This window comes from Rhipicephalus microplus, unplaced genomic scaffold, assembly GCF_043290135.1.
Source record: "Rhipicephalus microplus isolate Deutch F79 unplaced genomic scaffold, USDA_Rmic scaffold_40, whole genome shotgun sequence".
Taxonomy (NCBI): Eukaryota; Metazoa; Arthropoda; class Arachnida; order Ixodida; family Ixodidae; genus Rhipicephalus; species Rhipicephalus microplus.
Genome location: NW_027464613.1, coordinates 3,107,438 through 3,174,980, shown reverse-complemented (window position 1 = coordinate 3,174,980; position 67,543 = coordinate 3,107,438). Strand labels below are relative to the sequence as shown.

At 52.1% G+C, this 67,543-nt stretch overlaps 13 non-coding genes across 13 annotated transcripts; all 13 read left to right on the top strand.

Moving 5' to 3' along the window:
• The first annotated feature begins 5,288 nt into the window (after positions 1–5,288).
• On the top strand, positions 5,289–5,362 carry TRNAN-GUU (transfer RNA asparagine (anticodon GUU)). The gene has a single exon. It is a non-coding gene; the product is annotated as a tRNA-Asn (tRNA).
• A 3,451-nt stretch (positions 5,363–8,813) lies between these two features.
• On the top strand, positions 8,814–8,887 carry TRNAN-GUU (transfer RNA asparagine (anticodon GUU)). Its single transcript has one exon. It is a non-coding gene; the product is annotated as a tRNA-Asn (tRNA).
• Positions 8,888–11,457: 2,570 nt separating this feature from the next.
• TRNAN-GUU (transfer RNA asparagine (anticodon GUU)) lies at positions 11,458–11,531 on the top strand. The gene has a single exon. It is a non-coding gene; the product is annotated as a tRNA-Asn (tRNA).
• Positions 11,532–14,541: 3,010 nt separating this feature from the next.
• On the top strand, positions 14,542–14,615 carry TRNAN-GUU (transfer RNA asparagine (anticodon GUU)). Its single transcript has one exon. It is a non-coding gene; the product is annotated as a tRNA-Asn (tRNA).
• Positions 14,616–16,592: 1,977 nt separating this feature from the next.
• Positions 16,593–16,666, top strand: TRNAN-GUU (transfer RNA asparagine (anticodon GUU)). The gene has a single exon. It is a non-coding gene; the product is annotated as a tRNA-Asn (tRNA).
• A 12,722-nt stretch (positions 16,667–29,388) lies between these two features.
• On the top strand, positions 29,389–29,462 carry TRNAN-GUU (transfer RNA asparagine (anticodon GUU)). Its single transcript has one exon. It is a non-coding gene; the product is annotated as a tRNA-Asn (tRNA).
• Positions 29,463–32,176: 2,714 nt separating this feature from the next.
• On the top strand, positions 32,177–32,250 carry TRNAN-GUU (transfer RNA asparagine (anticodon GUU)). The gene has a single exon. It is a non-coding gene; the product is annotated as a tRNA-Asn (tRNA).
• A 2,127-nt stretch (positions 32,251–34,377) lies between these two features.
• On the top strand, positions 34,378–34,451 carry TRNAN-GUU (transfer RNA asparagine (anticodon GUU)). Its single transcript has one exon. It is a non-coding gene; the product is annotated as a tRNA-Asn (tRNA).
• Positions 34,452–41,718: 7,267 nt separating this feature from the next.
• On the top strand, positions 41,719–41,792 carry TRNAN-GUU (transfer RNA asparagine (anticodon GUU)). The gene has a single exon. It is a non-coding gene; the product is annotated as a tRNA-Asn (tRNA).
• A 2,128-nt stretch (positions 41,793–43,920) lies between these two features.
• Positions 43,921–43,994, top strand: TRNAN-GUU (transfer RNA asparagine (anticodon GUU)). The gene has a single exon. It is a non-coding gene; the product is annotated as a tRNA-Asn (tRNA).
• A 3,739-nt stretch (positions 43,995–47,733) lies between these two features.
• Positions 47,734–47,807, top strand: TRNAN-GUU (transfer RNA asparagine (anticodon GUU)). The gene has a single exon. It is a non-coding gene; the product is annotated as a tRNA-Asn (tRNA).
• Positions 47,808–48,615: 808 nt separating this feature from the next.
• On the top strand, positions 48,616–48,689 carry TRNAN-GUU (transfer RNA asparagine (anticodon GUU)). The gene has a single exon. It is a non-coding gene; the product is annotated as a tRNA-Asn (tRNA).
• Positions 48,690–52,432: 3,743 nt separating this feature from the next.
• Positions 52,433–52,506, top strand: TRNAN-GUU (transfer RNA asparagine (anticodon GUU)). Its single transcript has one exon. It is a non-coding gene; the product is annotated as a tRNA-Asn (tRNA).
• Positions 52,507–67,543: the final 15,037 nt, after the last annotated feature.

Sequence of the window (67,543 nt, the reverse complement as noted above, 5' to 3'; positions counted from 1 at the left end):
TGCACGTTCGGCTGTTAACCGAAAAATAGGAGGTTTGAGCCCTCCCAGGAGTGGTGTGTTGCTTCTTTCTTTGCACTGATAGCTTTGAAGATATGTTCTAATGGTGGTGAGAGTGGAGCACGACTGTCTCCGTGGCCCAATTGGCTAGCGCGATCCGCTGTTAACGTAAAGGTTGGAGGGTCGAGCCCACCAGGTGGTGGTGCGGCGCTTTTTTTTCTTTGGGCTGATAGCTCTGAAGAAATGTTCTGACGGTGGTGAGCGTGGAGCACGACTGTCTCCGTGGCGCCATTGGCTAGCGCGATCTGCTGTTAACCGAAAGGTTGGAGGTTCGAGCCCACCCGGTGGCGGTGCGGCGCTTTTTTTTTCTTTGGGCTGATAGCTCCGAAGAAATGTTCTGATGGTGGTGAGAGTGGAGCACGACTGTCTCCGTGGCGCAATTGGCTAGCGCTATCGGCTGTTAACCGAAAGGTTGGAGGTTCGAGCCCTCCCGGGAGTGGTGTGTTGCTTTTTTTTTCTTTTGGCTGATAGCTTTAAAGATATGTTCTGATGGTGGCTAGAGTCGAGCAGGACTGTCTCCGTGGCGCAATTGGCTAGCGCGTTCGGCCGTTAACCGAAAAGTTGGAGGTTCGAGCCCTCCCGGGAGTGGTGTGTTGCTTTTTTTTTCTTTGGGCTGATAGCTTTAAAGATATGTTCTGATGGTGGCTAGAGTGGAGCAGGACTGGCTCCATGGCGCAATTTGCTAGCGCAATCGGCTGTTAAGCGAAAGGTTGGAGGTTCGAGCCCTCCTGGGAGTGGTGTGTTGCTTTTTTCTTTGCGCTGATAACTTTAGAGACATGTTCTCACGGTGGTCAGATCTGAGCACGACTGTCTCCGTGGCGCAATTGGCCTGCACGTTCGGCTGTTAACCGAAAAATAGGAGGTTTGAGCCCTCCCGGGAGAGGTGTGTTGCTTTTTTCTTTGCACTGATAGCTTTGAAGATATGTTCTAATGGTGGTGAGAGTGGAGGACGACTGTCTCCGTGGCCCAATTGGCTAGCGCGATCCGCTGTTAACGTAAAGGTTGGAGGTTCGAGCCCACCAGGTGGTGGTGTGGCGCTTCTTTTTCTTTGGGCTGATAGCTCTGAAGAAATGTTCTGACGGTGGTGAGCGTGGAGCACGACTGTCTCCGTGGCGCCATTGGCTAGCGCGATCTGCTGTTAACCGAAAGGTTGGAGGTTCGAGCCCACCCGGTGGTGGTGCGGCGCTTTTTTTTTCTTTGGGCTGATAGCTCCGAAGAAATGTTCTGATGGTGGTGAGAGTGGAGCACGACTGTCTCCGTGGCGCAATTGGCTAGCGCTATCGGCTGTTAACCGAATAGTTGGAGGTTCGAGCCCTCCCGGGAGTGGTGTGTTTTTTTTTTCTTTGGGCTGATAGCTTTAAAGATATGTTCTGATGGTGGCTAGAGTCGAGCAGGACTGTCTCCGTGGCGCAATTGGCTAGCGCGTTCGGCCGTTAACCGAAAAGTTGGAGGTTCGAGCACACCCGGTGGTGGTGCGGGCTTTTTTCTATGGGCTGATAGCTTTGAAGATATGTTCTAATGGTGGTGAGAGTGAAGCAGGACTGTCTCCGTGGCGCAATTGGCTAGCGCGATCGACTGTTAACCGAAAGGTTGGAGGTTCGAGCCCACCCGGTGGTGGTGCGGCGCTTTTTTTCTTTGGGCTGATAGCTTTGAAGATATGTTCTGATGGTGGTGAGAGTGGAGCAGGACTGTCTCCGTGGCGCAATTGGCTAGCGCGATCGGCTGTTAACTGAAAGCTTGGAGTTTCGAGCCCATCCGGTAGTGGTGCGGCGCTTTTTTTTCTTTGAGCTGATAGCTTTGAAGATATGTTCTGATGGTGGTGAGAGTAGAGCACGACTGTCTCCGTGGCGCAATTGGCTAGCGCGATCGGCTGTTAACCGAAAATTTGGAGTTTCGAGCCCACCCGGGGACGGTGTGTCGCTTTTTTTTTCTTTGCGCTGATTGCTTAGAAGATATGTTCTAATGGTGGTGAGAGTGGAGCACGCCTGTCTCCGTGACGCAATTGGCTATCGCGATCGGCTGTTAGCCGAAAGGTTGGAGGTTCGAGCCCTCCTGGGAGTGGTGTGTTGCTTTTTTCTTTGCGCTGATAACTTTAGAGACATGTTCTCACAGTGGTCAGATCTGAGCACGACTGCCTCCGTGGCGCAAATGGCCAGCATGTTCGGCTGTTAACCGAAAATTTGGAGGTTTGAGCCCTCCCGGGAGTGGTGTGTTGCTTTTTTTTGCGCTGATAGCTTTGAAGATATGTTCTAATGGTGGTGAGAGTGGAGCACGATTGTCTCCGTGGCCCAATTGGCTAGCGCGATCCACTGTTAACGTAAAGGTTGGAGGTTCGAGCCCACCAGGTGTTGGTGCGGCGCTTTTTATTCTTTGGGCTTATAGCTCTGAAGAAATGTTCTGACGGTGGTGAGCGTGGAGCACGACTGTCTCCGTGGCGCCATTGGCTAGCGCGATCGGCTGTTAACCGAAAGGTTGGAGGTTCGAGCCCACCCGGTGGTGGTGCGGCGCTTTTTTTTCTTTGGGCTGATAGCTCCGAAGAAATGTTCTGATGGTGGTGAGAGTGGAGCACGACTGTCTCCATGGCGCAATTGGCTAGCGCTATCGGCTGTTAACCGAAAGGTTGGAGGTTCGAGCCCTCCCGGGAGTGGTGTGTTGCTTTTTTTTTCTTTGGGCTGATAGCTTTAAAGATATGTTCTGATGGTGGCTAGAGTGGAGCAGGACTGTCTCCGTGGCGCAATTGGCTAGCGCGTTCGGCCGTTAACCGAAAGGTTGGAGGTTCGAGCACACCCGGTGGTGGTGCGGGCTTTTTTCTATGGGCTGATAGCTTTGAAGATATGTTCTGATGGTGGTGAGAGTGAAGCAGGACTGTCTCCGGGGCGCAATTGGCTAGCGCGATCGACTGTTAACCGAAAGGTTGGAGTTTCTAGCCCACCCGGGGACGGTGTGTCGCTTTTTTTTCTTTGCGCTGATTGCTTTGAAGATATGTTCTAATGGTGGTGAGAGTGGAGCACGACTGTCTCCGTGACGCAATTGGCTAGCGCTATCGGCTGTTAACAAAAAGGATGGAGGTTCGAGCCCGGCCGGGGTTGGTGCCGCGCTTTTTTTTCTTTGGGCTGATAGCTTTGAAGATATGTTCTGATGTTGGTGAGAGTGGAGCACGACTGTCTCCATGGCGCAGTTGGCGAGCGCGATCGGCTGTTAACCGAAAGGTTGGAGGTTAGAGCCCACCCGGTGGTAGTGCGGCGCTTTTTTTTTTCTTTGGGCTGATAGCTTTGAAGATATGTTCTGATGGTGGTGAGAGTGGAGCGTGACTGTCTCCGTGGCGCAATTGGCTAGAGCGATCGGCTGTTAGCCGAAAGGTTGGAGGTTGGAGCCCACCCGGGGGGGGGGGGTGCGGCGCTTTTTTTCTTTGGGCTGATAGCTTTGAAGATATGTTCTGATGGTGATGAAAGTGGAGCACGACTGTCTCCGTGGCGCAAATGGCTAGCGCGATCGGCTGTTAGCCGAAAGGTTGGAGGTTCGAGCCCACCCGGGGGTGGTGCGGCGCTTTTTTTCTTTGGGCTGATAGCTTTGAAGTTATGTTCTGATGGTGGTGAGAGTGTAGCAGGACTGTCTCCGTGGCGCAATTGGCTTTCGCGATCGGCTGGTAACCGAGAGGTTGGAGGTTTGAGCCCACCCGGGGACGGTGTGTCGCGTTTTTTTTCGCTGATAGCTTTGAAGATATGTTCTGATGGTGGTGAGAGTGGAGCACGACTGAATCCGTGGCGCAATTGGCTAGCGCGATCTGCTGTTGACCGAAAGGTTGGAGGTTCGAGCCCACCCGGTGGTGGTGTGGGCTTATTTTTCTATGGCCTGATAGCTTTGAAGATATGTTCTGTTGGTGGTGAGAGTGAAGCAGGACTGTCTCCGTGGCGCAATTGGCTAGCGCGATCGACTGTTAACCAAAAGGTTTGAGGTTCGAGCCCACCCGGTGGTGGTGCGGCGCTTTTTTTCTTTGGGTTGATAGCTTTGAAGATATGTTCTGATGGAGGTGAGAGTAGAGCAGGACTGTCTCCGTGGCGCAAATGGCTAGCGCGATCGGCTGTTAACCGAAAGCTTGGAGTTTCGAGCCCACCCGGTAGTGGCGCGGCGCTTTTTTTTCTTTGAGCTGATAGCTTTGAAGTTATGTTCTGATGGTGGTGAGAGTGGAGCAGGACTATCTCCGTGGCGCAATTGGCTAGCGCAATCGGCTGTTAACCGAAAGGTTGGAGTTTCGAGCCCACCCGTGGACGGTGTGTCGCTTTTTTTTCTTTGCGCTGGTAGCATTGAAGATATGTTCTGATGGTTGTGAGAGTGGAGCACGACTGTCTACGTGGCGCAATTGGCTAGCGCGATCGGCTGTTAACAGAAAGAATGGAGGTTCGAGCCCACCCGGGGGTGGTGCGCCGCTTTTTTTTCTTTGGGCTGACAGCTTTGAAGATATGTTCTGATGTTAGTGAGAGTGGAGAATGACTGTCTCCATGGCGCAATTGGCTAGCGCGATCGGGTGTTAGACGAAAGGTTGGAGGTTCGAGCCCACCCGGAGTGGTGCGGCGCTCTTTTTCTTTGGACTGATAGCTTTGAAGATATGTTCTGATGGTGGTGAGAGTATAGCAGGACTGTCTCCGTGGCGCAATTGTCCAGCGCGATCGGCTGTTAGCCGAGAGGTTGGAGGTTTGAGCCCACCCGGCGACGGTGTGTCGCTTTTTTTTTCTTTTCGCTGACAGCTTTGAAGATATGTTCTGATGGTGGTGAGAGTGGAGCACGACTGTCTCCGTGGCGCAATTGGCCTGCGCGATCTGCTGTTGACCGAAAGGTTGCAGGTTCGAGCCCACCCGGTGGTGGTGCGGCGCTTCTTTTTTTTTTGGGCTGATAGCTTTGAAGATATGTTCTGATGTTAGTGAGAGTGGAGCACGACTGTCTCCATGGCGCAATTGGCGAGCGCGATCGGCTGTTAACCGAAAGGTTGGAGGTTCGAGCCCACCCGGTGGTAGTGCGGCGCTTTTTTTTCTTTGGGCTGATAGCTTTGAAGATATGTTCTGATGGTGGTGAGAGTGGAGCTGGACTGTCTCCGTTGCGCAATTGGCTAGCGTGATCGGCTGTTAACCGAAAGCTTGGAGTTTCGAGCCCACTGGGGACGGTGTGTCGCTTTTTTTCTTTGGACTGATAGCTTTGAAGATATGTTCTGATGGTGGTGAGAGTATAGCAGGACTGTCTCCGTGGCGCAATCGGCTAGCGCGATCGGCTGTTAACCGAGAGGTTGGAGGTTTGAGCCCACCCGGGGACGGTGTGTCGCTTTTTTTTCTTTTCGCTGATAGTTTTGAAGATATGTTCTGATGGTGGTGAGAGTGGAGCACGACTGACTCTGTGGCGCAATTGGCTTGCGCGATCTGCTGTTGACTGAAAGTTTGGAGGTTTGAGCCCACCCGGTGGTGGTGTGGCACTTTTTTTTCTTTGGGCTGATAGCTCTGAAGAAATGTTCTGATGGAGGTGAGAGTATAGCAGGACTGCCTCCGTGGCGCAATTTGCTAGCGCGATCAGCTGTTAAGCGAAAGGTTGGAGGTTCGAGCCCTCTTGGGAGTGGTGTGTTTCTTTTTTCATTGCGCTGATAGCTTTGAAGATATGTTCTAATGGTGGTGAGAGTGGAGCACGACTGTCTCCGTGGCCCAATTGGCCTGCGCGATCCGCTGTTAACGTAAAGGTTGGAGGTTCGAGCCCACCAGGTGGTGGTGCGGCGCTTTTTTTTCTTTGGGCTGATAGCTCTGAAGAAATGTTCTGACGGTGATGAGCGTGGAGCAGGACTGTCTCCGTGGCGCCATTGGCTAGCGCAATCGGCTGTTAACCGAAAGGTTGGAGGTTCAAGCCCTCCCGGGAGTGGTGTGTTGCTTTTTTTTCTTTGGGCTGATAGATTTAAAGATATGTTCTGATGATGGCTAGAGTGCAGCAGGACTGTCTCCGTGGCGCAATTGGCTAGCGCGTTCGGCCGTTAACCGAAAGGTTGAAGGTTCGAGCACACCCGGTGGTGGTGCTGGCTTTTTTCTATGGGCTGATAGCTTTGAAGATATGTTCTGATGGTGGTGAGAGTGAAGCAGGACTGTCTCCGTGGCGCAATTGGCTAGCGCGGTCGACTGTTAACCGAAAGGTTGGAGGTTCGAGCCCACCCGGTGGTGGTGCGGCGCTTTTTTTCTTTGGGCTGATAGCTTTGAAGATATGTTCTGATGGTGGTGAGAGTGGAGCAGAACTGTCTCCGTGGCGCAATTGGCTAGCGCGATCGGCTGTTAACTGAAAGCTTGGAGTTTCGAGCCCACCCGGTAGCGGCGCGGCGCTTTTTTTTCTTTGAGCTGATAGCTTTGAAGATATGTTCTGATGGGGGTGAGAGTGGAGCAGGACTGTCTCCGTGGCGCAATTGGCTAGCGCGATCGGCTGTTAACCGAAAGGTTGGAGTTTCGAGCCCACCCGGGGGTGGTGCGCCGCTTTTTTTCTTTGGGCTGATAGCTTTGAAGATATGTTCTGATGTTAGTGAGAGTGGAGCACGACTGTCTCCATGGCGCAATTGGCGAGCGCGATCGGCTGTTAACCGAAAGGTTGGAGGTTCGAGCCCACCCGGTGGTAGTGCGGCGCTTTTTTTTCTTTGGGCTGATAGCTTTGAAGATATGTTCTGGTGGTGGTGAGAGTGGAGCTGGACTGTCTCCGTTGCGCAATTGGCTAGCGTGATCGGCTGTTAACCGAAAGCTTGGAGTTTCGAGCCCACTGGAGACGGTGTGTCGCTTTTTTTCTTTGGACTGATAGCTTTGAAGATATGTCCTGATGGTGGTGAGAGTATAGCAGGACTGTCTCCGTGGCGCAATCGGCTAGCGTGATCGGCTGTTAACCGAGAGGTTGGAGGTTTGAGCCCACCCGGGGACGGTGTGTCGCTTTTTTTTCTTTTCGCTGATAGCTTTGAAGTTATGTTCTGATGGTGGTGAGAGTGGAGCACGACTGTCTCTGTGGCGCAATTGGCTAGCGCGATCTGCTGTTGACTGAATGTTTGGAGGTTTGAGCCCACCCGGTGGTGGTGCGGCACTTTTTTTTCTTTGGGCTGATAGCTCTGAAGAAATGTTCTGATGGGGGTGAGATTATAGCAGGACTGCCACCGTGGCGCAATTTGCTAGCGCGATCGGCTGTTAAGCGAAAGGTTGGAGGTTCGAGCCCTCCTGGGAGTGGTGTGTTTCTTTTTTCATTGCGCTGATAGCTTTGAAGATATGTTCTAATGGTGTTGAGAGCGGAGCACGACTGTCTCCGTGGCCCAATTGGCTAGCGCGATCCGCTGTTAACGTAAAGGTTGGAGGTTCGAGCCCACCACGTGGTGGTGCGGCGCTTTTTTTTGGGCTGATAGCTCTGAAGAAATGTTCTGACGGTGATGAGCGTGGAGCAGGACTGGCTCCGTCGCGCCATTGGCTAGCGCGATCAGCTGTTAACCGAAAGGTTGGAGGTTCGAGCCCTACCGGGAGTGGTGTGTTGCTTTTTTTTCTTTGGGCTGATAGATTTAAAGATATGTTCTGATGGTGGTGAGAGTGAAGCAGGACTGTCTCCGTGGCGCAATTGGCTAGTGCGATCGGCTGTTAACAAAAATGTTTGAGGTTCGAGCCCACCCGGTGGTGGTGCGGCGCTTTTTTTCTTTGGGCTGATAGCTTTGAAGATATGTTCTGATGGTGGTGAGAGTAGAGCAGGACTGTCTCCGTGGCGCAATTGGCTAGCGCGATCGGCTGTTAACCGAAAGCTTGGAGTTTCGAGCCCACCCGGTAGCGGCGCGGCGCTTTTTTTCTTTGAGCTGATAGCTTTGAAGATATGTTCTGATGGAGGTGAGAGTGGAGCACGACTGTCTCCGTGGCGCAATTGGCTAGCGCGATCGGCTGTTAACAGAAAGGATGGAGGTTCGAGCCACCCGGGGGTGGTGCGCCGCTTTTTTTCTTTTGGCTGATAGCTTTGAAGATATGTTCTGATGTTAGTGAGAGTGGAGCACGACTGTCTCCATGGCGCAATTGGCGAGCGCGATCGGCTGTTAACCGAAAGGTTGGAGGTTCGAGCCCACCCGGTAGCGGCGCGGCGCTTTTTTTTCTTTGAGCTGATAGCTTTGAAGATATGTTCTGATGGTGGTGAGAGTGGAGCAGGACTGTCTCCGTGGCGCAATTGGCTAGCGCGATCAGCTGTTAACCGAAAGGTTGGAGTTTCGAGCCCACCCGGGGGTGGTGCGCCGCTTTTTTTCTTTGGGCTGATAGCTTTTAAGATATGTTCTGATGTTAGTGATAGTGGAGCACGACTGTCTCCATGGCGCAATTGGCGAGCGCGATCAGCTGTTAACCGAAAGGTTGGAGGTTCGAGCCCACCCGGTGGTAGTGCGGCGCTTTTTTTCTTTGGGCTGATAGCTTTGAAGATATGTTCTGATGGTGGTGAGAGTGGAGCTGGACTGTCTCCGTTGAGCAATTGGCTAGCGTGATCGGCTGTTAACCGAAAGCTTGGAGTTTCGAGCCCACTGGGGACGGTGTGTCGCTTTTTTTTTGCGCTGACAGCTTTGAAGATATGTTCTGATGGTGGTGAAAGTGGAGCCTCAGTGTCTCCGTGGCGCAATTGGCTAGCGCCATCGGCTGTTAGACGAAAGGTTGGAGGTTCGAGCCCACCCAAAATGGTGCGGCGCTTTTTTTCTGTGGACTGATAGCTTTGAAGATATGTTCTGATGGTGGTGAGAGTATAACAGGACTGTCTCCGTGGCGCAATCGGCTAGCGCAATCGGCTGTTAACCGAGAGGTTGGAGGTTTGAGCCCACCCGGGGACGGTGTGTCGCTTTTTTTTCTTTTCGCTGATAGCTTTGAAGATATGTTCTGATGGTGGTGAGAGTGGAGCATGACTGTCTCCGTGGCGCAGTTGGCTAGCGCGATTTGCAGTTAACCGAAAAGTTGGAAGTTCGAGCCCACCCGGTGGTGGTGCGGCAGTTTTTTTTCTTTGGGCTGATAGCTTTGAAGATATGTTCTGATGGAGGTGAGAGTATAGCAGGACTGCCTCCGTGGCGCAATTTGCTAGCGCGATCGGCTGTTAAGCGAAAGGTTGGAGGTTCGAGCCCTCCTGGGAGTGGTGTGTTGCTTTTTTCTTTGCGCTGATAACTTTAGAGACATGTTCTCATGGTGGTGAGATCTGAGCAAGACTGTCTCCGTGGCGCAATTGGCCAGCACGTTCGGCTGTTAACCGAAAAATTGGAGGTTTGAGCCCTCCCGGGAGTGGTGTGTTGCTTTTTTCTTTGCGCTGATAGCTTTGAAGATATGTTCTAATGGTGTTGAGAGTGGAGCACGACTGTCTCCGTGGCCCAATTGGGTAGCGCGATCCGCTGTTAACGTAAAGGTTGGAGGTTCGAGCCCACCAGGTGGTGGTGCGGCGCTTTTTTTTGAGCTGGTAGCTCTGAAGAAATGTTCTGACGGTGGTGAGAGTGGAGCAGGGCTGTCTCCGTGGCGCCATTGGCTAGCGCGATCAGCTGTTAACCGAAAGGTTGGAGGTTCGAGCCCTACCGGGAGTGGTGTGTTGCTTTTTTTTCTTTGGGCTGATAGATTTAAAGATATGTTCTGATGGTGGTGAGAGTGAAGCAGGACTGTCTCCGTGGCGCAATTGGATAGTGCGATCGGCTGTTAACAAAAATGTTTGAGGTTCGAGCCCACCCGGTGGTGGTGCGGCGCTTTTTTTCTTTGGGCTGATAGCTTTGAAGATATGTTCTGATGGTGGTGAGAGTAGAGCAGGACTGTCTCCGTGGCGCAATTGGCTAGCGCGATCGGCTGTTAACCGAAAGCTTGGAGTTTCGAGCCCACCCGGTAGCGGCGCGGCGCTTTTTTTCTTTGAGCTGATAGCTTTGAAGATATGTTCTGATGGAGGTGAGAGTGGAGCACGACTGTCTCCGTGGCGCAATTGGCTAGCACGATCGGCTGTTAACAGAAAGGATGGAGGTTCGAGCCCACCCGGGGGTGGTGCGCCGCTTTTTTTCTTTTGGCTGATAGCTTTGAAGATATGTTCTGATGTTAGTGAGAGTGGAGCACGACTGTCTCCATGGCGCAATTGGCGAGCGCGATCGGCTGTTAACCGAAAGGTTGGAGGTTCGAGCCCACCCGGTAGCGGCGCGGCGCTTTTTTTCTTTGAGCTGATAGCTTTGAAGATATGTTCTGATGGTGGTGAGAGTGGAGCAGGACTGTCTCCGTGGCGCAATTGGCTAGCGTGATCCGCTGTTAACGTAAAGGTTGGAGGTTCTAGCCCACCAGGTGGTGGTGCGGCGCTTTTTTTTTGAGCTGGTAGCTCTGAAGAAATGTTCTGACGGTGGTGAGCGTGGAGCACGACTGTCTCCGTGGCGCCATTGGCTAGCGCGATCGGCTGTTAACCGAAAGCTTGGAGTTTCGAGCCCACCCGGTAGCGGCGCGGCGCTTTTTTTTCTTTGAGCTGATAGCTTTGAAGATATGTTCTGATGGTGGTGAGAGTGGAGCACGACTGTCTCCGTGGCGCAATTGGCTAGCGCGATCGGCTGTTAACCGAAAGGTTGGAGTTTCGAGCCCACTCGGGGACGGTGTGTCGCTTTTTTTTTCTTTGCGCTGATAGCTTTGAAGATATGTTCTGATGGTGGTGAGAGTGGAGCACGACTGTCTCCATGGCGCAATTGGCGAGCGCGATCGGCTGTTAACCGAAAGGTTGGAGGTTCGAGCCCACCCGGTAGCGGCGCGGCGCTTTTTTTCTCTGAGCTGATAGCTTTGAAGCTATGTTCTGATGGTGGTGAGAGTGGAGCAGGACTGTCTCCGTGGCGCAATTGGCTAGCGCGATCGGCTGTTAACCGAAAGGTTGGAGTTTCGAGCCCACTCGGGGACGGTGTGTCGCTTTTTTTTTCTTTGCGCTGATAGCTTTGAAGATATGTTCTGATGGTGGTGAGAGTGGAGCACGACTGTCTCCGTGGCGCAATTGGCTAGCGCGATCGGCTGTTAACAGAAAGGATGGAGGTTCGAGAACACCCGGGGGTGGTGCGCCGCTTTTTTTCTTTGGGCTGATAGCTTTTAAGATATGTTCTGAGTTTAGTGAGAGTGGAGCACGACTGTCTCCATGGCGCAATTGCCGAGCGCGATCAGCTGTTAACCGAAAGGTTGGAGGTTCGAGCCCACCCGGTGGTAGTGCGGCGCTTTTTTTTTGCGCTGATAGCTTTGAAGATATGTTCTGATGGTGGTGAAAGTGGAGCCTCAGTGTCTCCGTGGCGCAATCGGCTAGCGCCATCGGCTGTTAGACGAAAGGTTGGAGGTTCGAGCCCACCCAAAGTGGTGCGGCGCTTTTTTTCTGTGGACTGATAGCTTTGAAGATATGTTCTGATGGTGGTGAGAGTATAGCAGGACTGTCTCCGTGGCGCAATCGGCTAGCGCGATCGGCTGTTAACCGAGAGGTTGGAGGTTTGAGCCCACCCGGGGACGGTGTGTCGCTTTTTTTTCTTTTCGCTGATAGCTTTGAAGATATGTTCTGATGGTGGTGAGAGTGGAGCACGACTGTCTCCGTGGCGCAGTTGGGTAGCGCGATCCGCTGTTAACGTAAAGGTTGGAGGTTCTAGCCCACCAGGTGGTGGTGCGGCGCTTTTTTTTGAGCTGGTAGCTCTGAAGAAATGTTGTGACGGTGGTGAGAGTGGAGCACGACTGTCTCCGTGGCGCCATTGGCTAGCGCTATCGGCTGTTAGACGAAAGGTTCGATGTTCGAGCCAACCCGGAGTGGTGCGGCGCTTTTTTTCTTTGGACTGATAGCTTTGAAGATATGTTCTGATGGTGGTGAGAGTATAGCAGGACTGTCTCCGTGGCGCGATTGGCTAGCGCGATCGGCTGTTAACCGAGAGGTTGGAGGTTTGAGCCCACCCGGCGACGGTGTGTCGTTTTTTTTTCTTTTCGCTGATAGCTTTGAAGATATGTTCTCATGGTGGTGAGAGTGAAGCAGGACTGTCTCCGTGGCGCAATTGGCTAGCGCGGTCGACTGTTAACCGAAAGGTTGGAGGTTCGAGCCCACCCGGTAGTGGTGCGGCGCTTTTTTTTCTTTGAGCTGATAGCTTTGAAGATATGTTCTGATGGTGGTGAGAGTAGAGCAGGACTGTCTCCGTGGCGCAATTGGCTAGCGCGATCGGCTGTTAACAAAAATGTTTGAGGTTCGAGCCCACCCGGTGGTGGTGCGGCGCTTTTTTTCTTTGGGCTGATAGCTTTGAAGATATGTTCTGATGGTGGTGAGAGTAGAGCAGGACTGTCTCCGTGGCGCAATTGGCTAGCGCGATCGGCTGTTAACCGAAAGCTTGGAGTTTCGAGCCCACCCGGTAGCGGCGCGGCGCTTTTTTTTCTTTGAGCTGATAGCTTTGAAGATATGTTCTGATGGTGGTGAGAGTGGAGCACGACTGTCTCCGTGGCGCAATTGGCTAGCGCGATCGGCTGTTAACAGAAAGGATGGAGGTTCGAGCCCACCCGGGGGTGGTGCGCCGCTTTTTTTCTTTGGGCTGATAGCTTTGAAGATATGTTCTGATGTTAGTGAGAGTGGAGCACGACTGTCTCCATGGCGCAATTGGCGAGCGCGATCGGCTGTTAACCGAAAGGTTGGAGGTTCGAGCCCACCCTGTAGCGGCGCGCCGCTTTTTTTCTTTGAGCTGATAGCTTTGAAGATATGTTCTGATGGTGGTGAGAGTGGAGCAAGACTGTCTCCGTGGCGCAATTGGCTAGCGCGATCGGCTGTTAACCGAAAGGTTGGAGTTTCGAGCCCACTCGGGGATGGTGTGTCGCTTTTTTTTTGCGCTGATAGCTTTGAAGATATGTTCTGATGGTGGTGAGAGTAGAGCAGGACTGTCTCCGTGGCGCAATTGGCTAGCGCGATCGGCTGTTAACCGAAAGCTTGGAGTTTCGAGCCCACCCGGTAGCGGCGCGGCGCTTTTTTTCTTTGAGCTGATAGCTTTGAAGATATGTTCTGATGGAGGTGAGAGTGGAGCACGACTGTCTCCGTGGCGCAATTGGCTAGCGCGATCGGCTGTTAACAGAAAGGATGGAGGTTCGAGCCCACCCGGGGGTGGTGCGCCGCTTTTTTTCTTTTGGCTGATAGCTTTGAAGATATGTTCTGATGTTAGTGAGAGTGGAGCACGACTGTCTCCATGGCGCAATTGGCGAGCGCGATCGGCTGTTAACCGAAAGGTTGGAGGTTCGAGCCCACCCGGTAGCGGCGCGGCGCTTTTTTTCTTTGAGCTGATAGCTTTGAAGATATGTTCTGATGGTGGTGAGAGTGGAGCAGGACTGTCTCCGTGGCGCAATTGGCTAGCGCGATCCGCTGTTAACGTAAAGGTTGGAGGTTCTAGCCCACCAGGTGGTGGTGCGGCGCTTTTTTTTTGAGCTGGTAGCTCTGAAGAAATGTTCTGACGGTGGTGAGCGTGGAGCACGACTGTCTCCGTGGCGCCATTGGCTAGCGCGATCGGCTGTTAACCGAAAGCTTGGAGTTTCGAGCCCACCCGGTAGCGGCGCGGCGCTTTTTTTTCTTTGAGCTGATAGCTTTGAAGATATGTTCTGATGGTGGTGAGAGTGGAGCACGACTGTCTCCGTGGCGCAATTGGCTAGCGCGATCGGCTGTTAACCGAAAGGTTGGAGTTTCGAGCCCACTCGGGGACGGTGTGTCGCTTTTTTTTTCTTTGCGCTGATAGCTTTGAAGATATGTTCTGATGGTGGTGAGAGTGGAGCACGACTGTCTCCATGGCGCAATTGGCGAGCGCGATCGGCTGTTAACCGAAAGGTTGGAGGTTCGAGCCCACCCGGTAGCGGCGCGGCGCTTTTTTTCTCTGAGCTGATAGCTTTGAAGCTATGTTCTGATGGTGGTGAGAGTGGAGCAGGACTGTCTCCGTGGCGCAATTGGCTAGCGCGATCGGCTGTTAACCGAAAGGTTGGAGTTTCGAGCCCACTCGGGGACGGTGTGTCGCTTTTTTTTCTTTGCGCTGATAGCTTTGAAGATATGTTCTGATGGTGGTGAGAGTGGAGCACGACTGTCTCCGTGGCGCAATTGGCTAGCGCGATCGGCTGTTAACAGAAAGGATGGAGGTTCGAGAACACCCGGGGGTGGTGCGCCGCTTTTTTTCTTTGGGCTGATAGCTTTTAAGATATGTTCTGAGTTTAGTGAGAGTGGAGCACGACTGTCTCCATGGCGCAATTGCCGAGCGCGATCAGCTGTTAACCGAAAGGTTGGAGGTTCGAGCCCACCCGGTGGTAGTGCGGCGCTTTTTTTTTGCGCTGATAGCTTTGAAGATATGTTCTGATGGTGGTGAAAGTGGAGCCTCAGTGTCTCCGTGGCGCAATCGGCTAGCGCCATCGGCTGTTAGACGAAAGGTTGGAGGTTCGAGCCCACCCAAAGTGGTGCGGCGCTTTTTTTCTGTGGACTGATAGCTTTGAAGATATGTTCTGATGGTGGTGAGAGTATAGCAGGACTGTCTCCGTGGCGCAATCGGCTAGCGCGATCGGCTGTTAACCGAGAGGTTGGAGGTTTGAGCCCACCCGGGGACGGTGTGTCGCTTTTTTTTCTTTTCGCTGATAGCTTTGAAGATATGTTCTGATGGTGGTGAGAGTGGAGCACGACTGTCTCCGTGGCGCAGTTGGGTAGCGCGATCCGCTGTTAACGTAAAGGTTGGAGGTTCTAGCCCACCAGGTGGTGGTGCGGCGCTTTTTTTTGAGCTGGTAGCTCTGAAGAAATGTTGTGACGGTGGTGAGAGTGGAGCACGACTGTCTCCGTGGCGCCATTGGCTAGCGCTATCGGCTGTTAGACGAAAGGTTCGATGTTCGAGCCAACCCGGAGTGGTGCGGCGCTTTTTTTCTTTGGACTGATAGCTTTGAAGATATGTTCTGATGGTGGTGAGAGTATAGCAGGACTGTCTCCGTGGCGCGATTGGCTAGCGCGATCGGCTGTTAACCGAGAGGTTGGAGGTTTGAGCCCACCCGGCGACGGTGTGTCGTTTTTTTTTCTTTTCGCTGATAGCTTTGAAGATATGTTCTCATGGTGGTGAGAGTGAAGCAGGACTGTCTCCGTGGCGCAATTGGCTAGCGCGGTCGACTGTTAACCGAAAGGTTGGAGGTTCGAGCCCACCCGGTAGTGGGGCGGCGCTTTTTTTTCTTTGAGCTGATAGCTTTGAAGATATGTTCTGATGGTGGTGAGAGTAGAGCAGGACTGTCTCCGTGGCGCAATTGGCTAGCGCGATCGGCTGTTAACAAAAATGTTTGAGGTTCGAGCCCACCCGGTGGTGGTGCGGCGCTTTTTTTCTTTGGGCTGATAGCTTTGAAGATATGTTCTGATGGTGGTGAGAGTAGAGCAGGACTGTCTCCGTGGCGCAATTGGCTAGCGCGATCGGCTGTTAACCGAAAGCTTGGAGTTTCGAGCCCACCCGGTAGCGGCGCGGCGCTTTTTTTTCTTTGAGCTGATAGCTTTGAAGATATGTTCTGATGGTGGTGAGAGTGGAGCACGACTGTCTCCGTGGCGCAATTGGCTAGCGCGATCGGCTGTTAACAGAAAGGATGGAGGTTCGAGCCCACCCGGGGGTGGTGCGCCGCTTTTTTTCTTTGGGCTGATAGCTTTGAAGATATGTTCTGATGTTAGTGAGAGTGGAGCACGACTGTCTCCATGGCGCAATTGGCGAGCGCGATCGGCTGTTAACCGAAAGGTTGGAGGTTCGAGCCCACCCTGTAGCGGCGCGCCGCTTTTTTTCTTTGAGCTGATAGCTTTGAAGATATGTTCTGATGGTGGTGAGAGTGGAGCAAGACTGTCTCCGTGGCGCAATTGGCTAGCGCGATCGGCTGTTAACCGAAAGGTTGGAGATTCGAGCCCACTCGGGGATGGTGTGTCGCTTTTTTTTTGCGCTGATAGCTTTGAAGATATGTTCTGATGGTGGTGAGAGTGGAGCACGACTGTCTCCGTGGTGCAATTGGCTAGCGCGATCGGCTGTTAACAGAAAGGATGGAGGTTCGAGCCAACCCGGGGGTGGTGCGCCGCTTTTTTTCTTTGGGCTGATAGCTTTTAAGATATGTTCTGAGTTTAGTGAGAGTGGAGCACGACTGTCTCCATGGCGCAATTGCCGAGCGCGATCAGCTGTTAACCGAAAGGTTGGAGGTTCGAGCCCACCCGGTGGTAGTGCGGCGGTTTTTTTCTTTGGGCTGATAGCCTTGAAGATATGTTCTGATGGTGGTGAGATTGGAGCTGGACTGTCTCCGTTGCGCAATTGGCTAGCGTGATCGGCTGTTAACCGAAAGCTTGGAGTTTCGAGCCCACTGGGGACGGTGTGTCGCTTTTTTTTGCGCTGATAGCTTTGAAGATATGTTCTGATGGTGGTGAAAGTGGAGCCTCAGTGTCTCCGTGGCGCAATTGGCTAGCGCCATCGGCTGTTAGACGAAAGGTTGGAGGTTCGAGCCCACCCAAAGTGGTGCGGCGCTTTTTTTCTGTGGACTGATAGCTTTGAAGATATGTTCTGATGGTGGTGAGAGTATAGCAGGACTGTCTCCGTGGCGCAATCGGCTAGCGCGATCGGCTGTTAACCGAGAGGTTGGAGGTTTGAGCCCACCCGGGGACGGTGTGTCGCTTTTTTTTCTTTTCGCTGATAGCTTTGAAGATATGTTCTGATGGTGGTGAGAGTGGAGCACGCCTGTCTCCGTGACGCAATTGGCTATCGCGATCGGCTGTTAGCCGAAAGGTTGGAGGTTCGAGCCCTCCTGGGAGTGGTGTGTTGCTTTTTTCTTTGCGCTGATAACTTTAGAGACATGTTCTCACAGTGGTCAGATCTGAGCACGACTGCCTCCGTGGCGCAATTGGCCAGCATGTTCGGCTGTTAACCGAAAATTTGGAGGTTTGAGCCCTCCCGGGAGTGGTGTGTTGCTTTTTTTTGCGCTGATAGCTTTGAAGATATGTTCTAATGGTGGTGAGAGTGGAGCACGATTGTCTCCGTGGCCCAATTGGCTAGCGCGATCCACTGTTAACGTAAAGGTTGGAGGTTCGAGCCCACCAGGTGTTGGTGCGGCGCTTTTTTTTCTTTGGGCTGATAGCTCTGAAGAAATGTTCTGACGGTGGTGAGCGTGGAGCACGACTGTCTCCGTGGCGCCATTGGCTAGCGCGATCGGCTGTTAACCGAAAGGTTGGAGGTTCGAGCCCACCCGGTGGTGGTGCGGCGCTTTTTTTTCTTTGGGCTGATAGCTCCGAAGAAATGTTCTGATGGTGGTGAGAGTGGAGCACGACTGTCTCCATGGCGCAATTGGCTAGCGCTATCGGCTGTTAACCGAAAGGTTGGAGGTTCGAGCCCTCCCGGGAGTGGTGTGTTGCTTTTTTTTTCTTTGGGCTGATAGCTTTAAAGATATGTTCTGATGGTGGCTAGAGTGGAGCAGGACTGTCTCCGTGGCGCACTTGGCTAGCGCGTTCGGCCGTTAACCGAAAGGTTGGAGGTTCGAGCACACACGGTGGTGGTGCGGGCTTTTTTCTATGGGCTGATAGCTTTGAAGATATGTTCTGATGGTGGTGAGAGTGAAGCAGGACTGTCTCCGTGGCGCAATTGGCTAGCGCGATCGACTGTTAACCGAAAGGTTGGAGTTTCGAGCCCACCCGGGGACGGTGTGTCGCTTTTTTTTTCTTTGCGCTGATTGCTTTGAAGATATGTTCTAATGGTGGTGAGAGTGGAGCACGACTGTCTCCGTGACGCAATTGGCTAGCGCTATCGGCTGTTAACAGAAAGGATGGAGGTTCGAGCCCGGCCGGGGTTGGTGCGGCGCTTTTTTTTTCTTTGGACTGATAGCTTTGAAGATATGTTCTGATGTTGGTGAGAGTGGAGCACGACTGTCTCCATGGCGCAGTTGGCGAGCGCGATCGGCTGTTAACCGAAAGGTTGGAGGTTAGAGCCCACCCGGTGGTAGTGCGGCGCTTTTTTTTTCTTTGGGCTGATAGCTTTGAAGATATGTTCTGATGGTGGTGAGAGTGGAGCATGACTGTCTCCGTGGCGCAATTGGCTAGAGCGATCGGCTGTTAGCCGAAAGGTTGGAGGTTGGAGCCCACCCGGGGGGGGGGGTGCGGCGCTTTTTTTCTTTGGGCTGATAGCTTTGAAGATATGTTCTGATGGTGATGAAAGTGGAGCACGACTGTCTCCGTGGCGCAAATGGCTAGCGCGATCGGCTGTTAGCCGAAAGGTTGGAGGTTCGAGCCCACCCGGGGGTGGTGCGGCGCTTTTTTTCTTTGGGCTGATAGCTTTGAAGTTATGTTCTGATGGTGGTGAGAGTGTAGCAGGACTGTCTCCGTGGCGCAATTGGCTTTCGCGATCGGCTGGTAACCGAGAGGTTGGAGGTTTGAGCTCACCCGGGGACGGTGTGTCGCGTTTTTTTTTCGCTGATAGCTTTGAAGATATGTTCTGATGGTGGTGAGAGTGGAGCACGACTGAATCCGTGGCGCAATTGGCTAGCGCGATCTGCTGTTGACCGAAAGGTTGGAGGTTCGAGCCCACCCGGTGGTGGTGTGGGCTTATTTTTCTATGGCCTGATAGCTTTGAAGATATGTTCTGTTGGTGGTGAGAGTGAAGCAGGACTGTCTCCGTGGCGCAATTGGCTAGCGCGATCGACTGTTAACCAAAAGGTTTGAGGTTCGAGCCCACCCGGTGGTGGTGCGGTGCTTTTTTTTTTGGGCTGATAGCTTTGAAGATATGTTCTGATGGTGGTGAGAGTAGAGCAGGACTGTATCCGTGGCGCAATTGGCTAGCGCGATCGGCTGTTAACCGAAAGCTTGGAGTTTCGAGCCCACCAGGTAGTGGCGCGGCGCTTTTTTTTCTTTGAGCTGATAGCTTTGAAGTTATGTTCTGATGGTGGTGAGAGTGGAGCAGGACTATCTCCGTGGCGCAATTGGCTAGCGCAATCGGCTGTTAACCGAAAGGTTGGAGTTTCGAGCCCACCCGTGGACGGTGTGTCGCTTTTTTTCTTTGCGCTGGTAGCATTGAAGATATGTTCTGATGGTTGTGAGAGTGGAGCACGACTGTCTACGTGGCGCAATTGGCTAGCGCGATCGGCTGTTAACAGAAAGGATGGAGGTTCGAGCCCACCCGGGGGTGGTGCGCCGCTTTTTTTTCTTTGGGCTGACAGCTTTGAAGATATGTTCTGATGTTAGTGAGAGTGGAGAATGACTGTCTCCATGGCGCAATTGGCTAGCGCGATCGGGTGTTTGACGAAAGGTTGGAGGTTCGAGCCCACCCGGAGTGGTGCGGCGCTCTTTTTCTTTGGACTGATAGCTTTGAAGATATGTTCTGATGGTGGTGAGAGTGGAGCAGAACTGTCTCCGTGGCGCAATTGGCTAGCGCGATCGGCTGTTAACTGAAAGCTTGGAGTTTCGAGCCCACCCGGTAGCGGCGCGGCGCTTTTTTTTCTTTGAGCTGATAGCTTTGAAGATATGTTCTGATGGGGGTGAGAGTGGAGCAGGACTGTCTCCGTGGCGCAATTGGCTAGCGCGATCGGCTGTTAACCGAAAGGTTGGAGTTTCGAGCCCACCCGGGGGTGGTGCGCCGCTTTTTTTCTTTGGGCTGATAGCTTTGAAGATATGTTCTGATGTTAGTGAGAGTGGAGCACGACTGTCTCCATGGCGCAATTGGCGAGCGCGATCGGCTGTTAACCGAAAGGTTGGAGGTTCGAGCCCACCCGGTGGTAGTGCGGCGCTTTTTTTTCTTTGGGCTGATAGCTTTGAAGATATGTTCTGGTGGTGGTGAGAGTGGAGCTGGACTGTCTCCGTTGCGCAATTGGCTAGCGTGATCGGCTGTTAACCGAAAGCTTGGAGTTTCGAGCCCACTGGGGACGGTGTGTCGCTTTTTTTCTTTGGACTGATAGCTTTGAAGATATGTCCTGATGGTGGTGAGAGTATAGCAGGACTGTCTCCGTGGCGCAATCGGCTAGCGTGATCAACTGTTAACCGAGAGGTTGGAGGTTTGAGCGCACCCGGGGACGGTGTGTCGCTTTTTTTTCTTTTCGCTGATAGCTTTGAAGATATGTTCTGATGGTGGTGAGAGTGGAGCACGACTGTCTCTGTGGCGCAATTGGCTAGCGCGATCTGCTGTTGACTGAATGTTTGGAGGTTTGAGCCCACCCGGTGGTGGTGCGGCACTTTTTTTTCTTTGGGCTGATAGCTCTGAAGAAATGTTCTGATGGGGGTGAGATTATAGCAGGACTGCCTCCGTGGCGCAATTTGCTAGCGCGATCGGCTGTTAAGCGAAAGGTTGGAGGTTCGAGCCCTCCTGGGAGTGGTGTGTTTCTTTTTTCATTGCGCTGATAGCTTTGAAGATATGTTCTAATGGTGGTGAGAGCGGAGCACGACTGTCTCCGTGGCCCAATTGGCTAGCGCGATCCGCTGTTAACGTAAAGGTTGGAGGTTCGAGCCCACCAGGTGGTGGTGCGGCGCTTTTTTTTCTTTGGGCTGATAGCTCTGAAGAAATGTTCTGACGGTGATGAGCGTGGAGCAGGACTGTCTCCGTGGCGCCATTGGCTAGCGCGATCAGCTGTTAACCGAAAGGTTGGAGGTTCGAGCCCTACCGGGAGTGGTGTGTTGCTTTTTTTTCTTTGGGCTGATAGATTTAAAGATATGTTCTGATGGTGGTGAGAGTGAAGCAGGACTGTCTCCGTGGCGCAATTGGCTAGTGCGATCGGCTGTTAACAAAAATGTTTGAGGTTCGAGCCCACCCGGTGGTGGTGCGGCGCTTTTTTTCTTTGGGCTGATAGCTTTGAAGATATGTTCTGATGGTGGTGAGAGTAGAGCAGGACTGTCTCCGTGGCGCAATTGGCTAGCGCGATCGGCTGTTAACCGAAAGCTTGGAGTTTCGAGCCCACCCGGTAGCGGCGCGGCGCTTTTTTTCTTTGAGCTGATAGCTTTGAAGATATGTTCTGATGGAGGTGAGAGTGGAGCACGACTGTCTCCGTGGCGCAATTGGCTAGCGCGATCGGCTGTTAACAGAAAGGATGGAGGTTCGAGCCCACCCGGGGGTGGTGCGCCGCTTTTTTTCTTTTGGCTGATAGCTTTGAAGATATGTTCTGATGTTAGTGAGAGTGGAGCACGACTGTCTCCATGGCACAATTGGCGAGCGCGATCGGCTGTTAACCGAAAGGTTGGAGGTTCGAGCCCACCCGGTAGCGGCGCGGCGCTTTTTTTTCTTTGAGCTGATAGCTTTGAAGATATGTTCTGATGGTGGTGAGAGTGGAGCAGGACTGTCTCCGTGGCGCAATTGGCTAGCGCGATCAGCTGTTAACCGAAAGGTTGGAGTTTCGAGCCCACCCGGGGGTGGTGCGCCGCTTTTTTTCTTTGGGCTGATAGCTTTTAAGATATGTTCTGATGTTAGTGATAGTGGAGCACGACTGTCTCCATGGCGCAATTGGCGAGCGCGATCAGCTGTTAACCGAAAGGTTGGAGGTTCGAGCCCACCCGGTGGTAGTGCGGCGCTTTTTTTCTTTGGGCTGATAGCTTTGAAGATATGTTCTGATGGTGGTGAGAGTGGAGCTGGACTGTCTCCGTTGCGCAATTGGCTAGCGTGATCGGCTGTTAACCGAAAGCTTGGAGTTTCGAGCCCACTGGGGACGGTGTGTCGCTTTTTTTTGCGCTGACAGCTTTGAAGATATGTTCTGATGGTGGTGAAAGTGGAGCCTCAGTGTCTCCGTGGCGCAATTGGCTAGCGCCATCGGCTGTTAGACGAAAGGTTGGAGGTTCGAGCCCACCCAAAATGGTGCGGCGCTTTTTTTCTGTGGACTGATAGCTTTGAAGATATGTTCTGATGGTGGTGAGAGTATAACAGGACTGTCTCCGTGGCGCAATCGGCTAGCGCAATCGGCTGTTAACCGAGAGGTTGGAGGTTTGAGCCCACCCGGTGGTGGTGTGGCACTTTTTTTTCTTTGGGCTGATAGCTCTGAAGAAATGTTCTGATGGGGGTGAGAGTATAGCAGGACTGCCTCCGTGGCGCAATTTGCTAGCGCGATCAGCTGTTAAGCGAAAGGTTGGAGGTTCGAGCCCTCTTGGGAGTGGTGTGTTTCTTTTTTCATTGCGCTGATAGCTTTGAAGATATGTTCTAATGGTGGTGAGAGTGGAGCACGACTGTCTCCGTGGCCCAATTGGCTAGCGCGATCCGCTGTTAACGTAAAGGTTGGAGGTTCGAGCCCACCAGGTGGTGGTGCGGCGCTTTTTTTTCTTTGAGCTGATAGCTCTGAAGAAATGTTCTGACGGTGATGAGCGTGGAGCAGGACTGTCTCCGTGGCGCCATTGGCTAGCGCAATCGGCTGTTAACCGAAAGGTTGGAGGTTCGAGCCCTCCCGGGAGTGGTGTGTTGCTTTTTTTTCTTTGGGCTGATAGATTTAAAGATATGTTCTGATGATGGCTAGAGTGCAGCAGGACTGTCTCCGTGGCGCAATTGGCTAGCGCGTTCGGCCGTTAACCGAAAGGTTGAAGGTTGGAGCACACCCGGTGGTGGTGCTGGCTTTTTTCTATGGGCTGATAGCTTTGAAGATATGTTCTGATGGTGGTGAGAGTGAAGCAGGACTGTCTCCGTGGCGCAATTGGCTAGCGCGGTCGACTGTTAACCGAAAGGTTGGAGGTTCGAGCCCACCCGGTGGTGGTGCGGCGCTTTTTTTCTTTGGGCTGATAGCTTTGAAGATATGTTCTGATGGTGGTGAGAGTGGAGCAGAACTGTCTCCGTGGCGCAATTGGCTAGCGCGATCGGCTGTTAACTGAAAGCTTGGAGTTTCGAGCCCACCCGGTAGCGGCGCGGCGCTTTTTTTTCTTTGAGCTGATAGCTTTGAAGATATGTTCTGATGTTAGTGAGAGTGAAGCAGGACTGTCTCCGTGGCGCAATTGGCTAGCGCGATCGACTGTTAACCAAAAGGTTTGAGGTTCGAGCCCACCCGGTGGTGGTGCGGTGCTTTTTTTTTTGGGCTGATAGCTTTGAAGATATGTTCTGATGGTGGTGAGAGTAGAGCAGGACTGTATCCGTGGCGCAATTGGCTAGCGCGATCGGCTGTTAACCGAAAGCTTGGAGTTTCGAGCCCACCAGGTAGTGGCGCGGCGCTTTTTTTTCTTTGAGCTGATAGCTTTGAAGTTATGTTCTGATGGTGGTGAGAGTGGAGCAGGACTATCTCCGTGGCGCAATTGGCTAGCGCAATCGGCTGTTAACCGAAAGGTTGGAGTTTCGAGCCCACCCGTGGACGGTGTGTCGCTTTTTTTCTTTGCGCTGGTAGCATTGAAGATATGTTCTGATGGTTGTGAGAGTGGAGCACGACTGTCTACGTGGCGCAATTGGCTAGCGCGATCGGCTGTTAACAGAAAGGATGGAGGTTCGAGCCCACCCGGGGGTGGTGCGCCGCTTTTTTTTCTTTGGGCTGACAGCTTTGAAGATATGTTCTGATGTTAGTGAGAGTGGAGAATGACTGTCTCCATGGCGCAATTGGCTAGCGCGATCGGGTGTTTGACGAAAGGTTGGAGGTTCGAGCCCACCCGGAGTGGTGCGGCGCTCTTTTTCTTTGGACTGATAGCTTTGAAGATATGTTCTGATGGTGGTGAGAGTGGAGCAGAACTGTCTCCGTGGCGCAATTGGCTAGCGCGATCGGCTGTTAACTGAAAGCTTGGAGTTTCGAGCCCACCCGGTAGCGGCGCGGCGCTTTTTTTTCTTTGAGCTGATAGCTTTGAAGATATGTTCTGATGGGGGTGAGAGTGGAGCAGGACTGTCTCCGTGGCGCAATTGGCTAGCGCGATCGGCTGTTAACCGAAAGGTTGGAGTTTCGAGCCCACCCGGGGGTGGTGCGCCGCTTTTTTTCTTTGGGCTGATAGCTTTGAAGATATGTTCTGATGTTAGTGAGAGTGGAGCACGACTGTCTCCATGGCGCAATTGGCGAGCGCGATCGGCTGTTAACCGAAAGGTTGGAGGTTCGAGCCCACCCGGTGGTAGTGCGGCGCTTTTTTTTCTTTGGGCTGATAGCTTTGAAGATATGTTCTGGTGGTGGTGAGAGTGGAGCTGGACTGTCTCCGTTGCGCAATTGGCTAGCGTGATCGGCTGTTAACCGAAAGCTTGGAGTTTCGAGCCCACTGGGGACGGTGTGTCGCTTTTTTTCTTTGGACTGATAGCTTTGAAGATATGTCCTGATGGTGGTGAGAGTATAGCAGGACTGTCTCCGTGGCGCAATCGGCTAGCGTGATCAACTGTTAACCGAGAGGTTGGAGGTTTGAGCGCACCCGGGGACGGTGTGTCGCTTTTTTTTCTTTTCGCTGATAGCTTTGAAGATATGTTCTGATGGTGGTGAGAGTGGAGCACGACTGTCTCTGTGGCGCAATTGGCTAGCGCGATCTGCTGTTGACTGAATGTTTGGAGGTTTGAGCCCACCCGGTGGTGGTGCGGCACTTTTTTTTCTTTGGGCTGATAGCTCTGAAGAAATGTTCTGATGGGGGTGAGATTATAGCAGGACTGCCTCCGTGGCGCAATTTGCTAGCGCGATCGGCTGTTAAGCGAAAGGTTGGAGGTTCGAGCCCTCCTGGGAGTGGTGTGTTTCTTTTTTCATTGCGCTGATAGCTTTGAAGATATGTTCTAATGGTGGTGAGAGCGGAGCACGACTGTCTCCGTGGCCCAATTGGCTAGCGCGATCCGCTGTTAACGTAAAGGTTGGAGGTTCGAGCCCACCAGGTGGTGGTGCGGCGCTTTTTTTTCTTTGGGCTGATAGCTCTGAAGAAATGTTCTGACGGTGATGAGCGTGGAGCAGGACTGTCTCCGTGGCGCCATTGGCTAGCGCGATCAGCTGTTAACCGAAAGGTTGGAGGTTCGAGCCCTACCGGGAGTGGTGTGTTGCTTTTTTTTCTTTGGGCTGATAGATTTAAAGATATGTTCTGATGGTGGTGAGAGTGAAGCAGGACTGTCTCCGTGGCGCAATTGGCTAGTGCGATCGGCTGTTAACAAAAATGTTTGAGGTTCGAGCCCACCCGGTGGTGGTGCGGCGCTTTTTTTCTTTGGGCTGATAGCTTTGAAGATATGTTCTGATGGTGGTGAGAGTAGAGCAGGACTGTCTCCGTGGCGCAATTGGCTAGCGCGATCGGCTGTTAACCGAAAGCTTGGAGTTTCGAGCCCACCCGGTAGCGGCGCGGCGCTTTTTTTCTTTGAGCTGATAGCTTTGAAGATATGTTCTGATGGAGGTGAGAGTGGAGCACGACTGTCTCCGTGGCGCAATTGGCTAGCGCGATCGGCTGTTAACAGAAAGGATGGAGGTTCGAGCCCACCCGGGGGTGGTGCGCCGCTTTTTTTCTTTTGGCTGATAGCTTTGAAGATATGTTCTGATGTTAGTGAGAGTGGAGCACGACTGTCTCCATGGCACAATTGGCGAGCGCGATCGGCTGTTAACCGAAAGGTTGGAGGTTCGAGCCCACCCGGTAGCGGCGCGGCGCTTTTTTTTCTTTGAGCTGATAGCTTTGAAGATATGTTCTGATGGTGGTGAGAGTGGAGCAGGACTGTCTCCGTGGCGCAATTGGCTAGCGCGATCAGCTGTTAACCGAAAGGTTGGAGTTTCGAGCCCACCCGGGGGTGGTGCGCCGCTTTTTTTCTTTGGGCTGATAGCTTTTAAGATATGTTCTGATGTTAGTGATAGTGGAGCACGACTGTCTCCATGGCGCAATTGGCGAGCGCGATCAGCTGTTAACCGAAAGGTTGGAGGTTCGAGCCCACCCGGTGGTAGTGCGGCGCTTTTTTTCTTTGGGCTGATAGCTTTGAAGATATGTTCTGATGGTGGTGAGAGTGGAGCTGGACTGTCTCCGTTGCGCAATTGGCTAGCGTGATCGGCTGTTAACCGAAAGCTTGGAGTTTCGAGCCCACTGGGGACGGTGTGTCGCTTTTTTTTGCGCTGACAGCTTTGAAGATATGTTCTGATGGTGGTGAAAGTGGAGCCTCAGTGTCTCCGTGGCGCAATTGGCTAGCGCCATCGGCTGTTAGACGAAAGGTTGGAGGTTCGAGCCCACCCAAAATGGTGCGGCGCTTTTTTTCTGTGGACTGATAGCTTTGAAGATATGTTCTGATGGTGGTGAGAGTATAACAGGACTGTCTCCGTGGCGCAATCGGCTAGCGCAATCGGCTGTTAACCGAGAGGTTGGAGGTTTGAGCCCACCCGGTGGTGGTGTGGCACTTTTTTTTCTTTGGGCTGATAGCTCTGAAGAAATGTTCTGATGGGGGTGAGAGTATAGCAGGACTGCCTCCGTGGCGCAATTTGCTAGCGCGATCAGCTGTTAAGCGAAAGGTTGGAGGTTCGAGCCCTCTTGGGAGTGGTGTGTTTCTTTTTTCATTGCGCTGATAGCTTTGAAGATATGTTCTAATGGTGGTGAGAGTGGAGCACGACTGTCTCCGTGGCCCAATTGGCTAGCGCGATCCGCTGTTAACGTAAAGGTTGGAGGTTCGAGCCCACCAGGTGGTGGTGCGGCGCTTTTTTTTCTTTGAGCTGATAGCTCTGAAGAAATGTTCTGACGGTGATGAGCGTGGAGCAGGACTGTCTCCGTGGCGCCATTGGCTAGCGCAATCGGCTGTTAACCGAAAGGTTGGAGGTTCGAGCCCTCCCGGGAGTGGTGTGTTGCTTTTTTTTCTTTGGGCTGATAGATTTAAAGATATGTTCTGATGATGGCTAGAGTGCAGCAGGACTGTCTCCGTGGCGCAATTGGCTAGCGCGTTCGGCCGTTAACCGAAAGGTTGAAGGTTGGAGCACACCCGGTGGTGGTGCTGGCTTTTTTCTATGGGCTGATAGCTTTGAAGATATGTTCTGATGGTGGTGAGAGTGAAGCAGGACTGTCTCCGTGGCGCAATTGGCTAGCGCGGTCGACTGTTAACCGAAAGGTTGGAGGTTCGAGCCCACCCGGTGGTGGTGCGGCGCTTTTTTTCTTTGGGCTGATAGCTTTGAAGATATGTTCTGATGGTGGTGAGAGTGGAGCAGAACTGTCTCCGTGGCGCAATTGGCTAGCGCGATCGGCTGTTAACTGAAAGCTTGGAGTTTCGAGCCCACCCGGTAGCGGCGCGGCGCTTTTTTTTCTTTGAGCTGATAGCTTTGAAGATATGTTCTGATGTTAGTGAGAGTGGAGCACGACTGTCTCCTTGGCGCAATTGGCGAGCGCGATCGGCTGTTAACCGAAAGGTTGGAGGTTCGAGCCCACCCGGTGGTAGTGCGGCGCTTTTTTTTCTTTGGGCTGATAGCTTTGAAGATATGTTCTGGTGGTGGTGAGAGTGGAGCTGGACTGTCTCCGTTGCGCAATTGGCTAGCGTGATCGGCTGTTAACCGAAAGCTTCGAGTTTCGAGCCCACTGGGGACGGTGTGTCGCTTTTTTTCTTTGGACTGATAGCTTTGAAGATATGTCCTGATGGTGGTGAGAGTATAGCAGGACTGTCTCCGTGGCGCAATCGGCTAGCGTGATCGGCTGTTAACCGAGAGGTTGGAGGTTTGAGCCCACCCGGGGACGGTGTGTCGCTTTTTTTTCTTTTCGCTGATAGCTTTGAAGATATGTTCTGATGGTGGTGAGAGTGGAGCACGACTGTCTCTGTGGCGCAATTGGCTAGCGCGATCTGCTGTTGACTGAATGTTTGGAGGTTTCAGCCCACCCGGTGGTGGTGCGGCACTTTTTTTTCTTTGGGCTGATAGCTCTAAAGAAATGTTCTAATGGGGGTGAGATTATAGCAGGACTGCCTCCGTGGCGCAATTTGCTAGCGCGATCGGCTGTTAAGCGAAAGGTTGGAGGTTCGAGCCCTCCTGGGAGTGGTGTGTTTCTTTTTTCATTGCGCTGATAGCTATGAAGATATGTTCTAATGGTGGTGAGAGCGGAGCACGACTGTCTCCGTGGCCCAATTGGCTAGCGCGATCCGCTGTTAACGTAAAGGTTGGAGGTTCGAGCCCACCAGGTGGTGGTGCGGCGCTTTTTTTTCTTTGGGCTGATAGCTCTGAAGAAATGTTCTGACGGTGATGAGCGTGGAGCAGGACTGTCTCCGTGGCGCCATTGGCTAGCGCGATCAGCTGTTAACCGAAAGGTTGGAGGTTCGAGCCCTACCGGGAGTGGTGTGTTGCTTTTTTTTCTTTGGGCTGATAGATTTAAAGATATGTTCTGATGGTGGTGAGAGTGAAGCAGGACTGTCTCCGTGGCGCAATTGGCTAGTGCGATCGGCTGTTAACAAAAATGTTTGAGGTTCGAGCCCACCCGGTGGTGGTGCGGCGCTTTTTTTCTTTGGGCTGATAGCTTTGAAGATATGTTCTGATGGTGGTGAGAGTAGAGCAGGACTGTCTCCGTGGCGCAATTGGCTAGCGCGATCGGCTGTTAACCGAAAGCTTGGAGTTTCGAGCCCACCCGGTAGCGGCGCGGCGCTTTTTTTCTTTGAGCTGATAGCTTTGAAGATATGTTCTGATGGAGGTGAGAGTGGAGCACGACTGTCTCCGTGGCGCAATTGGCTAGCGCGATCGGCTGTTAACAGAAAGGATGGAGGTTCGAGCCCACCCGGGGGTGGTGCGCCGCTTTTTTTCTTTTGGCTGATAGCTTTGAAGATATGTTCTGATGTTAGTGAGAGTGGAGCACGACTGTCTCCATGGCGCAATTGGCGAGCGCGATCGGCTGTTAACCGAAAGGTTGGAGGTTCGAGCCCACCCGGTAGCGGCGCGGCGCTTTTTTTTCTTTGAGCTGATAGCTTTGAAGATATGTTCTGATGGTGGTGAGAGTGGAGCAGGACTGTCTCCGTGGCGCAATTGGCTAGCGCGATCAGCTGTTAACCGAAAGGTTGGAGTTTCGAGCCCACCCGGGGGTGGTGCGCCGCTTTTTTTCTTTGGGCTGATAGCTTTTAAGATATGTTCTGATGTTAGTGATAGTGGAGCACGACTGTCTCCATGGCGCAATTGGCGAGCGCGATCAGCTGTTAACCGAAAGGTTGGAGGTTCGAGCCCACCCGGTGGTAGTGCGGCGCTTTTTTTCTTTGGGCTGATAGCTTTGAAGATATGTTCTGATGGTGGTGAGAGTGGAGCTGGACTGTCTCCGTTGCGCAATTGGCTAGCGTGATCGGCTGTTAACCGAAAGCTTGGAGTTTCGAGCCCACTGGGGACGGTGTGTCGCTTTTTTTTGCGCTGACAGCTTTGAAGATATGTTCTGATGGTGGTGAAAGTGGAGCCTCAGTGTCTCCGTGGCGCAATTGGCTAGCGCCATCGGCTGTTAGACGAAAGGTTGGAGGTTCGAGCCCACCCAAAATGGTGCGGCGCTTTTTTTCTGTGGACTGATAGCTTTGAAGATATGTTCTGATGGTGGTGAGAGTATAACAGGACTGTCTCCGTGGCGCAATCGGCTAGCGCAATCGGCTGTTAACCGAGAGGTTGGAGGTTTGAGCCCACCCGGGGACGGTGTGTCGCTTTTTTTTCTTTTCGCTGATAGCTTTGAAGATATGTTCTGATGGTGGTGAGAGTGGAGCACGACTGTCTCCGTGGCGCAGTTGGCTAGCGCGATTTGCAGTTAACCGAAAAGTTGGAAGTTCGAGCCCACCCGGTGGTGGTGCGGCAGTTTTTTTCTTTGGGCTGATAGCTTTGAAGATATGTTCTGATGGTGGTGAGAGTATAGCAGGACTGCCTCCGTGGCGCAATTTGCTAGCGCGATCGGCTGTTAAGCGAAAGGTTGGAGGTTCGAGCCCTCCTGGGAGTGGTGTGTTGCTTTTTTCTTTGCGCTGATAACTTTAGAGACATGTTCTCATGGTGGTGAGATCTGAGCAAGACTGTCTCCGTGGCGCAATTGGCCAGCACGTTCGGCTGTTAACCGAAAAATTGGAGGTTTGAGCCCTCCCGGAAGTGGTGTGTTGCTTTTTTCTTTGCGCTGATAGCTTTGAAGATATGTTCTAATGGTGTTGAGAGTGGAGCACGACTGTCTCCGTGGCCCAATTGGGTAGCGCGATCTGCTGTTAACGTAAAGGTTGGAGGTTCGAGCCCACCAGGTGGTGGTGCGGCGCTTTTTTTTTGAGCTGGTAGCTCTGAAGAAATGTTCTGACGGTGGTGAGCGTGGAGCAGGACTGTCTCCGTGGCGCCATTGGCTAGCGCGATCAGCTGTTAACCGAAAGGTTGGAGGTTCGAGCCCTACCGGGAGTGGTGTGTTGCTTTTTTTTCTTTGGGCTGATAGATTTAAAGATATGTTCTGATGGTGGTGAGAGTGAAGCAGGACTGTCTCCGTGGCGCAATTGGCTAGTGCGATCGGCTGTTAACAAAAATGTTTGAGGTTCGAGCCCACCCGGTGGTGGTGCGGCGCTTTTTTTCTTTGGGCTGATAGCTTTGAAGATATGTTCTGATGGTGGTGAGAGTAGAGCAGGACTGTCTCCGTGGCGCAATTGGCTAGCGCGATCGGCTGTTAACCGAAAGCTTGGAGTTTCGAGCCCACCCGGTAGCGGCGCGGCGCTTTTTTTCTTTGAGCTGATAGCTTTGAAGATATGTTCTGATGGAGGTGAGAGTGGAGCACGACTGTCTCCGTGGCGCGATTGGCTAGCGCGATCGGCTGTTAACAGAAAGGATGGAGGTTCGAGCCCACCCGGGGGTGGTGCGCCGCTTTTTTTCTTTGGCTGATAGCTTTGAAGATATGTTCTGATGTTAGTGAGAGTGGAGCACGACTGTCTCCATGGCGCAATTGGCGAGCGCGTACGGCTGTTAACCGAAAGGTTGGAGGTTCGAGCCCACCCGGTAGCGGCGCGGCGCTTTTTTTTCTTTGAGCTGATAGCTTTGAAGATATGTTCTGATGGTGGTGAGAGTGGAGCAGGACTGTCTCCGTGGCGCAATTGGCTAGCGCGATCCGCTGTTAACGTAAAGGTTGGAGGTTCTAGCCCACCAGGTGGTGGTGCGGCGCTTTTTTTTTGAGCTGGTAGCTCTGAAGAAATGTTCTGACGGAGGTGAGCGTGGAGCACGACTGTCTCCGTGGCGCCATTGGCTAGCGCGATCGGCTGTTAACCGAAAGCTTGGAGTTTCGAGCCCACCCGGTAGCGGCGCGGCGCTTTTTTTTCTTTGAGCTGATAGCTTTGAAGATATGTTCTGATGGTGGTGAGAGTGGAGCACGACTGTCTCCGTGGCGCAATTGGCTAGCGCGATCGGCTGTTAACAGAAAGGATGGAGGTTCGAGCCCACCCGGGGGTGGTGCGCCGCTTTTTTTCTTTGGGCTGATAGCTTTGAAGATATGTTCTGATGTTAGTGAGAGTGGAGCACGACTGTCTCCATGGCGCAATTGGCGAGCGCGATCGGCTGTTAACCGAAAGGTTGGAGGTTCGAGCCCACCCGGTAGCGGCGCGGCGCTTTTTTTCTCTGAGCTGATAGCTTTGAAGATATGTTCTGATGGTGGTGAGAGTGGAGCAGGACTGTCTCCGTGGCGCAATTGGCTAGCGCGATCGGCTGTTAACCGAAAGGTTGGAGTTTCGAGCCCACTCGGGGACGGTGTGTCGCTTTTTTTTTCTTTGCGCTGATAGCTTTGAAGATATGTTCTGATGGTGGTGAGAGTGGAGCACGACTGTCTCCGTGGCGCAATTGGCTAGCGCGATCGGCTGTTAACAGAAAGGATGGAGGTTCGAGAACACCCGGGGGTGGTGCGCCGCTTTTTTTCTTTGGGCTGATAGCTTTTAAGATATGTTCTGAGTTTAGTGAGAGTGGAGCACGACTGTCTCCATGGCGCAATTGCCGAGCGCGATCAGCTGTTAACCGAAAGGTTGGAGGTTCGAGCCCACCCGGTGGTAGTGCGGCGCTTTTTTTCTTTGGGCTGATAGCCTTGAAGATATGTTCTGATGGTGGTGAGAGTGGAGCTGGACTGTCTCCGTTGCGCAATTGGCTAGCGTGATCGGCTGTTAACCGAAAGCTTGGAGTTTCGAGCCCACTGGGGACGGTGTGTCGCTTTTTTTTTGCGCTGATAGCTTTGAAGATATGTTCTGATGGTGGTGAAAGTGGAGCCTCAGTGTCTCCGTGGCGCAATTGGCTAGCGCCATCGGCTGTTAGACAAAAGGTTGGAGGTTCGAGCCCACCCAAAGTGGTGCGGCGCTTTTTTTCTGTGGACTGATAGCTTTGAAGATATGTTCTGATGGTGGTGAGAGTATAGCAGGACTGTCTCCGTGGCGCAATCGGCTAGCGCGATCGGCTGTTAACCGAGAGGTTGGAGGTTTGAGCCCACCCGGGGACGGTGTGTCGCTTTTTTTTCTTTTCGCTGATAGCTTTGAAGATATGTTCTGATGGTGGTGAGAGTGGAGCACGACTGTCTCCGTGGCGCAGTTGGGTAGCGCGATCCGCTGTTAACGTAAAGGTTGGAGGTTTCTACCCACCAGGTGGTGGTGCGGCGCTTTTTTTTGAGCTGGTAGCTCTGAAGAAATGTTGTGACGGTGGTGAGAGTGGAGCACGACTGTCTGCGTGGCGCCATTGGCTAGCGCTATCGGCTGTTAGACGAAAGGTTCGATGTTCGAGCCAACCCGGAGTGGTGCGGCGCTTTTTTTCTTTGGACTGATAGCTTTGAAGATATGTTCTGATGGTGGTGAGAGTATAGCAGGACTGTCTCCGTGGCGCGATTGGCTAGCGCGATCGGCTGTTAACCGAGAGGTTGGAGGTTTGAGCCCACCCGGCGACGGTGTGTCGTTTTTTTTTCTTTTCGCTGATAGCTTTGAAGATATGTTCTCATGGTGGTGAGAGTGGAGCACGACAGTCTCTGTGGCGCCATTGGCTAGCGCGATCGGCTGTTAACCGAAAGGTTGGAGGTTCGAGCACACCCGGTGGTGGTGCTGGCTTTTTTCTATGGGCTGATAGCTTTGAAGATATGTTCTGATGGTGGTGAGAGTGAAGCAGGACTGTCTCCGTGGCGCAATTGGCTAGCGCGGTCGACTGTTAACCGAAAGGTTGGAGGTTCGAGCCCACCCGGTAGTGGTGCGGCGCTTTTTTTTCTTTGAGCTGATAGCTTTGAAGATATGTTCTGATGGTGGTGAGTGAAGAGCAGGACTGTCTCCGTGGCGCAATTGGCTAGCGCGATCGGCTCTTAACAAACATGTTTGAGGTTCGAGCCCACCCGGTGGTGGTGCGGCGCTTTTTTTCTTTGGGCTGATAGCTTTGAAGATATGTTCTGATGGTGGTGAGAGTAGAGCAGGACTGTCTCCGTGGCGCAATTGGCTAGCGCGATCGGCTGTTAACCGAAAGCTTGGAGTTTCGAGCCCACCCGGTAGCGGCGCGGCGCTTTTTTTTCTTTGAGCTGATAGCTTTGAAGATATGTTCTGATGGTGGTGAGAGTGGAGCACGACTGTCTCCGTGGCGCAATTGGCTAGCGCGATCGGCTGTTAACAGAAAGGATGGAGGTTCGAGCCCACTCGGGGGTGGTGCGCCGCTTTTTTTCTTTGGGCTGATAGCTTTGAAGATATGTTCTGATGTTAGTGAGAGTAGAGCACGACTGTCTCCATGGCGCAATTGGCGAGCGCGATCGGCTGTTAACCGAAAGGTTGGAGGTTCGAGCCCACCCGGTAGCGGCGCGCCGCTTTTTTTCTTTGAGCTGATAGCTTTGAAGATATGTTCTGATGGTGGTGAGAGTGGAGCAGGACTGTCTCCGTGGCGCAATTGGCTAGCGCGATCGGCTGTTAACCGAAAGGTTGGAGTTTCGAGCCCACTCGGGGATGGTGTGTCGCTTTTTTTTTCTTTGCGCTGATAGCTTTGAAGATATGTTCTGATGGTGGTGAGAGTGGAGCACGACTGTCTCCGTGGCGCAATTGGCTAGCGCGATCGGCTGTTAACAGAAAGGATGGAGGTTCGAGCCCACCCGGGGGTGGTGCGCCGCTTTTTTTCTTTGGGCTGATAGCTTTTAAGATATGTTCTGAGTTTAGTGAGAGTGGAGCACGACTGTCTCCATGGCGCAATTGCCGAGCGCGATCAGCTGTTAACCGAAAGGTTGGAGGTTCGAGCCCACCCGGTGGTAGTGCGGCGCTTTTTTTCTTTGGGCTGATAGCCTTGAAGATATGTTCTGATGGTGGTGAGATTGGAGCTGGACTGTCTCCGTTGCGCAATTGGCTAGCGTGATCGGCTGTTAACCGAAAGCTTGGAGTTTCGAGCCCACTGGGGACGGTGTGTCGCTTTTTTTTTGCGCTGATAGCTTTGAAGATATGTTCTGATGGTGGTGAAAGTGGAGCCTCAGTGTCTCCGTGGCGCAATTGGCTAGCGCCATCGGCTGTTCGACGAAAGGTTGGAGGTTCGAGCCCACCCAAAGTGGTGCGGCGCTTTTTTTCTGTGGACTGATAGCTTTGAAGATATGTTCTGATGGTGGTGAGAGTATAGCAGGACTGTCTCCGTGGCGCAATCGGCTAGCGCGATCGGCTGTTAACCGAGAGGTTGGAGGTTTGAGCCCACCCGGGGACGGTGTGTCGCTTTTTTTTTCTTTTCGCTGATAGCTTTGAAGATATGTTCTGATGGTGGTGAGAGTGGAGCACGACTGTCTCCGTGGCGCAGTTGGCTAGCGCGATTTGCATTTAACCGAAAAGGTAGAAGTTCGAGCCCACCCGGTGGTGGTGCGGCAGTTTTTTTTTCTTTGGGCTGATAGCTTTGAAGATATGTTCTGATGGTGGTGAGATTATAGCAGGACTGCCTCCGTGGCGCAATTTGCTAGCGCGATCGGCTGTTAAGCGAAAGGTTGGAGGTTCGAGCCCTCCTGGGAGTGGTGTGTTGCTTTTTTCTTTGCGCTGATAACTTTAGAGACATGTTCTCATGGTGGTGAGATCTGAGCAAGACTGTCTCCGTGGCGCAATTGGCCAGCACGTTCGGCTGTTAACCGAGAAATTGGAGGTTTGAGCCCTCCCGGGAGTGGTGTGTTGCTTTTTTCTTTGCGCTGATAGCTTTGAAGATATGTTCTAATGGTGTTGAGAGTGGAGCACGACTGTCTCCGTGGCCCAATTGGGTAGCGCGATCCGCTGTTAACGTAAAGGTTGGAGGTTCTAGCCCACCAGGTGGTGGTGCGGCGCTTTTTTTTTGAGCTGGTAGCTCTGAAGAAATGTTCTGACGGTGGTGAGCGTGGAGCACGACTGTCTCCGTGGCGCCATTGGCTAGCGCGATCGGCTGTTAACCGAAAGCTTGGAGGTTCGAGCACACCCGGTGGTGGTGCGGCGCTTTTTTTTCTTTGGGCTGATAGCTCCGAAGAAATGTTGTGACGGTGGTGAGAGTGGAGCACGACTGTCTCCGTGGCGCCATTGGCTAGCGCTATCGGCTGTTAGACGAAAGGTTCGATGTTCGAGCCCACCCGGAGTGGTGCGGCGCTTTTTTTCTTTGGACTGATAGCTTTGAAGATATGTTCTGATGGTGGTGAGAGTATAGCAGGACTGTCTCCGTGGCGCGATTGGCTAGCGCGATCGGCTGTTAACCGAGAGGTTGGAGGTTTGAGCCCACCCGGCGACGGTGTGTCGCTTTTTTTTTCTTTTCGCTGATAGCTTTGAAGATATGTTCTCATGGTGGTGAGAGTGGAGCACGACTGTCTCTGTGGCGCCATTGGCAGCGCGATCGGCTGTTAACCGAAAGGTTGGAGGTTCGAGCCCACCCGGTAGTTTTGCGGCGCTTTTTTTTCTTTGAGCTGATAGCTTTTAAGATATGTTCTGATGGTGGTGAGAGTAGAGCAGGACTGTCTCCGTGGCGCAATTGGCTAGTGCGATCGGCTGTTAACAAAAATGTTTGAGGTTCGAGCCCACCCGGTGGTGGTGCGGCGCTTTTTTTCTTTGGGCTGATAGCTTTGAAGATATGTTCTGATGGTGGTGAGAGTAGAGCAGGACTGTCTCCGTGGCGCAATTGGCTAGCGCGATCGGCTGTTAACCGAAAGCTTGGAGTTTCGAGCCCACCCGGTAGCGGCGCGGCGCTTTTTTTTCTTTGAGCTGATAGCTTTGAAGATATAACTTTGAGCTGATAGCTTTTCAGAGGGCACGGCACTTGGCTGGCGAACAAGATGTCTAAAACACCGTTGCTGCTATTGCAGATGCTGCCATGGTTTATCGTCGGAATGCCTGTGGACGACGACGGAGGCTGCTTTTTCTTCGTCGATGCGCAGCGTTGCGAAAATGGAAGCTTGGAGTGCGCACTTTCTGGACTTGCTGCCACGGGTGTGACGTCACCAGCGACCAGTCTTAAAAAGGGACAACGCGAGAACATCGGCTTCAGAGGGCACGGCACTTGGCTGGCGAACAAGATGTCTAAAACACCGTTGCTGCTATTGCAGATGCTGCCATGGTTTATCGTCGGAATGCCTGTGGACGACGACGGAGGCTGCTTTTTCTTCGTCGATGCGCAGCGTTGCGAAAATGGAAGCTTGGAGTGCGCACTTTCTGGACTTGCTGCCACGGGTGTGACGTCACCAGCGACCAGTCTTAAAAAGGGACAACGCGAGAACATCGGCTTCAGAGGGCACGGCACTTGGCTGGCGAACAAGATGTCTAAAACACCGTTGCTGCTATTGCAGATGCTGCCATGGTTTATCGTCGGAATGCCTGTGGACGACGACGGAGGCTGCTTTTTCTTCGTCGATGCGCAGCGTTGCGAAAATGGAAGCTTGGAGTGCGCACTTTCTGGACTTGCTGCCACGGGTGTGACGTCACCAGCGACCTGTCTTAAAAAGGGACAACGCGAGAACATCGGCTTCAGAGGGCACGGCACTTGGCTGGCGAACAAGATGTCTAAAACACCGTTGCTGCTATTGCAGGTTAGTTACAGCTCTACGTATCGCAGTGATAATAGATACTTGTTAGTGCTGCCGTGCCCTCGTAGTAGTTGTGCTATTTTGAACGATTGCTGGTCAGTACTGTTACTGCTGATGGCTGGTGATGTTGAGGAAAATCCAGGCCCAAAGACTGCTGACATTTTGCAGGAAATTCTCGAAAAACAAAATGCTTTGGAATGCAAGGTAGACGACATCAGGAAAGAAATTGCAGAAGTGAATGCTAAAACAGATAAGATACAGGGTGTAATATCCATGTTTGATGAAATGAAAGATAGAATGGATAAACTGGAGGCCATCGTTCGGGAGCAAAATGACAAGTTAATTGATTACGAAAATAGAAGCAGACGAAATAATCTCTTGGTGTTTGGCCTTCCTGAGAGCGCGAACGAGTCTGCGCAAGTGTTAAAAAGACGCATTGTGAATGACATTTTTTCTAAAGTTCTTCGCATAGAAGTTACTACAGTGGAAAGAATTCACCGGATCGGAAAAGTAAATCGTGATAGACCAAGGCCCGTGATCCTGAAATTTTACGACAGCAAGGAAAAGGATACTATCTTTAAAAGCTGCGCAAAACTAAAGGGAACTTCGATCAGAATAAGCAACGACTATGCGAAGGAAACAGTGCAGATACGAAAGAAGTTATGGCAAAGCGCTGCCTTGGATAGGGAGGCGGGTGCGAAAGTAGTTCTCGTACACGATAAACTCAGGATAAACGATGACATATACGCATGGGATGACGTCAGAGGCGAGCGCTATTTGCACTCGGGCAAACGTGGTACTGTTACAACGAAGCGAAGTGAGCGCGTCGTATTAACTGAGGCAAACGGATCTGATAGCCCAGGCAGCTCATTTGAGGCACCAAAAAAATAGCTAAGATTGCTCTCGTTCAATGCTCGCAGTATAGTGAACAAGACTACGCACCTTGAGTACTTATTGCTTTCCCACGATCCTCACATAACCACGATAACAGAAACGTGGTTGCATGAAAATATACCGAATGATTGTGTTGTACCTCCCAGTTACAGCATATTTAGAAAAGACAGAGACTCACGTGGAGGTGGGGTGTGTATAATCATTAAAGGTTCTCTTAATGCTTCGTTGATTGATTGCGAAGTACCAGAAACTCTCTGGTGTAGAATAACATGTGAAAGCACCGTTTTCCTTATTGGAGTTGTATATCGGCCACCCTCAAGCTCCCCTGAGTTTCTGAAATCCTTGAACAAGTTTTTATGTGCCCATGTAAATGAGAACACTAGGTTGATATTGACTGGGGATTTTAATATTCCACATATAAACTGGAAGAATTTTTCGTACAGTGGTGGGGAGCCAGTAAACGCAGAAAAAATGCTAGAAATTATGTTTACCTACAATTTGAAACAAATAGTGCTTGAAGATACCAGAATTACGCCGACGTCAAGGTCGATACTAGACTTGGTGTTCCTATCAAATAAATTAAATGATTACAAGGTGATGGTGCAAGATGGTATATCGGATCACAGGATGATCTGTCTTGATCTGCCTGTTCGAGCATTGAGACATGTGAAGAGCTATGTGCCAGTAAAAGTTAAAGACTATGCTAGGGCTGACGATACATCGATTCTTGACTATTTGGAGATCCAATTGGATAATTTCGAGAGCATCTCGGGTTTAAAATCAGTAGAAGAGCTATGGCAAGAATTCAAATGTATTATATGTTACTGCATAGCCAAATATGTTCCATCACGCGTTAAAAAAACGAAACAGAGAAGTCCTTGGATCACCCGAGATATAATTCATATGAAGAGGAAACTTAAGAGACTGCGTAAGGGGAGCACGTCGCCAGTGGTTCTGAGAAATTTAAAAACTGAACTCAGGCGTACCTTGGCCACATCTAAACAAACATTTTTTGAAAAAAACCTCAGTGAGTTCCTCAGGTCTTCACCTCAGAAATTTTGGCGGTATTTTAGCGACAGGAAAGAAACAGCTGATGAAATTCATGTTGGTAGTAACATTATAAGAAAAAAAGATGAGATAGCAAACCATTTCAACAACTTTTTTCAGTCTGTATTTAACCCACTGGAAACTACAGCGAGTACGGAAGAAGCCTTAAGAATTCTTCCCACTGTTCCAATGGAAACACTCGAAATAGCTAGGGAAGGCGTATTTCAACAATTACTCAAATTGGACACGAAAAAATCGAGCGGTCCCGACGGTATACCAACTGTATTCCTCAAACGATATGCAGAATGGATGTCACATTATCTGACTATCATCTTTCAAAAAACATATACAATGCACTCACTGCCACAAGATTGGCGCACCGCATTCGTCATTCCTGTATTTAAAGGAGGCAACCGAAAACAGGCTACAAATTACCGTCCAGTGTCACTTACTTCAGTTACCTGCAAACTGTTCGAACATATAATAGCAAAACATATACTCAGGTTCCTAGATCAGAACACTTTGCTGTATCCTTATCAACATGGCTTCAGGACCGGGTTATCAACCGTGACACAGTTAATAGAAACAATCCATGATTTTGCGGCTGCTGTAGATATAAGACAACAGGTTGATGTGGTTTGCGTGGATTTTGCGAAGGCGTTCGATAAAGTACCCCATGTCCAATTAATCTTCAAATTACGTAATGCAGGAATAAATGAGCTCGTAATAAAATGGATTGAAGCATATTTAACAAACCGTACGCAGGTAGTAAAACTGGATGGTTATGTATCAGATCCTTTAGCTGTACTTTCAGGGGTGCCCCAAGGCTCAGTATTGGGACCACTATTGTTTCTCCTCTATATCAATGACATCAGTAGTGTGGCGGCAGAAGAGGGTGTCCAAGTTAAACTTTTTGCAGACGACTGCCTAATCTACGCCACAATTACCAAGTTAGATGACCAATTGAAAGTTCAGAATTGTTTGAAAAAGTTAGATAATTGGTGTAGGAAATGGAAAATGTCAATAAATTATTCTAAATCTACATATACACACATCAGTAAAAGGAAAACTATCCATTCCTTTCCGTACAGCATTGGTGGACACTTGTTGGTGCATGCGCAACAGTTCAAGTATCTCGGGGTAACAATTACGCGAAAATTGTCATGGACTGAACATATAGATAACGTTTGCACGATAGCCTATCAAAAGTTGTACATATTGAGGAAAAAACTGGAACATGCATCGCGTGACGTAAAACATATTGCATACACCACCTTCATTAGAACGATACTAGAATACTCAGCCGTTGTTTGGAGTCCCCATCAAGCGACCCTTAAGAAGAAGCTGGAAAGAATACAAAGACTGGCGGCGCGTTTTATTTGTTCAACATACCGAAGAAAGGAATCGGTCACGCTGATGTTACAGAGATGCAACTTAGATACTCTTGAACTGCGGAGAAAAAAATATAGGCTGAAGGTATTCTTCCAAATAATTCACGAGCAACTTAAGATTGATAAGTTCAAATATTTACACCCCCCAGGCAAAATAAATCCCCGAACTAACCACGATTGCGTCATAAAACCATATCAAACAAATACTGACATGTTTCGATATTCTTTCTTCCCGGATGTCGTAGAAATGTGGAACAAACTACCAAACGCAATTGTTGTTTTAAACAATGTCACCGACTTCGAAAATGCTGTAGAGGCACACTTACGAGATTGTTGAGTTTGATGTAAGCGACCTCATGTCCATTATTTTGGAATATGTCAGTGAATTTTGAATTGTTATTTTGTATTCTCAATTGTATTAATGAAATACCTGTTTTCATTGTGAAGTGCCGAGTGTTACGCAACTTTATGTACCTTGTACATTTTTTATGTATGTAATTGTATTGTCCTCTCTGTTATGACCCTCTTGGAGGGTTGACAGTATTATTAAATAAATAATAATATGTTCTGATGGTGGTGAGAGTGGAGCACGACTGTCTCCGTGGCGCAATTGGCTAGCGCGATCGGCTGTTAACAGAAAGGATGGAGGTTCGAGCCCACCCGGGGGTGGTTGCCGCTTTTTTTCTTTGGGCTGATAGCTTTGAAGATATGTTCTGATGTTAGTGAGAGTGGAGCACGACTGTCTCCATGGCGCAATTGGCGAGCGCGATCGGCTGTTAACCGAAAGGTTGGAGGTTCGAACCCACCCGGTAGCGGCGCGGCGCTTTTTTTCTTTGAGCTGATAGCTTTGAAGATATGTTCTGATGGTGGTGAGAGTGGAGCAGGACTGTCTCCGTGGCGCAATTGGCTAGCGCGATCGGCTGTTAACCGAAAGGTTGGAGTTTCGAGCCCACTCGGGGACGGTGTGTCGCTTTTTTTTTCTTTGCGCTGATAGCTTTGAAGATATGTTCTGATGGTGGTGAGAGTGGAGCACGACTGTCTCCGTGGCGCAATTGGCTAGCGCGATCGGCTGTTAACAGAAAGGATGGAGGTTCGAGCCCACCCGGAGGTGGTGCGCCGCTTTTTTTCTTTGGGCTGATAGCTTTTAAGATATGTTCTGAGTTTAGTGAGAGTGGAGCACGACTGTCTCCATGGCGCAATTGTCGAGCGCGATCAGCTGTTAACCTAAAGGTTGGAGGTTCGAGCCCACCCGGTGGTAGTGCGGCGCTTTTTTTCTTTGGGCTGATAGCCTTGAAGATATGTTCTGATGGTGGTGAGAGTGGAGCTGGACTGTCTCCGTTGCGCAATTGGCTAGCGTGATCGGCTGTTAACCGAAAGCTTGGAGTTTCGAGCCCACTGGGGACGGTGTGTCGCTTTTTTTTTGCGCTGATAGCTTTGAAGATATGTTCTGATGGTGGTGAAAGTGGAGCCTCAGTGTCTCCGTGGCGCAATTGGCTAGCGCCATCGGCTGTTAGACGAAAGGTTGGAGGTTCGAGCCCACCCAAAGTGGTGCGGCGCTTTTTTTCTGTGGACTGATAGCTTTGAAGATATGTTCTGATGGTGGTGAGAGTATAGCAGGACTGTCTCCGTGGCGCAATCGGCTAGCGCGATCGGCTGTTAACCGAGAGGTTGGAGGTTTGAGCCCACCCGGGGACGGTGTGTCGCTTTTTTTTCTTTTCGCTGATAGCTTTGAAGATATGTTCTGATGGTGGTGAGAGTGGAGCACGACTGTCTCCGTGGCGCAGTTGGGTAGCGCGATCCGCTGTTAACGTAAAGGTTGGAGGTTCTAGCCCACCAGGTGGTGGTGCGGCGCTTTTTTTTTGAGCTGGTAGCTCTGAAGAAATGTTGTGACGGTGGCGAGAGTGGAGCACGACTGTCTCCGTGGCGCCATTGGCTAGCGCTATCGGCTGTTAGACGAAAGGTTCGATGTTCGAGCCAACCCGGAGTGGTGCGGCGCTTTTTTTCTTTGGACTGATAGCTTTGAAGATATGTTCTGATGGTGGTGAGAGTATAGCAGGACTGTCTCCGTGGCGCGATTGGCTAGCGCGATCGGCTGTTAACCGAGAGGTTGGAGGTTTGAGCCCACCCGGCGACGGTGTGTCGCTTTTTTTTTCTTTTCGCTGATAGCTTTGAAGATATGTTCTCATGGTGGTGAGAGTGGAGCACGACTGTCTCTGTGGCGCCATTGGCTAGCGCGATCGGCTGTTAACCGAAAGGTTGGAGGTTCGAGCACACCCGGTGGTGGTGCTGGCTTTTTTCTATGGGCTGATAGCTTTGAAGATATGTTCTGATGGTGGTGAGAGTGAAGCAGGACTGTCTCCGTGGCGCAATTGGCTAGCGCGGTCGACTGTTAACCGAAAGGTTGGAGGTTCGAGCCCACCCGGTAGTGGTGCGGCGCTTTTTTTTCTTTGAGCTGATAGCTTTGAAGATATGTTCTGATGGTGGTGAGAGTAGAGCAGGACTGTCTCCGTGGCGCAATTGGCTAGCGCGATCGGCTGTTAACAAAAATGTTTGAGGTTCGAGCCCACCCGGTGGTGGTGCGGCGCTTTTTTTCTTTGGGCTGATAGCTTTGAAGATATGTTCTGATGGTGGTGAGAGTAGAGCAGGACTGTCTCCGTGGCGCAATTGGCTAGCGCGATCGGCTGTTAACCGAAAGCTTGGAGTTTCGAGCCCACCCGGTAGCGGCGCGGCGCTTTTTTTTCTTTGAGCTGATAGCTTTGAAGATATGTTCTGATGGTGGTGAGAGTGGAGCACGACTGTCTCCGTGGCGCAATTGGCTAGCGCGATCGGCTGTTAACAGAAAGGATGGAGGTTCGAGCCCACCCGGGGGTGGTGCGCCGCTTTTTTTCTTTGGGCTGATAGCTTTGAAGATATGTTCTGATGTTAGTGAGAGTGGAGCACGACTGTCTCCATGGCGCAATTGGCGAGCGCGATCGGCTGTTAACCGAAAGGTTGGAGGTTCGAGCCCACCCGGTAGCGGCGCGGCGCTTTTTTTCTTTGAGCTGATAGCTTTGAAGATATGTTCTGATGGTGGTGAGAGTGGAGCAGGACTGTCTCCGTGGCGCAATTGGCTAGCGCGATCGGCTGTTAATCGAAAGGTTGGAGTTTCGAGCCCACTCGGGGATGGTGTGTCGCTTTTTTTTTTCTTTGCGCTGATAGCTTTGAAGATATGTTCTGATGGTGGTGAGAGTGGAGCACGACTGTCTCCGTGGCGCAATTGGCTAGCGCGATCGGCTGTTAACAGAAAGGATGGAGGTTCGAGCTCACCCGGGGGTGGTGCGCCGCTTTTTTTCTTTGGGCTGATAGCTTTTAAGATATGTTCTGAGTTTAGTGAGAGTGGAGCACGACTGTCTCCATGGCGCAATTGCCGAGCGCGATCAGCTGTTAACCGAAAGGTTGGAGGTTCGAGCCCACCCGGTGGTAGTGCGGCGCTTTTTTTCTTTGGGCTGATAGCCTTGAAGATATGTTCTGATGGTGGTGAGATTGGAGCTGGACTGTCTCCGTTGCGCAATTGGCTAGCGTGATCGGCTGTTAACCGAAAGCTTGGAGTTTCGAGCCCACTGGGGACGGTGTGTCGCTTTTTTTGCGCTGATAGCTTTGAAGATATGTTCTGATGGTGGTGAAAGTGGAGCCTCAGTGTCTCCGTGGCGCAATTGGCTAGCGCCATCGGCTGTTAGACGAAAGGTTGGAGGTTCGAGCCCACCCAAAGTGGTGCGGCGCTTTTTTTCTGTGGACTGATAGCTTTGAAGATATGTTCTGATGGTGGTGAGAGTATAGCAGGACTGTCTCCGTGGCGCAATCGGCTAGCGCGATCGGCTGTTAACCGAGAGGTTGGAGGTTTGAGCCCACCCGGGGACGGTGTGTCGCTTTTTTTTCTTTTCGCTGATAGCTTTGAAGATATGTTCTGATGGTGGTGAGAGTGGAGCACGACTGTCTCCGTGGCGCAGTTGGGTAGCGCGATTTGCATTTAACCGAAAAGTTAGAAGTTCGAGCCCACCCGGTGGTGGTGCGGCAGTTTTTTTTCTTTGGGCTGATAGCTTTGAAGATATGTTCTGATGGTGGTGAGATTATAGCAGGACTGCCTCCGTGGCGCAATTTGCTAGCGCGATCGGCTGTTAAGCGAAAGGTTGGAGGTTCGAGCCCTCCTGGGAGTGGTGTGTTGCTTTTTTCTTTGCGCTGATAACTTTAGAGACATGTTCTCATGGTGGTGAGATCTGAGCAAGACTGTCTCCGTGGCGCAATTGGCCAGCACGTTCGGCTGTTAACCGAAAAATTGGAGGTTTGAGCCCTCCCGGGAGTGGTGTGTTGCTTTTTTCTTTGCGCTGATAGCTTTGAAGATATGTTCTAATGGTGTTGAGAGTGGAGCACGACTGTCTCCGTGGCCCATTTGGGTAGCGCGATCCGCTGTTAACGTAAAGGTTGGAGGTTCTAGCCCACCAGGTGGTGGTGCGGCGCTTTTTTTGAGCTGGTAGCTCTGAAGAAATGTTCTGACGGTGGTGAGCGTGGAGCACGACTGTCTCCGTGGCGCCATTGGCTAGCGCGATCGGCTGTTAACTGAAAGGTTGGAGGTTCGAGCACACCCGGTGGTGGTGCGGCGCTTTTTTTTCTTTGGGCTGATAGCTCCGAAGAAATGTTGTGACGGTGGTGAGAGTGGAGCACGACTGTCTCCGTGGCGCCATTGGCTAGCGCTATCGGCTGTTAGACGAAAGGTTCGATGTTCGAGCCCACCCGGAGTGGTGCGGCGCTTTTTTTCTTTGGACTGATAGCTTTGAAGATATGTTCTGATGGTGGTGAGAGTATAGCAGGACTGTCTCCGTGGCGCGATTGGCTAGCGCGATCGGCTGTTAACCGAGAGGTTGGAGGTTTGAGCCCACCCGGCGACGGTGTGTCGCTTTTTTTTTTCTTTTCGCTGATAGCTTTGAAGATATGTTCTCATGGTGGTGAGAGTGGAGCACGACTGTCTCTGTGGCGCCATTGGCTAGCGCGATCGGCTGTTAACCGAAAGGTTGGAGGTTCGAGCACACCCGGTGGTGGTGCTGGCTTTTTTCTATGGGCTGATAGCTTTGAAGATATGTTCTGATGGTGGTGAGAGTGAAGCAGGACTGCCTCCGTGGCGCAATTTGCTAGCGCGATCGGCTGTTAAGCGAAAGGTTGGAGGTTCGAGCCCTCCTGGGAGTGGTGTGTTGCTTTTTTCTTTGCGCTGATAACTTTAGAGACATGTTCTCATGGTGGTGAGATCTGAGCAAGACTGTCTCCGTGGCGCAATTGGCCAGCACGTTCGGCTGTTAACCAAAAAATTGGAGGTTTGAGCCCTCCCGGGAGTGGTGTGTAGCTTTTTTCTTTGCGCTGATAGCTTTGAAGATATGTTCTAATGGTGTTGAGAGTGGAGCACGACTGTCTCCGTGGCCCAATTGGGTAGCGCGATCCGCTGTTAACGTAAAGGTTGGAGGTTCTAGCCCACCAGGTGGTGGTGCGGCGCTTTTTTTTTGAGCTGGTAGCTCTGAAGAAATGTTCTGACGGTGGTGAGCGTGGAGCACGACTGTCTCCGTGGCGCCATTGGCTAGCGCGATCGGCTGTTAACCGAAATGTTGGAGGTTCGAGCCCACCCGGTGGTGGTGCGGCGCTTTTTTTTTCTTTGGGCTGATAGCTCCGAAGAAATGTTGTGACGGTGGTGAGAGTGTAGCACGACTGTCTCCGTGGCGCCATTGGCTAGCGCTATCGGCTGTTAGACGAAAGGTTGGAGGTTCGAGCCCACCCAGAGTGGTGCGGCGCTTTTTTTCTTTTCGCTGATAGCTTTGAAGATATGTTCTCATGGTGGTGAGAGTGGAGCACGACGGTCTCTGTGGCGCCATTGGCTAGCGCGATCGGCTGTTAACCGAAAGGTTGGAGGTTCGAGCCCACCCGGTGGTGGTGCGGCGCTTTTTTTTCTTTGGGCTTATAGCTCCGAAAAAATGTTCTGACGGTGGTGAGAGTGGAGCACGACTGTCTCCGTGGCGCAATTGGCTAGCGCTATCGGCTGTTAACCGAAAGGTTGGAGGTTCGAGCCCTCCCGGGAGTGGTGTGTTGCTTTTTTTCTTTGGGCTGATAGCTCTGAAGAAATGTTCTGACGGTGGTGAAAGTGTACCCTCACTGTCTTCGTGGCGCAATTGGCTAGCGCGATCGGCTGTTAGACGAAAGGTTGGAGGTTCGAGCCCACCTGGAGTGGTGCGGCGTTTTTTTCTTTGGACTGATAGCTTTGAAGATATGTTCTGATGGTGGTGAGAGTATAGGAGGACTGTCTCCCTGGCGCAATTGGCTAGCGCGATCGGCTGTTAACCGAAAGCTTGGAGTTTCGAGCCCACCCGGTAGTGGCGCGGCGCTTTTTTTTCTTTGAGCTGATTGTTTGAAGATATGTTCTGATGGTGGTGAGAGTGGAGCAGGACTGTCTCCGTGGCGCAATTGGCTAGCTCGATTGGCTGTTAACCGAAAGGTTGGAGTTTCGAGCCCACCCGGGGACGGTGTGTCGCTTTTTTTTTCTTTTCGCTGATAGCTTTGAAGATATGTTCTGATGGTGGTGAGAGTGGAGCACGACTGTCTCTGTGGCGCAGTTGGCTAGCGCGATTTGCAGTTAACCGAAAAGTTGGAGGTTCGAGCCCACACGGTGGTGGTGAGGCACTTTTTTTTCTTTGGGCTGATAGCTTTGAAGATATGTTCTGATGGTGGTGAGAGTGGAGCTGGACTGTCTCCGTTGCGCAATTGGCTAGCGTGATCGGCTGTTAACCGAAAGCTTGGAGTTTCGAGCCCACTGGGGACGGTGTGTCGCTTTTTTTTCTTTTCGCTGATAGCTTTGAAGATATGTTCTCATGGTGGTGAGAGTGGAGCTCGACTGTCTCCGTGGCGCAATTGGCTAGCGCTATCGGCTCTTAACCGAAAGGTTGGAGGTTCGAGCCCTCCCGGGAGTGGTGTGTTGCTTTTTTTTCTTTGGGCTGATAGCTCTGAAGAAATGTTCTGACGGTGGTGAAAGTGGAGCCTCACTGTCTCCGTGGCGCAATTGGCTAGCGCGATCGGCTGTTAACAGAAAGGATGGAGGTTCGAGCCCACCCGGGGGTGGTGCGCCGCTTTTTTTCTTTGGGCTGATAGCTTTTAAGATATGTTCTGATGTTAGTGAGAGTGGAGCACGACTGTCTCCATGGCGCAATTGGCGAGCGCGATCAGCTGTTAACCGAAAGGTTGGAGGTTCGAGCCCACCCGGTGGTAGTGCGGCGCTTTTTTTCTTTGGGCTGATAGCTTTGAAGATATGTTCTGATGGTGGTGAGAATGGAGCTGGACTGTCTCCGTTGCGCAATTGGCTAGCGTGATCAGCTGTTAACCGAAAGCTTGGAGTTTCGAGCCCACTGGGGACGGTGTGTCGCTTTTTTTGCGCTGATAGCTTTGAAGATATGTTCTGATGGTGGTGAAAGTGGAGCCTCAGTGTCCCCGTGGCGCAATTGGCTAGCGCCATCGGCCGTTAGACGAAAGGTTGGAGGTTCGAGCCCACCCGGAGTGGTGCGGCGCTTTTTTTCTGTGGACTGATAGCTTTGAAGATATGTTCTGATGGTGGTGAGAGTATGGCAGGACTGTCTCCGTGGCGCAATCGGCTAGCGCGATCGGCTGTTAACCGAGAGGTTGGAGGTTTGAGCCCACCCGGGGACGGTGTGTCGCTTTTTTTTCTTTTCGCTGATAGCTTTGAAGATATGTTCTAATGGTGTTGAGAGTGGAGCACGACTGTCTCCGTGGCCCAATTGGGTAGCGCGATCCGCTGTTAACGTAAAGGTTGGAGGTTCTAGCCCACCAGGTGGTGGTGCGGCGCTTTTGTTTTTGAGCTGGTAGCTCTGAAGAAATGTTCTGACGGTGGTGAGCGTGGAGCACGACTGTCTCCGTGGCGCCATAGGCTAGCGCGATCGGCTGTTAACCGAAAGGTTGGAGGTTCGAGCCCACCCGGTGGTGGTGCGGCGCTTTTTTTTCTTTGGGCTGATAGCTCCGAAGAAATGTTGTGATGGTGGTGAGAGTATGGCAGGACTGTCTCCGTGGCGCAATCGGCTAGCGCGATCGGCTGTTAACCGAGAGGTTGGATGTTTGAGCCCACCCGGGGACGGTGTGTCGCTTTTTTTTCTTTTCGCTGATAGCTTTGAAGATATGTTCTAATGGTGTTGAGAGTGGAGCACGACTGTCTCCGTGGCCCAATTGGGTAGCGCGATCCGCTGTTAACGTAAAGGTTGGAGGTTCTAGCCCACCAGGTGGTGGTGCGGCGCTTTTGTTTTTGAGCTGGTAGCTCTGAAGAAATGTTCTGACGGTGGTGAGCGTGGAGCACGACTGTCTCCGTGGCGCCATAGGCTAGCGCCATCGGCCGTTAGACGAAAGGTTGGAGGTTCGAGCCCACCCGGAGTGGTGCGGCGCTTTTTTTCTGTGGACTGATAGCTTTGAAGATATGTTCTGATGGTGGTGAGAGTATGGCAGGACTGTCTCCGTGGCGCAATCGGCTAGCGCGATCGGCTGTTAACCGAGAGGTTGGAGGTTTGAGCCCACCCGGGGACGGTGTGTCGCTTTTTTTTCTTTTCGCTGATAGCTTTGAAGATATGTTCTAATGGTGTTGAGAGTGGAGCACGACTGTCTCCGTGGCCCAATTGGGTAGCGCGATCCGCTGTTAACGTAAAGGTTGGAGGTTCTAGCCCACCAGGTGGTGGTGCGGCGCTTTTGTTTTTGAGCTGGTAGCTCTGAAGAAATGTTCTGACGGTGGTGAGCGTGGAGCACGACTGTCTCCGTGGCGCCATAGGCTAGCGCGATCGGCTGTTAACCGAAAGGTTGGAGGTTCGAGCCCACCCGGTGGTGGTGCGGCGCTTTTTTTTCTTTGGGCTGATAGCTCCGAAGAAATGTTGTGACGGTGGTGAGAGTGGAGCACGACTGTCTCCGTGGCGCCATTGGCTAGCGCTATCGGCTGTTAGACGAAAGTTTGGAGGTTCGAGCCCACCCGGAGTGGTGCGGCGCTTTTTTTCTTTGGACTGATAGCTTTGAAGATATGTTCTGATGGTGGTGAGAGTATAGCAGGACTGTCTCCGTGGCGCGATTGGCTAGCGCGATCGGCTGTTAACCGAGAGGTTGGAGGTTGGAGCCCACCCGGTGGTGGTGCGGCGCTTTTTTTCTTTGGGCTGATGGCTTTGAAGATATGTTCTGACGGTGGTGAGCGTGGAGCACGACTGTCTCCGTGGCGCCATTGGCTAGCGCGATCGGCTGTTAACTGAAAGGTTGGAGGTTCGAGCACACCCGGTGGTGGTGCGGCGCTTTTTTTTCTTTGGGCTGATAGCTCCGAAGAAATGTTGTGACGGTGGTGAGAGTGGAGCACGACTGTCTCCGTGGCGCCATTGGCTAGCGCTATCGGCTGTTAGACGAAAGGTTCGATGTTCGAGCCCACCCGGAGTGGTGCGGCGCTTTTTTTCTTTGGACTGATAGCTTTGAAGATATGTTCTGATGGTGGTGAGAGTATAGCAGGACTGTCTCCGTGGCGCGATTGGCTAGCGCGATCGGCTGTTAACCGAGAGGTTGGAGGTTTGAGCCCACCCGGCGACGGTGTGTCGCTTTTTTTTTTCTTTTCGCTGATAGCTTTGAAGATATGTTCTCATGGTGGTGAGAGTGGAGCACGACTGTCTCTGTGGCGCCATTGGCTAGCGCGATCGGCTGTTAACCGAAAGGTTGGAGGTTCGAGCACACCCGGTGGTGGTGCTGGCTTTTTTCTATGGGCTGATAGCTTTGAAGATATGTTCTGATGGTGGTGAGAGTGAAGCAGGACTGCCTCCGTGGCGCAATTTGCTAGCGCGATCGGCTGTTAAGCGAAAGGTTGGAGGTTCGAGCCCTCCTGGGAGTGGTGTGTTGCTTTTTTCTTTGCGCTGATAACTTTAGAGACATGTTCTCATGGTGGTGAGATCTGAGCAAGACTGTCTCCGTGGCGCAATTGGCCAGCACGTTCGGCTGTTAACCAAAAAATTGGAGGTTTGAGCCCTCCCGGGAGTGGTGTGTAGCTTTTTTCTTTGCGCTGATAGCTTTGAAGATATGTTCTAATGGTGTTGAGAGTGGAGCACGACTGTCTCCGTGGCCCAATTGGGTAGCGCGATCCGCTGTTAACGTAAAGGTTGGAGGTTCTAGCCCACCAGGTGGTGGTGCGGCGCTTTTTTTTTGAGCTGGTAGCTCTGAAGAAATGTTCTGACGGTGGTGAGCGTGGAGCACGACTGTCTCCGTGGCGCCATTGGCTAGCGCGATCGGCTGTTAACCGAAATGTTGGAGGTTCGAGCCCACCCGGTGGTGGTGCGGCGCTTTTTTTTTCTTTGGGCTGATAGCTCCGAAGAAATGTTGTGACGGTGGTGAGAGTGTAGCACGACTGTCTCCGTGGCGCCATTGGCTAGCGCTATCGGCTGTTAGACGAAAGGTTGGAGGTTCGAGCCCACCCAGAGTGGTGCGGCGCTTTTTTTCTTTTCGCTGATAGCTTTGAAGATATGTTCTCATGGTGGTGAGAGTGGAGCACGACGGTCTCTGTGGCGCCATTGGCTAGCGCGATCGGCTGTTAACCGAAAGGTTGGAGGTTCGAGCCCACCCGGTGGTGGTGCGGCGCTTTTTTTTCTTTGGGCTTATAGCTCCGAAAAAATGTTCTGACGGTGGTGAGAGTGGAGCACGACTGTCTCCGTGGCGCAATTGGCTAGCGCTATCGGCTGTTAACCGAAAGGTTGGAGGTTCGAGCCCTCCCTAGAGTGGTGTGTTGCTTTTTTTCTTTGGGCTGATAGCTCTGAAGAAATGTTCTGACGGTGGTGAAAGTGTACCCTCACTGTCTTCGTGGCGCAATTGGCTAGCGCGATCGGCTGTTAGACGAAAGGTTGGAGGTTCGAGCCCACCTGGAGTGGTGCGGCGTTTTTTTCTTTGGACTGATAGCTTTGAAGATATGTTCTGATGGTGGTGAGAGTATAGGAGGACTGTCTCCCTGGCGCAATTGGCTAGCGCGATCGGCTGTTAACCGAAAGCTTGGAGTTTCGAGCCCACCCGGTAGTGGCGCGGCGCTTTTTTTTCTTTGAGCTGATTGTTTGAAGATATGTTCTGATGGTGGTGAGAGTGGAGCAGGACTGTCTCCGTGGCGCAATTGGCTAGCTCGATTGGCTGTTAACCGAAAGGTTGGAGTTTCGAGCCCACCCGGGGACGGTGTGTCGCTTTTTTTTTCTTTTCGCTGATAGCTTTGAAGATATGTTCTGATGGTGGTGAGAGTGGAGCACGACTGTCTCTGTGGCGCAGTTGGCTAGCGCGATTTGCAGTTAACCGAAAAGTTGGAGGTTCGAGCCCACACGGTGGTGGTGAGGCACTTTTTTTTCTTTGGGCTGATAGCTTTGAAGATATGTTCTGATGGTGGTGAGAGTGGAGCTGGACTGTCTCCGTTGCGCAATTGGCTAGCGTGATCGGCTGTTAACCGAAAGCTTGGAGTTTCGAGCCCACTGGGGACGGTGTGTCGCTTTTTTTTCTTTTCGCTGATAGCTTTGAAGATATGTTCTCATGGTGGTGAGAGTGGAGCTCGACTGTCTCCGTGGCGCAATTGGCTAGCGCTATCGGCTCTTAACCGAAAGGTTGGAGGTTCGAGCCCTCCCGGGAGTGGTGTGTTGCTTTTTTTTCTTTGGGCTGATAGCTCTGAAGAAATGTTCTGACGGTGGTGAAAGTGGAGCCTCACTGTCTCCGTGGCGCAATTGGCTAGCGCGATCGGCTGTTAACAGAAAGGATGGAGGTTCGAGCCCACCCGGGGGTGGTGCGCCGCTTTTTTTCTTTGGGCTGATAGCTTTTAAGATATGTTCTGATGTTAGTGAGAGTGGAGCACGACTGTCTCCATGGCGCAATTGGCGAGCGCGATCAGCTGTTAACCGAAAGGTTGGAGGTTCGAGCCCACCCGGTGGTAGTGCGGCGCTTTTTTTCTTTGGGCTGATAGCTTTGAAGATATGTTCTGATGGAGGTGAGAGTGGAGCTGGACTGTCTCCGTTGCGCAATTGGCTAGCGTGATCAGCTGTTAACCGAAAGCTTGGAGTTTCGAGCCCACTGGGGACGGTGTGTCGCTTTTTTTGCGCTGATAGCTTTGAAGATATGTTCTGATGGTGGTGAAAGTGGAGCCTCAGTGTCCCCGTGGCGCAATTGGCTAGCGCCATCGGCCGTTAGACGAAAGGTTGGAGGTTCGAGCCCACCCGGAGTGGTGCGGCGCTTTTTTTCTGTGGACTGATAGCTTTGAAGATATGTTCTGATGGTGGTGAGAGTATGGCAGGACTGTCTCCGTGGCGCAATCGGCTAGCGCGATCGGCTGTTAACCGAGAGGTTGGAGGTTTGAGCCCACCCGGGGACGGTGTGTCGCTTTTTTTTCTTTTCGCTGATAGCTTTGAAGATATGTTCTAATGGTGTTGAGAGTGGAGCACGACTGTCTCCGTGGCCCAATTGGGTAGCGCGATCCGCTGTTAACGTAAAGGTTGGAGGTTCTAGCCCACCAGGTGGTGGTGCGGCGCTTTTGTTTTTGAGCTGGTAGCTCTGAAGAAATGTTCTGACGGTGGTGAGCGTGGAGCACGACTGTCTCCGTGGCGCCATAGGCTAGCGCGATCGGCTGTTAACCGAAAGGTTGGAGGTTCGAGCCCACCCGGTGGTGGTGCGGCGCTTTTTTTTCTTTGGGCTGATAGCTCCGAAGAAATGTTGTGACGGTGGTGAGAGTGGAGCACGACTGTCTCCGTGGCGCCATTGGCTAGCGCTATCGGCTGTTAGACGAAAGTTTGGAGGTTCGAGCCCACCCGGAGTGGTGCGGCGCTTTTTTTCTTTGGACTGATAGCTTTGAAGATATGTTCTGATGGTGGTGAGAGTATAGCAGGACTGTCTCCGTGGCGCGATTGGCTAGCGCGATCGGCTGTTAACCGAGAGGTTGGAGGTTTGAGCCCACCCGGGGACGGTGTGTCGCTTTTTTTTCTTTTCGCTGATAGCTTTGAAGATATGTTCTCATGGTGGTGAGAGTGGAGCACGACTGTCTCTGTGGCGCCATTGGCTAGCGCGATCGGCTGTTGACCGAAAGGTTGGAGGTTCGAGCCCACCCGGTGGTGGTGCGGCGCTTTTTTTTCTTTGGGCTGATAGCTCCGAAAAAAGGTTCTGACGGTGGTGAGAGTGGAGCAGGACTGTCTCCGTGGCGCAATTGGCTAGCTCGATCGGCTGTTAACCGAAAGGTTGGAGTTGCGAGCCCACCCGGGGACGGTGTGTCGCTTTTTTTTTCTTTTTGCTGATAGATTTGAAGATATGTTCTGATGGTGGTGAGTGTGGAGCACGACTGTCTCTGTGGCGCAGTTGGCTAGCGCGATTTGCAGTTAACCGAAAAGTTGGAGGTTCGAGCCCACCCGGTGGTGGTGCGGCACTTTTTTTTCTTTGGGCTGATAGCTTTGAAGATATGTTCCGATGGTGGTGAGAGTATAGCAGGACTGCCTCCGTGGCGCAATTTGCTAGCGCGATCGGCTGTTAAGCGAAAGGTTGGAGGTTCGAGCCCTCCTGGGAGTGGTGTGTTGCTTTTTTCTTTGCGCTGATAACTTTAGAGACATGTTCTCACGGTGGTGAGATCTGAGCAAGACTGTCTCCGTGGCGCAATTGGCCAGCACGTTCGGCTGTTAACCGAAAAATTGGAGGTTTGAGCCCTCCCGGGAGTGGTGTTTTGCTTTTTTCTTTGCGCTGATAGCTTTGAAAATATGTTCTAATGGTGTTGAGAGTGGAGCACGACTGCCTCCGTGGCCGAATTGGGTAGCGCGATCCGCTGTTAACGTAAAGGTTGGAGGTTCGAGCCCACCAGGTGGTGGTGCGGCGCTTTTTTTTCTTTGGGCTGGTAGCTCTGAAGAAATGTTCTGACGGTGGTGAGCGTGGAGCACGACTGTCTCCGTGGCGCCATTGGCTAGCGCGATCGGCTGTTAACCGAAAGGTTGGAGGTTCGAGCCCACCCAGTGGTGGTGCGGCGCTTTTTTTTCTTTGGGCTGATAGCTCCGAAGAAATGTTCAAGAGGTGGTGAGAGTGAAGCAGGACTGTCTCCGTGGCGCAATTGGCTAGCGCGATCGACTGTTAACCGAAAGGTTGGAGGTTCGAGCCCACCCGATGGTGGTGCGGCGCTGTTTTTCTTTGGGCTGATAGCTTTGAAGATATGTTCTGATGGTGGTGAGAGCGGAGCAGGACTGTCTCCGTGGCGCAATTGGCTAGCGCGATCGCCTGTTAACTGAAAGCTTGGAGTTTCGAGCCCACCCGGTAGTGGTGCGGCGCTTTTTTATCTTTGAGCTGATAGCTTTGAAGGTATGTTCTGATGGTGGTGAGAGTAGAGCACGACTGTCTCCGTGACGCAATTGGCTATCGCGATCGGCTGTTAACAGAAAGGATGGAGGTTCGAGCCCGGCCGGGAGTGGTGCGGCGCTTTTTTTTTCTTTGGGCTGATAGCTTTGAAGATATGTTCTGATGTTGGTGAGAGTGGAGCACGACTGTCTCCGTGGCGCAATTGGCGAGCGCGATCAGCTGTTAACCGAAAGGTTGGAGGTCAGAGCCCACCCGGTGGTGGTGCGGCGCTTTTTTTCTTTGGGCTGATAGCTTTGAAGATATGTTCTGATGGTGGTGAGAGTGGAGCAGGACTGTCTCCGTGGCGCAATTGTCTAGCGCGATCGGCTGTTAACCGAAAAGTTGGAGTTTCGAGCCCACCCAGGGACGGTGTGTCGCTTTTTTTTCTTTGCGCTGATTGCTTAGAAGATATGTTCTAATGGTGGTGAGAGTGGAGCACGACTGTCTGCGTGACGCAATTGGCTATCGCGATCGGCTGTTAGCCGAAAGGTTGGAGGTTCGAGCCCTCCTGGGAGTGGTGTGTTGCTTTTTTCTTTGCGCTGATAACTTTAGAGACATGTTCTCACAGTGGTCAAATCTGAGCACGACTGCCTCCGTGGCGCAATTGGCCAGCATGTTCGGCTGTTAACCGAAAATTTGGAGGTTTGAGCCCTCCCGGGAGTGGTGTGTTGCTTTTTTTTGCGCTGATAGCTTTGAAGATATGTTCTAATGGTGGTGAGAGTGGAGCACGACTGGCTCCGTGGCCCAATTAGCCAGCGCGATCCACTGTTAACGTAAAGGTTGGAGGTTCGAGCCCACCAGGTGTTGGTGCGGCGCTTTTTTTTCTTTGGGCTGATAGCTCTGAAGAAATGTTCTGACGGTGGTGAGCGTGGAGCACGACTGTCTCCGTGGCGCCATTGGCTAGCGCGATCGGCTGTTAACCGAAAGGTTGGAGGTTCGAGCCCACCCGGTGGTGGTGCGGCGCTTTTTTTTCTTTGGGCTGATAGCTCCGAAGAAATGTTCTGATGGTGGTGAGAGTGGAGCACGACTGTCTCCGTGGCGCAATTGGCTAGCGCTATCGGCTGTTAACCGAAAGGTTGGAGGTTCGAGCCCTCCCGGGAGTGGTGTGTTGCTTTTTTTTTTCTTTGCGCTGATAGCTTTAGAGATATGTTCTGATGGTGGCTAGAGTGGAGCAGGACTGTCTCCTTTGCGCAATTGGCTAGCGCGTTCGGCCGTTAACCGAAAGGTTGGAGGTTCGAGCACACCCGGTGGTGGTGCGGGCTTTTTTCTATGGGCTGATAGCTTTGAAGATATGTTCTGATGGTGGTGAGAGTGAAGCAGGACTGTCTCCGTGGCGCAATTGGCTAGCGCGATCGACTGTTAACTGAAAGGTTGGAGGTTCGAGCCCACCCGGTGGTGGTGCGGCGCTTATTTTTCTTTGGGCGGATAGCTCCGAAGAAATGTTCTGATGGTGGTGAGAGTGGAGCACGACTGTCTCCGTGGCGCAATTGGCTGGCGCGATCGGCTGTTAACTGAAAGCTTGGAGTTTCGAGCCCACCCGGTAGTGGTGCGGCGCTTCTTTTTTGGGCTGATAGCTCTGAAGAAATGTCCTGGCGGTGGTGAGAGTGGAGCACGACTGTCTCCGTGGCACAGTTGGCTAGCGCGATTTGCAGTTAACCGAAAAGTTGGAGGTTCAAACCCACCCGGTTGTGGTGCGGCACTTTTTTTTTTGGGCTGATAGCTTTGAAGATATGTTCTGATGGTGGTGAGAGTAAAGCAGGACTGGCTCCGTGGCGCAATTTGCTAGCGCGATCGGCTGTTAGGCGAAAGGTTGGAGGTTCGAGCCCTCCTGGGAGTGGTGTGTTGCTTTTTTCTTTGTGCTGATAACTTTAGAGACATGTTCTCACGGTGGTCAGATCTGAGCACGACTGTCTCCGTGGCGCAATTGGCCTGCACGTTCGGCTGTTAACCGAAAAATTGGAGGTTTGAGTCCTCCCGGGAGTGGTGTGTTGCTTTTTTCTTTGCGCTGATAGCTTTGAAGATATGTTCTAATGGTGGTGAGAGTGGAGCACGACTGTCTCCGTGGCCCAATTGGCTAGCGCGATCCGCTGTTAACGTAAAGGTTGGAGGTTCGAGCCCACCAGGTGGTGGTGCGGCGCTTTTTTTTCTTTGGGCTGATAGCTCTGAAGAAATGTTCTGACGGTGGTGAGCGTGGAGCACGACTGTCTCCGTGGCGCCATTGGCTAGCGCGATCGGCTGTTAACCGAAAGGTTGGAGGTTCGAGCCCACCCGGTGGCGGTGCGGCGCTTTTTTTTCTTTGGGCTGATAGCTCCGAATAAATGTTCTGATGGTGGTGAGAGTGGAGCACGACTGTCTTCGTGGCGCAATTGGCTAGCGCTATCGGCTGTTAACCGAAAGGTTGGAGGTTCGAGCCCTCCCGGGAGTGGTGTGTTGCTTTTTTTTCTTTGTGCTGATAGCTTTAAAGATATGTTCTGATGGTGGCTAGAGTCGAGCAGGACTGTCTCCGTGGCGCAATTGGCTAGCGCGTTCGGCCGTTAACCGAAAGGTTGGAGGTTCGAGCACACCCGTTGGTGGTGCGGGCTTTTTTCTTTGGGCTGATAGCTTTGAAGATATGTTCTGATGGTGAAGAGAGTGAAGCAGGACTGTCTCCGTGGCGCAATTGGCTAGCGCGATCGACTGTTAACCGAAAGGTTGGAGGTTGGAGCCCACCCGGTGGTGGTGCGGCGCTTTTTTTCTTTGGGCTGATGGCTTTGAAGATATGTTCTGATGGTGTTGAGAGTGGAGCAGGACTGTCTCCGTGGCGCAATTGGCTAGCGCGATCGGCTGTTAACTGAAAGCTTGGAGTTTCGAGCCCACCCGGTAGTGGTGCGGCGCTTTTTTTTCTTTGAGCTGATAGCTTTGAAGATATGTTCTGATGGTGGTGAGAGTAGAGCAGGACTGTCTGCGTGGCGCAATTGGCTAGCGCGATCGGCTGTTAACCGAAAAGTTGGAGTTTCGAGCCCATCCGGGGACGGTGTGTCGCTTTTTTTTTCTTTGCGCTGATTGCTTTGAAGATATGTTCTGATGGTGGTGAGAGTAGAGCAGGACTGTCTCCGTGGCACAATTGGCTAGCGCGATCGGCTGTTAACCGAAAAGTTGGAGTTTCGAGCCCACCCGGGGACGGTGTGTCGCTTCTTTTTTCTTTGCGCTGATTGCTTTGAAGATATGTTCTAATGGTGGTGAGAGTGGAGCACGACTGTCTCCGTGACGCAATTGGCTATCGCGATCGGCTGTTAACAGAAAGGATGGAGGTTCGAGCCCGGCCGGGGGGGGGGGGGGTGCGGCGCTTTTTTTTCTTTGGGCTGATAGCTTTGAAGTTATGTTCTGATGTTGGTGAGAGTGGAGCACGACTGTCTCCATGGCGCAATTGGCGAGCGCGATCGGCTGTTACCCGAAAGGTTGGAGGTTGGAGCCCATCCGGGGACGGTGTGTCGCTTTTTTTTTCTTTGCGCTGATTGCTTTGAAGATATGTTCTGATGGTGGTGAGAGTAGAGCAGGACTGTCTCCGTGGCACAATTGGCTAGCGCGATCGGCTGTTAACCGAAAAGTTGGAGTTTCGAGCCCACCCGGGGACGGTGTGTCGCTTCTTTTTTCTTTGCGCTGATTGCTTTGAAGATATGTTCTAATGGTGGTGAGAGTGGAGCACGACTGTCTCCGTGACGCAATTGGCTATCGCGATCGGCTGTTAACAGAAAGGATGGAGGTTCGAGCCCGGCCGGGGGGGGGGGGGTGCGGCGCTTTTTTTCTTTGGGCTGATAGCTTTGAAGTTATGTTCTGATGTTGGTGAGAGTGGAGCACGACTGTCTCCATGGCGCAATTGGCGAGCGCGATCGGCTGTTAACCGAAAGGTTGGAGGTTACAGCCCACCCGGTGATAGTGCGGCGCTTTTTTTTTCTTTGGGCTGATAGCTTTGAAGATATGTTCTGATGGTGGTGAGAGTGGAGCATGACTGTCTCCGTGGCGCAATTAGCTAGAGCGATCGGCTGTTACCCGAAAGGTTGGAGGTTGGAGCCCACCCGGGGGTGGTGCGGCGCTTTTTTTCTTTGGGCTGATAGCTTTGAAGATATGTTCTGATGGTGGTGAAAGTGGAGCACGACTGTCTCCGTGGCGCAAATGGCTAGCGCGATCGGCTGTAAGCCGAAAGGTTGGAAGTTCGAGCCCACCCGGGGGTGGTGCGGCGCTTTTTTTCTTTGGGCTGATAGCTTTGAAGATATGTTCTGATGGTGGTGAGAGTGTAGCAGGACTGTCTCCGTGGCGCAATTGGCTTTCGCGATCGGCTGGTAACCGAGAGGTTGGAGGTTTGAGCCCACCCGGGGACGGTGTGTCGCTTTTTTTTTCGCTGATAGCTTTGAAGATATGTTCTGATGGTGGTGAGAGTGGAGCACGACTGTGTCCGTGGCGCAATTGGCTAGCGCGATCTGCTGTTGACCGAAAGGTTGGAGGTTCGAGCCCACCCGGTGGTGGTGTGGGCTTATTTTTCTAGGGGCTGATAGCTTTGAAGATATGTTCTGATGGTGGTGAGAGTGAAGCAGGACTGTCTCCGTGGCGCAATTGGCTAGCGCGATCGACTGTTAACCAAAAGGTTTGAGGTTCGAGCCCACCCGGTGGTGGTGCGGCGCTTTTTTTCTTTGGGCTGATAGCTTTGAAGATATGTTCTGATGGTGGTGAGAGTAGAGCAGGACTGTCTCCGTGGCGCAATTGGCTAGCGCGATCGGCTGTTAACCGAAAGCTTGGAGTTTCGAGCCCACCCGGTAGTGGCGCGGCGCTTTTTTTTCTTTGAGCTGATAGCTTTGAAGATATGTTCTGATGGGGGTGAGAGTGGAGCAGGACTATCTCCGTGGCGCAATTGGCTAGCGCGATCGGCTGTTAACCGAAAGGTTGGAGTTTCGAGCCCACCCGTGGACGGTGTGTCGCTTTTTTTTCTTTGCGCTGGTAGCTTTGAAGATATGTTCTGATGGTTGTGAGAGTGGAGCAAGACTGTCTACGTGGCGCAATTGGCTAGCGCGATCGGCTGTTAACCGAAAAGTTGGAGTTTTGAGCCCACCCGGGGACGGTGTGTCGCTTCTTTTTTCTTTGCGCTGATTGCTTTGAAGATATGTTCTAATGGTGGTGAGAGTGGAGCACGACTGTCTCCGTGACGCAATTGGCTATCGCGATCGGCTGTTAACAGAAAGGATGGAGGTTCGAGCCCGGCCGGGGGTGGTGCGGCGCTTTTTTTTCTTTGGGCTGATAGTTTGAAGTTATGTTCTGATGTTGGTGAGAGTGGAGCACGACTGTCTCCATGGCGCAATTGGCGAGCGCGATCGGCTGTTAACCGAAAGGTTGGAGGTTACAGCCCACCCGGTGGTAGTGCGGCGCTTTTTTTTTCTTTGGGCTGATAGCTTTGAAGATATGTTCTGATGGTGGAGAGAGTGGAGCATGACTGTCTCCGTGGCGCAATTGGCTAGAGCGATCGGCTGTTACCCGAAAGGTTGGAGGTTGGAGCCCACCCGGGGGTGGTGCGGCGCTTTTTTTCTTTGGGCTGATAGCTTTGAAGATATGTTCTGATGGTGGTGAAAGTGGAGCACGACTGTCTCCGTGGCGCAAATGGCTAGCGCGATCGGCTGTTAGCCGAAAGGTTGGAAGTTCGAGCCCACCCGGGGGTGGTGCGGCGCTTTTTTTCTTTGGGCTGAAACCTTTGAAGATATGTTCTGATGGTGGTGAGAGTGTAGCAGGACTGTCTCCGTGGCGCAATTGGCTAGCGCGATCGACTGTTAACCGAAAGGTTTGAGGTTCGAGCCCACCCGGTGGTGGTGCGGCGCTTATTTTTCTTTGGGCTGATAGCTTCGAAGAAATGTTCTGATGGTGGTGAGAGTGGAGCAGGACTAACTCCGTGGCGCAATTGGCTAGCGCGATCGGCTGTTAACTGAAAGCTTGGAGTTTCGAGCCCACCCGGTAGTGGTGCGGCGCTTTTTTTTCTTTGAGCTGATAGCTTTGAAGATATGTTCTGATGGTGGTGAGAGTAGAGCAGGACTGTCTCCGTGGCGCAATTGGCTAGCGCGATCGGCTGTTAACCGAAAAGTTGGAGTTTCGAGCCCACCCGGGGACAGTGTGTCGCTTCTTTTTTCTTTGCGCTGATTGCTTTGAAGATATGTTCTAATGGTGGTGAGAGTGGAGCACGACTGTCTCCGTGACGCAATTGGCTATCGCGATCGGCTGTTAACAGAAAGGATGGAGGTTCGAGCCCGGCCGGGGGTGGTGTGGCGCTTTTTTTTCTTTGGGCTGATAGCTTTGAAGTTATGTTCTGATGTTGGTGAGAGTGGAGCACGACTGTCTCCATGGCGCAATTGGCGAGCGCGATCGGCTGTTAACCGAAAGGTTGGAGGTTACAGCCCACCCGGTGTTAGTGCGGCGCTTTTTTTTTCTTTGGGCTGATAGCTTTGAAGATATGTTCTGATGGTGGTGAGAGTGGAGCATGACTGTCTCCGTGGCGCAATTAGCTAGAGCGATCGGCTGTTACCCGAAAGGTTGGAGGTTGGAGCCCACCGGGGGGTGGTGCGGCGCTTTTTTTCTTTGGGCTGATAGCTTTGAAGATATGTTCTGATGGTGGTGAAAGTGGAGCACGACTGTCTCCGTGGCGCAAATGGCTAGCGCGATCGGCTGTTAGCCGAAAGGTTGGAAGTTCGAGCCCACCTGGGGGTGGTGCGGCGCTTTTTTTCTTTGGGCTGATAGCTTTGAAGATATGTTCTGATGGTGGTGAGAGTGTAGCAGGACTGTCTCCGTGGCGCAATTGGCTTTCGCGATCGGCTGGTAACCGAGAGGTTGGAGGTTTGAGCCCACCCGGGGACGGTGTGTCGCTTGTTTTTTCGCTGATAGCTTTGAAGATATGTTCTGATGGTGGTGAGAGTGGAGCACGACTGTGTCCGTGGCGCAATTGGCTAGCGCGATTTGCTGTTGACCGAAAGGTTGGAGGCTCGAGCCCACCCGGTGGTGGTGTGGGCTTATTTTTCTATGGGCTGATAGCTTTGAAGATATGTTCTGATGGTGGTGAGAGTGAAGCAGGACTGTCTCCGTGCGCAATTGGCTTGCGCGATCGACTGTTAACCAAAAGGTTTGAGGTTCGAGCCCACCCGGTGGTGGTGCGGCGCTTTTTTTCTTTGGGCTGATAGCTTTGAAGATATGTTCTGATGGTGGTGAGAGTAGAGCAGGACTGTCTCCGTGGCGCAATTGGCTAGCGCGATCGGCTGTTAGCCGAGAGGTTGGAGGTATGAGCCCACCCGGCGACGGTGTGTCGCTTTTTTTTTCTTTTCGCTGACAGCTTTGAAGATATGTTCTGATGGTGGTGAGAGTGGAGCACGACTGTCTCCGTGGCGCAATTGGCCAGCGCGATCTGCTGTTGACCGAAAGGTTGCAGGTTCGAGCCCACCCGGTGGTGGTGCGGCGCTTCTTTTTCTTTGGGCTGATAGCTGTGAAGAAATGTTCGGACGGTGGTGAGAGTGGAGCACGACTGTCTCCGTGGCGCAGTTGGCTAGCGCGATTTGCAGTTAACCAAAAAGTTGGAGGTTCGAGCCCACCCGGTGGTGGTGCGGCACTTTTTTTTGGGGGCTGATAGCTTTGAAGATATGTTCTGATGGTATTGAGAGTATAGCAGGACTGTCTCCGTGGCGCAATTTGCTAGCGCGATCGGCTGTTAAGCGAAAGGTTGGAGGTTCGAGCCCTGCCGGGAGTGGTGTGTTGCTTTTTTTTGCGCTGATAACTTTGGAGACATGTTCTCACGGTGGTGAGATCTGAGCACGACTGTCTCCGTGGCGCAATTGGCTAGCCCGTTCGGCTGTTAACCGAAGAATTGGAGGTTTGAGCCCTCCCGGGAGTGGTGTGTTGCTTTTTTCTTTGCGCTGATAGCTTTGAAAATATGTTCGAATGGTGGTGAGAGTGGAGCACGACTCTCTCCGTGGCGCAATTGGCTAGCGCGATCGGCTGTTAACCAAAAGGTTGGAAGTTCGAGCCCACCCGGTGGTGCTGTGGGCTTATTTTTCTATGGGCTGATAGCTTTGAAGATATGTTCTGATGGTGGTGAGAGTGAAGCAGGACTGTCTCCGTGGCGCAATTGGCTAGCGCGATCGACTGTTAACAAAAATGTTTGAGGTTCGAGCCCACCCGGTGGTGGTGCGGCGCTTTTTTTCTTTGGGCTGATAGCTTTGAAGATATGTTCTGATGGTGGTGAGAGTAGAGCAGGACTGTCTCCGTGGCGCAATTGGCTAGCGCGATCGGCTGTTAACCGAAAGCTTGGAGTTTCGAGCCCACCCGGTAGCGGCGCGGCGCTTTTTTTTCTTTGAGCTGATAGCTTTGAAGATATGTTCTGATGGGGGTGAGAGTTGAGCAGGACTGTCTCCGTGGCGCAATTGGCTAGCGCGATCGGCTGTTAACCGAAAGGTTGGAGTTTCGAGCCCACCCGGGGACGGTGTGTCGCTTTTTTTTCTTTTGCGCTGATAGCTTTGAAGATATGTTCTGATAATGGTGAAAGTGGAGCACGACTGTGTCCGTGGCGAGATTGGCTAGCGCGATCGGCTGTTAACAGAAAGGATGGAGGTTCGAGCCCAACCGGGGGTGGTGCGCCGCTTTTTTTCTTTGGGCTGATAGCTTTGAAGATATGTTCTGATGTTAGTGAGAGTGGAGCACGACTGTCTCTGTGGCGCAGTTGGCTAGCGCGATTTGCAGTTAACCGAAAAGTTGGAGGTTCGAGCCCACCCGGTGGTGGTGCGGCACTTTTTTTTCTTTGTGCTGATAGCTTTGAAGATATGTTCTGATGGGGGTGAGAGTATAGCAGGACTGCCTCCGTGGCGCAATTTGCTAGCGCGATCGGCTGTTAAGCGAAAGGTTGGAGGTTCGAGCCCTCCTGGGAGTGGTGTGTTTCTTTTTTCATTGCGCTGATAGCTTTGAAGTTATGTTCTAATGGTGGTGAGAGTGAAGCAGGACTGTCTCCGTGGCGCAATTGGCTAGCGCGGTCGACTGTTAACCGAAAGGTTGGAGGTTCGAGCCCACCCAGTGGTGGTGCGGCGCATTTTTTCTTTGGGCTGATAGCTTTGAAGATATGTTCTGATGGTGGTGAGAGTGGAGCAGAACTGTCTCCGTGGCGCATTTGGCTAGCGCGATCGGCTGTTAACTGAAAGCTTGGAGTTTCGAGCCCACCCGGTAGTGGTGCGGCGCTTTTTTTTCTTTGAGCTGATAGCTTTGAAGATATGTTCTGATGGTGGTGAGAGTAGAGCAGGACTGTCTGCGTGGCGCAATTGGCTAGCGCGATCGGCTGTTAATAAAAATGTTTGAGGTTCGAGCCCACCCGGTGGTGGTGCGGCGCTTTTTTTCTTTGGGCTGATAGCTTTGAAGATATGTTCCGATGGTGGTGAGAGTAGAGCAGGACTGTCTCCGTGGCGCAATTGGCTAGCGCGATCGGCTGTTAACCGAAAGCTTGGAGTTTCGAGCCCACCCGGTAGTGGCGCGGCGCTTTTTTTTCTTTGAGCTGATAGCTTTGGAGATATGTTCTGATGGTGGTGAGAGTGGAGCACGACTGTCTCCGTGGCGCAATTGGCTAGCGCGATCGGCTGTTAACAGAAAGGATGGAGGTTCGAGCGCACCCGGGCGTGGTGCGCCGCTTTTTTTCTTTGGGCTGATAGCTTTGAAGATATGTTCTGATAGTGAGAGTGGAGCACGACTGTCTCCATGGCGCAATTGGCGAGCGTGATCGGGTGTTAACCGAAAGGTTGGAGGTTCGAGCCCACCCGGTAGCGGCGCGGCGCTTTTTTTTTCTTCGAGCTGATAGCTTTGAAGATATGTTCTGATGGTGGTGAGAGTGGAGCAGGACTGTCTCCGTGGCGCAATTGGCTAGCGCGATCGGCTGTTAACCGAAAGGTTGGAGTTTCGAGCCCACTCGGGGACGGTGTGTCGGTTTTTTTTTCTTTGCGCTGATAGCTTTGAAGATATGTTCAGATGGTGGTGAGAGTGGAGCACGACTGTCTCCGTGGCGCAATTGGCTAGCGCGATCGGCTGTTAACAGTAAGGGTGGAGGTTCGAGCCCACCCGGGGGTGGTGCGCCGCTTTTTTTCTTTGGGCTGATAGCTTTTAAGATATGTTCTGATGTTAGTGAGAGTGGAGCACGACTGTCTTCGTGGCGCAATTGGCTTGCGCGATCGGCTGTTAACCGAAAGGTTGGAGTTTCGAGCCCACCCGGGGACGGTGTGTCGCTTTTTTTTCTTTGAGCTGATAGCTTTGAAGATATGTTCTGATGGTGGTGACAGTAGAGCAGGACTGCCTCCGTGGCGCAATTGGCTAGCGCGATCGGCTGTTAATCGAAATGTTGGAGTTTCGAGCCCACCCGGGGACGGTGTGTCGCTTTTTTTTCTTTGGGCTGATAGCTTTGAAGATATGTTCTGATGGTGGTGAGAGTATAGCAGGACTGTCTCAGTGACGCAATTGGCTAGCGCGATCGGCTGTTAACCGAGAGGTATGAGGTTTTAGCCCACTCGGGGACGGTGTGTCGCTTTTTTTTTCTTTTCGCTGACAGCTTTGAAAATATGTTCTGATGGTGGTGAGAGTGGAGCACGACTGTCTCCGTGGCGCAATTGGCTAGCGCGATCTGCTGTTGACCGAAAGGATGCAGGTTCAAGCCCACCCGGTTGTGGTGGGGCGCTTCTTTTTCTTTGGGCTGATAGCTGTGAAGAAACGTTCGGACGGTGGTGAGAGTGGAGCACGACTGTCTTCGTGGCGCAGTTGGCTAGCGCGATTTGCAGTTAACCAAAAAGTTGGAGGTTCGAGCCCACCCGGTGGTGGTGCGGCACTTTTTTTTCTTTGGGCTGATAGCTTTGAAGATATTTTCTGATGGTATTGAGAGTATAGCAGGACTGTCTCCGTGGCGCAATTTGCTAGCGCGATCGGCTGTTAAGCGAAAGGTTGGAGGTTCGAGCCCTCCCAGGAGTGGTGTGTTGCTTTTTTTGCACTGATAACTTTGGAGACATGTTCTCACGGTGGTGAGATCTGAACACGGCTGTCTCCGTGGCGCAATTGGCTAGCCCGTTCGGCTGTTAACCGAAGAATTGGAGGTTTGAGCCCTCCCAGGAGTGGTGTGTTGCTTTTTTCTTTGCGCTGATAGCTTTGAAAATATGTTCGAATGGTGGTGAGAGTGGAGCACGACTCTCTCCGTGGCGTAATTGGCTAGCGCGATCGGCTGTTAACCAAAAGGTTGGAGGTTCGAGCCCACCCGGTGGTGGTGTGGGCTTATTTTTCTATGGGCTGATAGCTTTGAAGATATGTTCTGATGGTGGTGAGAGTGAAGCAGGACTGTCTCTGTGGCGCAATTGGCTAGCGCGATCGACTGTTAACCAAAAGGTTTGAGGTTCGAGCCCACCCGGTGGTGGTGCGGCGCTTTTTTTCTTTGGGCTGATAGCTATGAAGAAATGTCCTGGCGGTGGTGAGAGTGGAGCACGACTGTCTCCGTGGCGCAGTTGGCTAGCGCGATTTGCAGTTAACCGAAAAGCTGGAGGTTCGAGCCCACCCGGTGGTGGTGCGGCACTTTTTTTTCTTTGGGCTGATAGCTTTGAAGATATGTTCTGATGGTGGTGAGAGTATAGCAGGACTGCCTCCGTGGCGCAAATTGCTAGCGCAATCGGCTGTTAAGCGAAAGGTTAGAGGTTCGATCCCTCCTGGGAGTGGTGTGCTGCTTTTTTCTTTGCGCTGATAGCTTTGAAGATATGTTCTAATGGTGGTGAGTGGAGCACGACTGTCTCCGTGGCCCAATTGGCTAGCGCGATCCGCTGTTAACGTAAAGGTTGGAGGTTCGAGCCCACCAGGTGGTGGTGCGGCGCTTTTTTTTCTTTGGGCTGATAGCTCTGAAGAAATGTTCTGACGGTGGTGAGCGTGGAGCACGACTATCTACGTGGTGCCATTGGCTAGCGCGATCAGCTGTTAACCGAAAGGTTTTAGGTTCGAGCCCACCCAGTGGTGGTGCGGCGCTTTTTTTTCTTTGGGCTGATAGCTCCGAAGAAATGTTCTGACGGTGGTGAGAGTGGAGCGCGACTGTCTCCGTGGCGCAATTGGCTAGCGCTATCGGCTGTTAACCGAAAGGTTGGAGGTTCGAGCCCTCCCGGGAGTGGTATGTTGCTTTTTTTTCTTTGGGCTAATAGCTTTAAGATATGTTCTGATGGTGGTGAGAGTGGAGCAGGACTGTCTCCGTGGCGCAATTGGCTAGCGCGATCGGCTGTTAACTGAAAGCTTGGAGTTTCGAGCCCACCCGGGGACGGTGTGTCGCTTTTTTTTCTTTGGGCTGATAGCTTTGAAGATATGTTCTGATGGTGGTGAGAGTAGAGCACGACTCTGTTCGTGGCGCAATTGGCTGGCGCGATCGGCTGTTAAGCGAAAGGCTGGAGGTTCGATCCCTCCTGGGAGTGGTGTGCTGCTTTTTTCTTTGCGCTGATAGCTTTGAAGATATGTTCTAATGGTGGTGAGAGTGGAGCACGACTGTCTCCGTGGCCCAATTGGCTAGCGCGATCCGCTGTTAACGTAAAGGTTGGAGGTTCAAGCCCACCAGGTGGTGGTGCGGCGCTTTTTTTTCTTTGGGCTGATAGCTCTGAAGAAATGTTCTGACGGTGGTGAGCGTGGAGCACGACTATCTACGTGGCGCCATTGGCTAGCGCGATCAGCTGTTAACCGAAAGGTTTTAGGTTCGAGCCCACCCGGTGGTGGTGCGGCGCTTTTTTTTCTTTGGGCTGATAGCTCCGAAGAAATGTTCTGACGGTGGTGAGAGTGGAGCACGACTGTCTCCGTGGCGCAATTGGCTAGCGGTATCGGCTGTTAACCGAAAGGTTGGAGGTTCGAGCCCTCCCGGGAGTGGTATGTTGCTTTTTTTTCTTTGGGCTGATAGCTTTAGAGATATGTTCTGATGGTGGTGAGAGTGGAGCAGGACTGTCTCCGTGGCGCAATTGGCTAGCGCGATCGGCTGTTAACTGAAAGCTTGGAGTTTCGAGCCCACCCGGTAGTGG